Below are 72,089 nucleotides of genomic sequence, written 5' to 3'. Positions count from 1 at the left end.
ACAAACAACTAATTTCAAAAATATACAAGCAACTCCTACAGCTCAATTCCAGAAAAATAAATGACCCAATCAAAAAATGGGCCAAAGAACTAAATAGACATTCCTCCAAAGAAGACATACAGATGGCTAACAAACACATGAAAAGATGCTCAACATTACTCATTATTAGAGAAATGCAAATAAAAACCACTATGAGGTACCATTTCACGCCAATCAGAATGGCTGCGATCCAAAAGTCTACAAGCAATAAATGCTGGAGAGAGTGTGGAGAAAAGGGAACCCTCTTACACTGTTGGTGGGAATGCAAACTAGTACAGCCACTATGGAGAACAGTGTGGAGATTCCTTAAAAAACTGGAAATAGAACTGCCTTATGATCTATCAATCCCACTTCTGGGAATACACACTGAGGAAACCAGAATTGAAAGAAACATGTGTACCCCAATGTTCATCGCAGCACTGTTTATAATAGCCATGACATGGAAGCAACCTAGATGTCCATCAGCAGACGAATGGATAAGAAAGCTGTGGTACATATACACAATGTAGTATTACTAAGCCATTAAAAAGAATACATTTGAATCAGTTCTAATGAGGTGGATGAAACTGGAGCCTATTACACAGAGTGAAGTAAGCCAGAAAGAAAAACACCAATACAGTATACTAATGCATATATATGGAATTTAGAAAGATGGTAACAATAACCCTGTATACGAGACAGCAAAAGAAACACTGATGTATAGAACAGTCTTTTGGACTCTGTGGGAGAGGGAGAGGGTGGGATGATTTGGGAGAATGGCATTGATATATGTATAATATCATATATGAAACGAGTTGCCAGTCCAGGTTCGATGCACAATATTGGATGCTTGGGGCTGGTGCCCTGGGATGACCCAGAGGGCTGGTATGGGGAGGGAAGAGGGAGGAGGGTTCAGGATGGGGAACACATGTATACCTGTGGCAGATTCATTTTGATATGTGGCAAAACCAATACGATATTTTAAAGTTAAATAAAATAAAATTAAAAAATAAAATTTGAAAAAAAATTTTTAAATAAAATTCCTAGGTCTGATTTTGTTCTTTACTAGTTTTGGACTTTCTTTAGATTCATACCTTAACCAGTTGGACTTTAGTTTTTCTGTCAAACGGGTGATAAAGTGGCTCCTTTACATTATCTTCAGCATTGACTATGCTGATATGTTTGAAAACTCCTCGGAAAAGGCAATATGTGATAAGAATGGAAAGTGGTAGCTCCTGTATATTTTCCTGCCACTTCCTATCCAGACTTTAAACTCCCTGGGAGCAGTGACAATATCCCAGCCTTCCTTGAATCCCGACAGCGCTCTGCACGGAATGAATTTCACTGCAAGTCCCACAGATCGACTGGTTCCCTAGAGAAGCTCGGTGCCTATGCTATAGCCTATGCTGGCCGCAGCGGACGTGTGGATGGTCTCTAGAAGGAAAAAGAGTTTTAGAAGTCCTTTTTTGAAATTTGATGAAACACTTTAAGAGCAATTCAAAATCAAATAGTGATCCCTACTTCTATTTATTAAGGAAGGTCGTAAGCTGGAAAGAAAAGAAAATCAGATGAAACATGGTTTAAACCAGGAGTTCTCAAAGTCTGCTCCTACCACCCCTACCACCTGAGAACTTCCTGGGAGTACAAATCCTCAAGCCCCTTTCCAGACTTATAGATCAGAAGCTCCAGGGTTAAGGCCCAGAAATCTGTGTTTTAACAAGATCCTGATGCATGCTAAAGTTTCAGAATCACTGGTTTCAATAATATAAATAATTATGATATGATGCACAAAAATACTGAAATAATTCATTGCAAGCTGCTGAACATGGTCAAAAATTTTAGACTCCTTTGGATTATTCCACTCCCGTGGCTTTAGTTTGCTGAATTTTGCTCTTAATCTCACCATCTCAAGGTTGCAATATGGCTGCTGTAGCCCCATTCATCATATCCTCACTCACTTCAGGAAGGAAGGAGATAAAAGTGGAAGGGACAAGGTCACTTGCAAAGATTGCTTTAATAGGAAATGCTTTCCTAGAAAGTTTCCAGTTGAGTTATTCTTACATCTCCTTGAACAGAACTGGCTACCCTTAACTGCTTTCCCAACTTTATTTTGGAAGCAAGTGAAAGAAAAAGGAGCTGAGAATTGGTATTTAGATAGCTATCCAACACTGTCCTCATAAAAATGGAGGATTGTTACACAGATCCAATAATTTAGAAAAAAATTTCTGGAAATGAGAAAACACATGGAAAATTTAAAATGAAAATGTCTTTAAACACTGTATTTGGAAGGTTGCCACGTGGAAGGAAACCTCAAATGTTATGTGAAACTCCACAATGCAGAAACAATAGGTGCACGTTAGACAGCACAGCTGCAGGCCCAACGAGAAAGAATTTTCTAATGATTAGAACTATTCAAAAGGAAATCGGAGGCTTTTAGAGCAGTGAGCACACTTTACCCTATAACCATTTCTCAAAAACGCAATGCATCCTGCAATGGGTCTCTTCCAAGTCTAAGACTGTATATTCTAATTGACTAAAGTTAGAGTACATTCTGGGCAATAATAATGACCAGCACTTGAGGCACATTCACCCTCAAATTAAGTGCTTTGTATGCGTTACCTCATTACCTCCCACAAGGACCCTCTGAGATAAGTATAACCATTACTCCCATTTAAAGAAACTGAGACAAAAGAGGAGAAGGCGATGGCACCCCACTCCAGTCCTCTTGCCTGGAAAATCCCATGGATGGAGGAGCCTGGTGGGCTGCAGTCCATGGGATCGTGAAGAGTCAGACACGACTAAGCAACTTGACTTTCACTTTTCACTTGCATGCATTGGAGAAGGAAATGGCAACCCACTCCAGTGTTCTTGCCTGGAGAATCCCAGGGACGTGGGAGCCTGGTGGTCTGCCGTCTCTGGGGTTGCACAGAGTAGGACATGACTGAAGCGACTTAGCAGCAGCAGCAGAGACAAAAGAACTCAGATATGTTGCTCAAGGTCATGGACTTGAGGTGTGAGCCCAGGTACTATGACTTCAGAAATCATCCTCTTTATTCTTGCTACCATCTCCTGAACTTAAAGCAATTCCACCCTTTGAAAACTTAAGAAGTAAAATGCAGTTCCTCACTTCGCTGTAAGCACAGTTCTATCCCTTTCAGGGACTCAGTAATGAAGCCAAGTCTTTGAATTCTCTTTTCTGGTAAGCCAACATCCCATGGCTTCCTGTTCACAGCTCCCACTGAGATCATTTCTCTTCTAGAACCTAGTTCAAACAATTAGAGAATCTGTCCTGGGGGGTTAATTTGACTCTTCTTGGATATTTTTCTTTTAGATAACTGTCCCAAGAGAGTGGTTGTCCCTAAACATTTCTATGTACTTACTTTGGAGTAAAAATCCTGTCTGCTGAGAATATTTGCAGAAAAGAATGCATCTTTATTTCCGACTCCTGGACTAATCTGAGAATAGTTTTGGCAACTTGTCTATTTCTACTCCCAGTTTTCAAAACTCATAATGGCCGACATAAGGTAGATATTGACCGAATGTTTGTTGAATGAAGGAACACATTCACAGGTCTTAATCACCACTGCTCTTTGAAACAACATGCCAATCTCACATAGAAACTTTCTGATCATTTTTCAAGGCTATTCACTAGTCTAAAAATAAGGCCAGGTCATCCTGCACACACGCATGGTAAAAACACAGCAAAACTATTTGCATTCACACACGAAGGCTAACTGCATAAACAACAAATATGAAAATATGTCTACACCAAGAGTTACAATATTAGGATCACAAAAAGCAAAGCAGATAATGTGAGATTGCGTTCCTGAAACTGACTCCAATCTGAAAGCTGGATCTGATTCTGGAACCACATCCACAAAGGTTCAAGGAACTCCATGTTCAGAAACTAGGAGTGAGCGTAGTTGTACTAACTGCTAAATAGAGGGTAAAGGTGAAAATTAAGACAATGAAGAGCAGAACTCCTAAGCTTAATGGAAGAGATGGGCAAGAATTGAAACCTGGCAGTCCCAGGATGTAAGAGGTCGACTAGATGGCTCACACGGGAGCCATGGCAACAGTACCCCAATCATGCAATCTCTTGAACCCAGTAGTATTTTGTGCTAATGAGGTCACTCTGCTTTTTTTAACCATTATTTTAAGTATAATTAATTTACAATGTTGTGCTAGTTTCAGGTGTACGGAAGGAGTTCAGGTGTGTGTGTGTGTAGATACAGATACATATTTTTTCAGATTCTTTTCCATTATAGGTTATTACAAATAATTGAATATAGTTCCCTGGGCTACAGAATACATCCCTGTTGTTTGTCTGTTCTATGTGAGTGCTCAGTCACTTCAGTCCAGTCTGCTCTCTGTGACCCCATGGACTGTAATCCCCCAGGTTCCCCAGTCCATGAAATTCTCCAGGCAAGAATACTGGAGCAGGTTGCCATTTCCTTCTCCAGGGGACCTTCCCGACTCAGGGACTGAACCTGTGTCTCTTACATCTCCCGCACTGGTGGGAGGCAGGTTCTTTACCACTTGCACCACCTGGGGTGCCAAACCCACGTATGTTTTTGTTGTTCAATTGTAAGTCGTGTCCGACTCTTTTGTGACCCCATGGACTGTAGCCCGCCAGGCTCCTCTGTCCAGGGGATTTCCCAGGCAAGAACACTGGAGTGGGTTGCCATTTCCTTCTCCTCTGTTTTATATAGTAATGTGTATATGTTAATCTCAGATTCCAAACGTATCCCCCATTGCTTTGACAACCATGTTTGTTTTCCATGCCTGAAAGTCTGTTTCTGTTTTGTAAGTAAGTTCGTTTGTGTCACTGTTTTAGATCCCACATGTAGCCATGTCATATGATATTTGTCTTTCTGTGTCTGACTTTCTTCACTCAGTATGATCATCTCTAGGTTCATCGTGTGGCTGCAGATGGCACTGTCTCATTCTTTTTACCGCTGAGTTGTATTCCATTGCATATATACAACGCATAGTCTTCATTTATCTGTCAGTGGACATTTAGGTTGCTTCTACATGTTGGCTATTGTGAACAGTGCTACAGTGAACACTGCATTACCTGTTTATTTTCAAATTGTGGTTTTGTCCAGATATGTGTCCAGGAATGGGATCATGTGCTAACTCTACTTTTCGATTTTTAGTGCTAGTCACTCAGTCGTGTCCAGCTCTTTGTGACCCCATGGGCTCTAGCCCGCCAGGCTCCTCTGTCCAGGGGATTTCCCAGGCAAGAACACTGGAGTGGGTTGCCATTTCCTTCTCCTCTGTTTTATACAGTAATGTGTATATGTTAATCTCAGATTCCAAACGTATCCCCCATCCCTTGGATAACCATGTTTGTTTTCCATGCCTGAAAGTCTGTTTCTGTTTTGTAAGTAAGTTTACTTGTGTCACTTTTTTAGATTCCACATGTAGCCATGTCATATGATATTTATCTTTCTGTGTCTGACTTTCTTCACTCAGTATGATCATCTCTAGGTTCATCGTGTGGCTGCAGATGGCACTGTCTCATTCTTTTTACCGCTGAGTAGTATTCCATTGTATATATACAATGCATAGTCTTTATTTATCTGTCAGTGGACATTCAGGTTGCTTCTACGTGTTGGCTATTGTGAACAGTGCTACAGTGAACACTGCATTACCTGTTTATTTTCAAATTATGGTTTTGTCCAGATATGTGTCCAGGAATGGGATCATGTGGTAACCCTACTTTTCGATTTTTAGTGCTAGTCACTCAGTCGTGTCCAGCTCTTTGTGACCCCATGGGCTCTAGCCTGCCAGGCTCCTCTGTCCATGGGATTCTCCAGGAAACAATACTGGAGTGGGTTGCCATTCCCTGCTCCAGGGACTCTTCCCGACCCAGGGACTGAACCTGGATCTCCTGCATTGAAGCAGATTATTTACCATCTGAGTCACCAGGGAAGCTCTTTTAGTTTTTTAAAGACCTTCTATACTGCTCTCCAGGCTTCCCTTGTGGCTCAGGTGGTAAAAAATCTGCCTGCAATGCGGGAGACCTGGGTTAGGAAGATTCCCTGGAGGAGGGCATGGCAACACACTCCAGTATTCTTGCTTGGAGAATCCCATGAACAGAGGGGTCTGTCAGGCTACAGTCCATGGAGTCAAAAGAGATGGCCATAACTGATCACTAAACACGCACTACTGTTCTCCATAGGGACTTCACCGGTTTACATTCCCACTGAAAGTATAGGAGGGGTTCCCTTTTCCCCACATTCTCTCTAACATTTGTTATTTGTAGACCTTTTGGCGATGGCCATTCTGACTGGTGTGAAGTGCTATCTCACTGTGACTTTGACTTGCTTATCTCTAGTAATTAGTGATGTTGAGCATCTTTCCATGTGCCTGTTGGCCATCTGTATGTCTTTTGGAGAAACGTCCATTTAGTTCTTCTGCCCATTTTTTGATTGGATTGTTTGTTTTTTGATATTAAGCTCTATGAGTTATTTGTATCTTTTAGAAAATATTCTCTTATCTGTAGCATCATTTGATCATTTGGAAAATATTTTCTTCCAGTCCACAAGTTGTCTTTTCATTTTGTTTATGGTTTCCTTTGCAGGAGAACCCTCTTCTAACACTGATACTGCTGATCTCCCCATTAGAATCATATATTTCACTACTAAATTAAAATATTTTGAAAATAAATATGCTGAAAGAAGAAATAGTTTTGCAAGAGGAAACTTATCCTTTTGACTTCCAGCAACAATCATAGATGTCAAAATCATGTCCCTAAAACAGGTACAGTAAAAATTATGGATATTGTTATTTAGAAATGAACACCAATGTGAATGCATAAAAATACAGTTGGATCAGGCTGTCTTTTTTTTGCATCAGACAGAAACAAAATTAACTGGGTCTGTAGGTTATTTCTTCAAGATACCAATAAAATGCATTTAAAGAACAAATTTGCCAAATGATGATGTGGTTTAAAAGTCAATGCTTAAATGTCAACCAAACTAAAGTGCCCTAAACGTGTAAGCAGGGATCACGCCTTCTCTGTTTTCTGTTCCACAGCAGTAAGGTACATGGAGCACTTCAAGGACACGCAGAGTCCTAGAAACATTCAGGTTGACAGCTGAGAAATTATTTCGGCAGACCCATCATTTTGATGTACAGCAGTCAGAAATAAGGTGTTTCACATAAAATAAAAACTCCCTGCCATCAGTTATGCATAAAAGACAAGCTGAGCCCAAGGGTTTCAGGCTCAGAAACAACTGTTTACGGGTGGGGAGTGGGAAGGTCTTCAGGTGAGCGGCCTTCTCTACAGTGACTCTGTGGACCTCAGAGCTTTAAAGCTGGAAGGGAAGTTTTGAAGGTCCAGACTCTTTAGTCAGCAGTTAGGGAAACTGGGTATTCAAAGAAGCTGAGTGAATTATTTAAGATGGCCATCTAAAAAGAGATCCAGCTCAATCTTCCTATGTTCTTTCTTTCTATTAGGGAGATTTTTCTCCCCGGGGATCACACAGTGGGGGAGGAGGCAGGCAGGATGGGGTGAGTAAGCCCCTTCGGCCACCGTCTTTCTCAATCACACGTATCCCAGCGCTTTGCTACCACAAGGGAGCCTGAAAGGGTGACACGGGTAGCCCCTCTCCTCAAGAGGCTTGTGTTTCAGTGGGGAAGTTTGTGACTCAGAGGGGCGAAAGGTTGTTTGCTTATAGACTAGAGTGCTGCCCGCTGTGTGAGCGTGGACACTCTAAGACGCCGAGTCCCCTGTCGCTCCTGGTCTTCTCTGATGCCCCTTCCTTGTCACTCCTTTCTGACCCTTCTGTATTTGCATAACTCCCTTCGTTCTGATACACCGTAATCAATACAAAACAATAAGGGAAATTAGTTGAGAGCAAACATCTATGTTTCCACCATGCATCTTAAAAAACAAACAGTTCTGAAGTCCCTCCTAGGTTCCTTCCCGCGGGGTTTGGATACAGGTTTTTCTTCATAGTTACATGTACATATATACACATATACATATCTGTACACAGCATATCGTTAAGTTTTATGTATCTTGGACTTTGGCTGTGCTGTAAGTATACTTCTGTGATTACCATGTATATATATATTTTTAGTCTCTTTTTTTGGCCCCACCCCATAGCATGCAGTATCCAGTTCCCCAACCAGTGATCAAACCTAGGGGCCCCGCAGTGGAAGAACAGTCTTAACCACTGGGCTGCTAGGGAAGTCCCGATGAGGAGTATGTTTATTCAGCTTTATCTTTTGAAGAGTCCACCATGTTTGGAGGTAAATGCCAGATCCTTTCCCCTGTGGGATGTAATCACGTTATATGCATCTAAGAGCAGGCCTTTAAGTACCTTGGGATCAGTTGGTTCTTTACCTGCTTTTAATTGTACTGTTACAAATGATGGTCACTTGTACAGATCTGTTGTTTCACATACACAGGAAAATCTCTGGGGCATGTGCAAGATAATACCATGATCCTTTCCTAAGCTGTTTTATCCATGTACATGCTTAGAATTAGTAATTAGGAGTTTCCATTTCTCAGCAGCCTCCTTGCTCTTGGTGTCATCTGACTTTTAGAATTTGGTCAGTCTGAGGAGTGTGAATTGCATCGCAGCGTGCCTTTCGTTTGTATTTCCCTCGTTTACTGATACTGAGCACATTTTAATATGTTTATTAGCCATTTGGATTTTCTCTATTGTGAAATGCAAGTTTTTGCCAATTTTTTGTATCTAGTTGCTTTGCATTTTTAAAAACCTGATTTGTAGCAATTCTCAAAATTAATGACTCATTGGCTGTCATGTGCTGGAACTATGGTCTCCCAGATTAGAACTTGCATTTGCAGTCTTTTTACATTGTCCTGTGAGAAATGGAATGTTCAATTTTAATGCAATTATATTTATCACCTTTTCACTTAGAGTTAGTGACTTTTCTGTACTCCTAAAGACAGTAGGCCATCCATTCTTCCAGAGTCTAATTCAATTTTAATTCTTATGAAGTCCTGCCAAATGCAACAGCATTTCAGATGACCTCTGTGACTCCACTATTTTATCTCCTTAAATCTATATTCCAAACTGCAGGAACCACGCTGCGATCCTGTAGTGGAACCTTCCTAACTCGGAGATCCCCTCCCTGCCAGCACCAAAACCCTGCCCCACCCCTTGCCCTAATGACTCAAAAGCATCACTGGCAGCAGCTGTGATCCTTCCCTGACATTTCAGTTCAGTTCAGTCACTCAGTCGTGTCCAACTCTTTGAGATCCCAGGGACTGCAGCACGCCAGGCCTCCCTGTCCATCAGCAACTCCCAGAGTCCACCCAAACCCATGTCCATTGAGTCGGTGATGCCATCCAACCATCTTATCCTCTGCCGTCCCCTTCTCCTCATGCCTTCAATCTTTCCCAGCATCAGGGGCTTTTCCAATGAGTCAGTTCTTCACATCAGGTGGCTAGAGTATTGGAGTTTCAGCTTCAGCAACAGTCCTTTCACTGAATACTCAGGACTGATCTCCTTTAGGATGGGCTGGTTGGATCTCTTTTCCCTGACAGCTGAAACTCAAATGGGTCTAGATTCCACCAGGAATTCTGGGTCTTCTTGGGGCCCCCACCCTGGGGGACTAATGACTTTCTGCTGTAGTGAATATCGGGGCACAGCACTATCCCTTATTTGGCTTTCATCTCCTCCATTATCAGCGGAAATTACGTTCCTCCTGATGGAATGCTTAGTTTATTCTGTTTCCTTGGTTTAGACCTTAATTGACATTTTCCCCAGAATCCACATTCTAATCACACATTGCTCCTAAGCCTCAGCCCCATTTCCCAACCTAACTTTATCCCCTGCTTCTTCCTGAGCTTAAAGTGTATGCTATAGAAAAGCTACACTTCATTTGCTCCCTTCTTGTTTTAAAAATCATTCCATCCATCAACAGAACAGAGGATAAAAACACGTGGTACATATATACAACAGAGTATTAGTCAGCCATAAAGAGGGACAAAACTGTGCCATTTGCAGACATGTGGATAGACCTACAGAGCGACATACATTAGAGAAAGAAAAAAACACATATCATTTGTTGTTGTTGTTCAGCTGCTCAGTCATATCCTACTGTTTGCCACCCCTTGGACTGCAGCATGACAGGCCTCCCTGTCCCTCACTATCTCCCAAAGCTTGCCCAAGTTCATGTCCATGGAGTCAGTGATGCTACCCAATCATCTCATCCTCTGTCATCACTTGTCCTCGTGCCTTCAATCTTTCCCAGAATCAGAACCCTTTGCAGTGAGTCAGCTTTTTGCATAAGGTGGCCACAGTGTTGGAGCTTCAGCGGTAGCATCACTCCTTCCAATGGCTCTACAGGGTTGATTCCCTACAGGATGGACTGGTTGGAACTCTTTTCTGTCCAAAGGACTCTCAAGAGCCTTCTCCAACACCACAGTTCAAAGGCATCAATTCTCTGGCACTCAGCCTTCTTTATGGTCCAACTCTCACATCACATGTGATCACATGTGATCACAGTAATCACATGATTACTGGAAAAACCATAGCTTTGATTATACAAACCTTTGTTGGCAAGGTGATTTCTTTGCTTTCTAGTACACTGCCTAGATTTGTCATAGCTTTTCTTCCAAAAAGCAAGCGTGTTTTTAATTTCATGGCTGCAGTCACCATTTCCAGTGATTTTGGAGCCCAAGAAGAGAAAATCTGTCACTGATTCCACTTTTTCCCTATTTGCCAGCAAATGATGGCACCAGATGCCATGATCTTAGTTTTTTGAATGTTGAGCTTTAAGCCAGCTTTTTCACTCTCCTCTTTCACCTTCATCAAGAGACTCTTTAGTTCCTCTTCACTTTCTGCCATAAGGGTGGTGTCATATGCATATCTGAGGTTTTTGATATTTCTCCCAATAATCTTGATTCCACTTGTCCTTCATCCAGCTGGCATTTCCCATGATGTACTCTACATATAAGTTAAATAAACAGAGTGACAATATACAGCCTTGATGTACTCCTTTCCCCCTTTTGAACCAGTCCTTTGTTCCTTGTCTGGTTCTAACTGTTGCTTCTTGACCTGCATACAGATATCTTAGGAGACAGGTAAGGTGGTCTGCTATTCCCATCTCTTTTACAATTTCCCATTTATGGCAGAAAGTGAAAAAGTACTAAAGAGCCTCTTGATGAAAATGAAAGAGGAGAGTGAAAAAGCTGACTTCAAATTCATTTAAAACAACAAATTTCATGGCATCTTGTCCCATCACTTCATGGCAAATAGATGGGGAAACAATGTAAAAAATGACAGACTTTATTTTTGGGGCTCCAAAATCCCTGCAGATGGTGAGGGCAGCCATGAAATTAAAAGACGCTTGCTCCTTGCAAGAAAAGCTATGACCAACGTAGAAAGCATATTAAAAAGCAGAGACATAGCTTTGCTGACAAAAGTCCATGTAGTCACACCTATGGTTTTTCTAGTAGTCATGTTTGGATGCAAGATTTGGACCATGAAGAAAGCTGAGTGCTGAAGAATTGATGTTTTTGAACTGTGGTTTTGGAGAAGACTCTTGAGAGTCCCTTAGACTGCCAGGAGATCCAACTAGTCCATCCTAAAGCAGATCAGTCCTGAATATTCATTGGAGGAACTGATGCTGGAGCTGAAACTCCAAAACTTTGGCCATCTGCTGTGAAAAACTGACTCATTGGAAAAGACCCTGACACTAGGAGAGATTAAAGGCAGGAGGAGAAGGAGATGACAGAAGATGAGATGGTTGGATGGCATCAATGACTCGATGGACATGAGTTTGAGCAAACTCCAGGAGATAGTGATGGACAGGGAGGCCTGGTGTGATGCAGCCCATGGGGTCGAAAAGAGTTGGACACAACTGAGTGACTGAACTAAATTGATGAAAAACATCTACTTCTGCTTCATTGACTAACCTAAAGCCTCTAACTGTGTGAATCACAACAAACTGTGAAAATTTGTTCAGTTCAGTTCAGTTGCTCTGTCATGTCTGACTCTTTTCCACCCCATGGGCTGCATCACACCAGGCCTCCCTGTCCATCACCAACTCCAAGAGCTTGCTCAAACTCATCTCCATCGAGTCGATGATGCCATCCAACCATCTCATCCTCTGTTGTCCCCTTCTCCTCCTGCCTTCAATCTTTACCAGCTTCAGGGTCTTTTCCAATGAGTCAGCTCTTTGCATCAGGTGGCCAAAGTATTGGAGTTTTAGCATCAGTCCTTCCAGTGAATATTCAGGACTGATTTCCTTTAGGATTGACAGGTTGGATCTCCTTGCAGTCCAAGGGACTCTCAAGAGTCTTCTCCAGCACCACAGTTCAAAAGCATCAATTCTTCTGTGCTCAGCTTTCTTTATGGTCCAACTCTCACATCCATACATGATTACTGGAAAAATCACAACCTTGACTAAATGGGCCTTTGTTGGCAATGCAATGTCTCTGCTTTTTAATATGCTATCTAGGTTGGTCATAGCTTTTCTTCCAAGGAGCAAGCATCTTTTAATTTCCTGGCTGCAGTCACCATATGCAGTGATTTTGGAGCCCAAAATAATAAAGTCTTTCACTGTTTCCATTGTTTCCCTATCTATTTGACATGAAGTGAGGGGACAGGATGCCATGATCTTAGTTTTCTGAATGTTGAGCTTTAAGCCAACTTTCTCACTCTCCTCTTTCACTTTCATCAAAAGGCTCTTTAGTTCTTCAGTTTCTGCCATAAGGGTGGTATCATCTGCATATCTGAGGTTATTGATATTTCTCCTGGCAAACTTGATTCCAGCTTGTGCTTCATCCAGACTAGCATTTCACATGATGTACTCTGCATATAAGTTAAATAAGCAGGGTGACAATATATAGCCTTGATGTACTATTTTCCTGATTTTTAACCAGTATGTTGTTCCATGTCCAGTTCTAACTGTTGCTTCTTGATCTGCGTACAGATTTCTCAGGTGGTGGTTGGGTGGTCTGGTGTTCCCATCTCTTGAAGAATTTTCCACAGTTTGTTGTGATCCACACACTCAAAGGCTTTGGCATAGTCAATAAAGTAGAAATAGATATTTTTCTGGAAGTCTCTTGTTTTTTCACTGATCCAACGGATGTTGGCAATTTGATCTCTTGTTCCTCTGCCTTTTCTAAATCCAGCTTCAACATCTGGAAGTTCACAGTTCACGTACTGTTGAGGCCAGGCTTGGAGAATTTTGAGCATTCGTTTGCTAGTATGTGAGATGAGTGCAATTGTGCAGTAGTTTGAGCATTCTTTGGCTTTGCCTTTCTTTGGGATTGGAAGGAAAACTGACTTTTTCCAGTCCTGTGGCCACTGCTGAGTTTTCCCAAGTTGCTGGCATATTGAGTGCAGCACTTTCACAGCATCATCTTCCAGGATTTGAAATAGCTCAACTGGAATTCCATCACCTCCACTAGCTTTGTTTGCAGTGATGCTTCCTAAGGCCCACTTGACTTCACATTCCAGGATGTCTGGCTCTAGGTGAGTGAACACACCATTGTGATTATCTGGGTCATGAAGCTCTTTTTTGTACAGTTCTTCTGTGTATTCTTGCCACCTCTTCTTAATATCTTCTGCTTCTGTTAGGTCCATACCATTTCTGTCTTTTATTGTGCCCACCTTTGCATGAAATGTTCCCTTGGTATCTCTAATTTTCTTGAAGAGATCTCTAGTCTTTCCCATTCTATTGTTTTCCTCTATTTCTTTGCACTGATCACTGAGGAAGGCTTTCTTATCTCTCCTTGCTATTCTTTGGAACTCTGCATTCAAGTGGGTATATCTTTCCTTTTCTCCTCTGCCTTTCACTTCTCTTCTTTTCTCAGCTATTTGTAGGGCCTCCTCAGACAACCATTTTGCTTTTTTGTATTTCTTTTTCTTGGGGATGGTTTTGCTCCCTGTCTCCTTTACAATGTCATGAACCTCCGTCCATAGTTCTTCCATAGTCCATAGTTCTTCAGGCACTCTGTCTATCAGATCTGATTTCACTTCGGTGTATAATCATAAGAGATTTGATTTAGGTCATACCTGAATGGCCTAGTGGTTTTCCCTACTTTATTCAGTTTAAGTCTGAATTTTCCAATAAGGAGTAGCCCTTTACCTGAGCATTTTTCCTACTTCTGATAAAGTGAAATTAAAAGTGTGAGTCCCTCAGTTACCTCTGACTCTTTGCGACACCAATGGACTGTAGCCCAAATTCTCCAGGCAAGAATACTAGAGTGGGTTGCCATTCCCTTCTCCTGGGGATCTTCCTGACCCAGGCATCAAACCCGCATCTCTTTTATCTCCTGCATTGGCAAGCGGATTCAAGGAAATATACTCTAATAAAATATTACTCAAACACACACACAGACAACTCGGAAACTAAGGGAGAATTTTTTTCCTCTAAGTGTTGTCAGCAGGGAATGAGAAACTCAGCAGGAGCTCACATCCCTGGCATTGCTCAGGTACAAAGGGGAGAACCAAGCTGAGCTTTTCAAGAGAAGAAAGTGATGCGTCAGGCAGAGGTTGTGTAATGGAGGTCACCTGAAGAGCAAGGCAGTGCACGGGCCTCCCAGATGACCAGCCTCTAGACATTTCTCCCCAGACCAGTATGCCAGGGTGGGTGGTGCGCTCCAAGGTCCTCCTAGAACTGAGAGGGACTGATAACTAGAAATCCATATGCATGTCATTAGGGATGACCATTCCTATGGATCAAAAACCTCCACCCTTAAAATAGGTGGGAGGTAATTCCTAAAGAGTTGGAAGCAACGATTACAACAGAGACAGAGATTAAGTTTCCAAGGCAATAGAGGTGTTTCAGGCTTAAAAACATAGGGAAATAAATGATCCCAGATAGAGTTTACCTATCTAGGTGTTGCTAGTTCTAAAACACAGTCCTGTCATTGCTGAAGCTAAGAAGAACCTCAGGGTTTTAGTCTGTGGCGCATGGGACATCTTCCTTCCAACATTCCATGAGTCCCAAGACAAATCAAAAAGTCATCTTGCTACTAGCAAGAAAAAGCAGGGTGACTGTACTTCTATAAATCTTTGTGAAATTTGAGAGATTGTATACGAAAAATATCTGTATTCCTTCCCTTAAAGTTTTTCAGAGTGTATACTTAGTAGAATTGATTCTGATAAAATTCATAGCAATTAGAAGAAAATGCAGCAGCCCAGCCAGCATAGGGCTTATACCAGTATTACTGACCAGCAAGTTTTCCGGCGGCAGTAAAACTTCTACGGAAAATTAATTTCATGCTTGTCTGCTCTGTAAAACCCCTTACTGAGTTGTTATAAAAAGAGAAAATTGAGAGCAGCTGTGGGAATACCAAAAAGGGTTGATGCTGGCTAAAAAGAATTGTCATGTTTACATGTTTTATTGCCTTAGGGCCCATTTAGTAAGATTGCTTTTCTGCTATTGGAGCTCAAAACTTTCCCCTCAGGAACCCTCACAAAAAATCTGGAAAGATGCATGTACACCAAGAATAAGTAAAATAATAATGATGTTGATGATAATAATAATAATGAAATTATCAACCCATTTAAAGAACAGATGGGCAGACTTTCTATGTGAGAAACTGGCCAATCATTGGCAGATCTGTGTAGTATTTACTGTACAGAGTGCAAACCACTAGCCTCTAATATTTGTGGTTTATTATAATTTGTTTCACAAGACAAAGTCTAGGGCACGTTCATCTATGTCAGGGAGCTACGCAACTTTTCAAATTCTGTAGAAAAAATTCTTAGCAGAAAATAAGCATATTATTTTTATTTTAGGAAGTAATTTGTTTCAAGGTGAAATTTCAAAAGATTCACCTTCCAAGTGATTTCACATTTTTTGTTATTATGCATTTGAAAACAGCTTGGGCATGACACACCACACCTTCTGCTCATCTAAATAAGACTGAGGAACAGATGGCTACTGACCTTTATCTCCAATCACGTTCTGCCTGCCTGCATATCTTCTCATTTGTAAAAATTAATCATCTTACCTTCCACTATGTTTCAGATTTGAACAGTTGATTCAAGAACCTATCCATTAGCAAGGTAAGTATTAAAGCTCGACAGGTAAGTATTAAAAGCTCGACACACATGCATATAGTCCCAGGGATTCCTGTTTAGGAAATCAACTTTTTGGTATTTTTAATAATCAAAAACCCCAGTTGGAGATATAAAAACAATAAGCATATTTACAAAACCAGTGTGTTCACCCTAAAATGCTCTGGTACATTTATCAGACAAATAGGCAAATCATTCAAATATCAACATTAAAAAACTAACTTTCAATGGTCCAGGTCACCTAGAAAAATCCATTGGTCAGAAAAACAAAGTACTATCCTCATTTGAAAACATGTAATTTTTAACCAGACAAGGTGGGTACCACATACATGAAAGTCCTTTGTTTATTGCTTAATTTATTTAGCAATTAAAAATGCATTTTATGAAAATAAAATTGGTGTTCTTTACAGGAAACACTTTTTTTTAATTAATTAATTTATTTATTTTACTTTACAATATTGTATTGGTTTTGCCATACATTGACTTGTATCCGCCATGGGTGCACATGTGTTCCCCATCCTGAACCCCCTCCCACATCCCTCCCCATCCCATCCCTCTGGGTCATCCCAGTGCACCAGCCCCAAGCATCCTGTATCATGCATCGAACCTGGACTGGCGATTTGTTTCACATATGATAATTTACATGGTTCAATGCCATTCTGCCAAATCATCCCACCCTCTCCCTCTCCCACAGAGTCCAAAAGACTGTTCTATACATCAGTGTCTCTTTTGCTGTCTCGCATACAGGGTCATCATTACCTTCTTTATAAATTCCATATATATGCGTTAGTATACTGTATTGGTGTTTTTCATTCTGGCTTACTTCACTCTGTGTAATAGGCTCCAGTTTCATCCAACTCATTAGAACTGATTCAAATGTATTCTTTTTAATGGCTGAGTAATATTCCATTGTGTATATGTACCACAGCTTGCTTATCCATTCATCTGCTGATGGACATCTAGGTTGCTTCCATGTTCTGGCTATTATAAACAGTGCTGCGATGAACATTGGGGTACACGTGTCTCTTTCCCTTCTGGTTTCCTCAGTGTGTATGCCCAGCAGTGGGATTGCTGGATCATAAGGAAGTTCTATTTCCAGTTTTTAAAGGAATCTCCACACTGTTCTCCATAGTGGCTGTACTAGTTTGCATTCCCACCAACAGTGTAAGAGGGTTCCCTTTTCTCCACACCCTCTCCAGCATTTATTGCTTGTAGACTTTTGGATCACAGCCATTCTGACTGGTGTGAAATGGTACCTCATAGTGGTTTTGATTTGCATTTCTCTGATAATGAGTGATGTTGAGCATCTTTTCATGTGTTTGTTAGCCATCTGTATGTCTTCTTTGGAGAATTGTCTGTTTAGTGAGCTGCAGGAGTTGCTTGTACATTTTTGAGATTAATTCTTTGTCCATTGCTTCATTTGCTATAGGAGACACTTTTAAGAACTTAAAGTTTATGTCTGTATGCCCACACACAGAGAAATAGGGTTGAGTTAAGGCAAAGATAATTACATGCTTGCTCAGCAGGTTACAAATTCTTTCATTACAAATATATTTTCTCATTTTATCTTCACCTCTTAATTGGCAGATATTATATTCTGCTAGGTAGCAATTTATAAAACAAATTCATATTCAAAATTTGTAGCAATAACCTATATGCTTCAGAAGACATTTTCATAGAAATGAAATATCTAAAATTACCCAAAATTGTACTTTGCATTTGAAGACCCAAGCATCAGGTGGGGTCTTCAGAGAGAGTACAAAATTGTTCATTGTTCAGTTGCTCAGTTGTGTCCAACTCTTTGCAACCCCAGGGACTGCAGCATGCCAGGCTTCCCTGTCCTTCAGTATCGCCCAGAGCTTGCTCAAACTCTTATCCATCGAGTCGGTGATGCCATCCAACCATCTCATCCTCCGCCGCCCCTTTCTCCTCCTGCCTTCAATCTTTCCCAGTATCGGAGTCTTTTCCAATGAGTCAGCTTTTTGCATCAGATGGCAAAAGTACTTCAACCATAATATTTGAATAAAATGATGGTTTCAGAATTTTGTGATTGCTTACTCGACAAAATTTGTTAAACAATCACAAAATTCTGAAACAGTACACACGTTGGTAAGAGATTAAACTTCCACAGCAGTGTTCATGCTGTAAACTTGCTTTCCTTTCAAGTGGAAAATTGATGGATAATGATGCTAGCATCATTAAAATATAATAAACAATTATGCAAGAAGTCGTGTAGATGACACTGATTCTGTTTTCAAAGAGATTAGTCTTCCAGCCTGACTTAATTGTTTTACAAAATATATACCAGATTATAAAGAAAAAATTTTAAGTCTTTTTCCAGTGGCCATTTATATTAACTGTCACTGTCAATTTGGGAAAGATTATTTTCTGATGCAAAACTTAATGTCATCATTATCCTGATATTTTCTATTTGAAAAGAAAGCAAATTCAGAGGGTGAGCACTGCTGTGGAAGTTTACTCTCTTCCCAATGTGCCTACAGATTCAATTCAGTATGAAATTATAAATAACATGAAAATGTTTCTCACTGTATGGGAATCCACTGGAAATTTTCTTTTGATCCCAGAAGTAATTAAAATACTGAAGATGATAAGGTCAGAGTCCAAAATTCAACCTGCATGAGTTTTCCTGAGAATTGACTACAAACATACAAATACTCTGAAAAAGAAAATTATAATTGCTCACCTATCTTGGCTTATTAATAGCTTAAAGCAAAACTTGACAATTTAAGCTGCAATTATAAAAAATAATGACAGTAGCCTTTCCCTAAAGTATTAGTGAAAAATGAATACTAGCTCATCATTAAAAGTGTACAATGGTATTTTCGAGATTATTATTTTTATGAGTAAATAATATGTAATCACATTTTTAAAAATCTAAAAAAAGTGGATCTTAACAAATGAAGCGACACATCCATTTAATATCACGTGTTTAATGTCCTGAAATGCAAGTGCATATAATAAAATATCATAATGCTTATTTTATTTTTAAACTTTGAAATATAATTTACACTAAACCATTTTAAAGGGATATATTTTATAAATGGAGATAACAGGTAATATCATACTCAGTTGTTGATAATCAAGGATCATAAATGAAAGACATTATTGAGGATGTACAAAGACAGATAGTAATAAAAACAGGAGCTGTAAAATCAATGAATTTTAGCCCTAGAGGTTCGAGGCTTCTCAGATTTCCTCCATCAAAATATATCTAAAAGTTTAACATGTTCCCCAGCCTATCTGAGGAAGTAGTCCCAAGGAACTGAGGCATTAACTTCAATTCCTTTCAAGTTACGTATTTTGTTTTTAACCCTGCTAATATCATTATCCTACTATTATTATTCAGATAATGTGTATTTCACAAAATCTTAGAGTAAAAATGTGCTCCAGAAGGGGTGCCCATATTAGCACTGTGGGTTTGTTTAAACTCTGTAGTCATAGCACCCCAACATCCTTTCCTAGGGGGGTACATGAATAAAGACATAGACCTTATCCCATGCCCACCTGGACCCAGCCAGGTGCAGATGGACCTGACCAAGGTCAGCAGCTACACAGTGGTAGCTCTAAGACATGAACTCTGCTATATCTTTTTTACATCACACTCTGTCCCAGCAGATCAGTACCTGTGGCTACAATTCAGGAACTATGGGCTCTACTTCCAGTTTTACATGGAAAAGTGTTTATGGCAGAGCTTGCTATTAAATAAATCCAGATATTATGTAAGTTAAAATTTATCCTATCAATATCCTTCCCATAAAGAACAAAAAAATGCATAAACTGCTGAAACAGTTCTAAATTTAAAAAATAAACAAGAAAGAGAGAGAAGATGCTCTACAATAATTGGGAGGAAAGAAGAAGATCTTTAATAATGGAAATAAAAGCAATCATTTATTGGAACTTTACCCCATTCCAAGACACTCTGATCAATCCTTTATAAGGACAAATGTCCTCAGTTCTCACCAAAACTCTACGTTTTTGCTCAGTTGCTAAGTCATGTCTGACTCTTTGTGACCCCATGGACTGCAGCACACCAGGCTTCCCTGTCTTTCACTATCTCCTGGAGTTTGCTCAAACTCATGTCCATTAAGTGGGTGATGCTATCTAGCCAACTCTATGAACTCTATGAAGCCATTATTACTAACACCCTCATTTTTGCAAGTGGGGAAAATTGATATTATGAAGATTTAAATAAAAGTATGTACAAGCAAAGTAACTAGAAAATGGTAGGTACAGGACCTGAGTTCAGTTCTGCAGAGTACTCAGTCACCATGGTCGCTATTCCTTGTGTGTGTGTGCTGCGCTGTGCTGAGTCGCTTCTGTCTCGTCTGACTCTTTGTGACCCCCTGGACTGCAGCCCGCCAGGCTCCTCTGTCCATGGGATTCTCTGGGCAAGAACACTGGAGTGGGTGCCATTTCCTGCTCCAGGGCATCTTCCCGACCCAGCAATCAAAGCCGGGTCTCCTGCATCTCCTGCATTGGCCACCTGGGAAGCGCTGGTAGTTATTCTTACAAAACAAAAATGGATTGCTAAAACCATAAAGATGATCCCATGATACACATAAGTGATTCATTTACCAAGCAGAAATTATGAAGGTTCAGAACCACTGCCACCTCCCATCACAAGGTGGTCGGCATGCGAACTCGGATGCCTGGAGGATTGAGAAGAAGCAGGAATGAAAAAGAAACGCAGACACTGGATGGGAGAAGTGCGGGAGGAGACAGACTGAGGCAGGGGCAGGGCGAGAAGTAGCAGAGTTTGGCAGAAAAAAAATCAGAAGTCTCAGGGTGAGTGAACACAGAGAGGAGGTTAAGCACAACAAGGCCATGAGCAACAGACTCTGCAGCGGGAGAATGGGGAGTGAGCGCTCAGAAAAAGACAACTGTTTCTGCAGGGAAGTGATCCATGGCACGGAGGCAGGGAGCACATAGGTTTCCAGGGGGCAGGATGAGGGGAGGGAACACCGCACCTCACTCCCACAAAAGCAGTAAGGATGCTCAGAACCATGGGTCCGGTGCCTGCAGGGAGGCAGGCGTGTGCTGCATCCTCCCAGAAAACGTTGGGAAAAGCACTGACCCCCCAAAAATGCACGTTTCTGATTTTAATTTGAATTATCTTGCAATTTTATAGTTAGGAATCTCCCATTAAAAAATCTAGACTTATTTATTTATTTTTTAATCATAATTTTGGGCAACCTCGGGCCTGTTTAGTCTCCTGGAATACACACCAATGCCAAGTCAACAGCGATGCCAAGGAGAGCTTCTAAAACACATATTCTTTGTCACCCTTATACCTGATATAATTCAAAACCCAAATTCTAGCAAAATGCTAGACTGGAAAAGGTCAATTTTCATTCCAATCCCAAAGAAAGGCAATGCCAAAGAATATTCAAACTACCGCACAATTGCACTCATCTCACATGCTAGCAAAGTAATGCTCAAAATCTCCAAGCCTGGCTTCAACAGGATGTGAGCTGTGAACTTCCAGATGTTCAAGCTGGTTTTAGAAAAGGCAGAGGAACCAGAGATCAAATTGCCAACATCTGCTGGATCATTGAAAAAGCAAGAGAATTCCAGAAAAACATCTGCTTTATTGACTACGTCAAAGCCTTTGACTGTATGGCTCACAACAAACTGTGGAAAATCCTTCAAGAGATGGGAATACCAGATCACCTTACCTGTCTCCTGAGAAATCTGTATGCAGGTCAAGATACAACAGTTAGAACTGGACATGGAACAACAGACTGGTTCCAAATTGGGGAAGAAGTATGTCAAGGCTGTATATAGTTACCCTGCTTATTTAACGTTTATGTACAGTACATCATGTGAAATGCCAGGCTGGATGAAGCACAAGCTGGAATCAAGATTGCCAGGAGGAATATCAATAACCTCAGATATGCATATAACACCATCCTTATGGCAGAAAGTGAACAGCCTCTTAATGAAAGCGAAAAAGGAGAGTGAAAAACCTGGCTTAAAAGTCAACATTCAGAAAACTAGTATCAAGGCATCCAGTCCCATCACTTCATGGCAAGTAAATGGGGAAAAAATGGAAACAGTGAGAGACTTTATCTTGGGGGGCTCCAAAATCACTGCAGATGGTGACTGCAGCCATGAAATTTTAACAGATGCTTGCTCCTTGGAAGAAAAGCAATGACCAACAGCATATTAAAAAGTGGAGACATTACTTTGCCAACAAAGGCCCATCTAGTCAAAGCTATGGTTTTTCCAGCAGTCATGTATGGATGTGAGAGTTGGACTGTAAAGAAAGCTGAGCCCCGAAGAATTGATGCTTTTGAACTATGGTGTTGGGGAAGAAACTCTTGAGAGTCCCTTGGACTGCAAGATCTAACCAGTCCATCCTAAAGGAAATCAGTCCCGAATATTCCTTGGAAGGACTGATGCTAAAACTCCAATACTTTGGCCACCTGATGCAAAGAGCTGACTCATTGGAAAAGACCCTGATGCTGGGAAAGATTGAAGGTAGGAGGAGAAGGGGACGACGAGGATGGGATGGTTGGATGGCATCACGGACTTGATGGACATGAGTCTGAGTAAGCTCTGGGAGTTGTTGATGGACAGGGAGGCCTGGCGTGCTGCAGTCCATGGGGTTGCGATGAGTTGGACATGACAACAACAGAACTGAACTGAACTGACCGCTCAGACACGTGATTTGCAACACTTTCACATCTGTCTTTTCCTTTTCTCAATGAGAACTTTTTAGGTACAAAGTTTTAAATTTGTATAAAGTCCAGTTTAACTGTCTTTCCTTTGCTTGTGCTTTTGTTGCTGTGTTAAGAAATTGGCTCTAATCCAAGGTCAAAAAGATTAAAGCTTATGTTTTCTTATAAGAATTTTTAGACTTTATTTTGAATCAATTTTGTATATGGTACCAGGAAGGCATCCAGCTTCATTTATTTGCATGTGAATATCAAGTAACATTGACACCATTCGTTGAAAAGACTATTTTTGTCCCAATGAATTGTCTTGGCATCCTTGTCAAAAATCAAGAGATCATAAAAGGGATGGTTTATTTCTGGGCTTTCATACTATTCTATTAATGTATATGTCCATTCTGATGCCAGTTCCACACCATCTTAATTATTATAATTTTGTATTAAGTTTTGAAATCAGAAAATATGAATCTTCCAAATTTGTTCTTTAAAAAAAGAAAGTTGCTCTGGCTATTCTGTGTTCCTTGAATTTCTATGCAAATTTTAGTATCAGCTTCAACTGATGCAAAGAAACTAGCTCAGATTTTAACAAGAACTAAACCTATAAATTAATTTGAGAGGTACTGCCATCTTAATTATACTGTCTCCCAATATGTAGTTATGTGATATCTTTCATTTATTTAGGCCTTTAAAAATTTTTTTAACAATATCTTATAGTTCTTAAGATAGTTTAAACTTTTTTAGTTAAATATACCCGTAAGTATCTTTTGATGCTGTTAATGGAGCTGTTTTCTTAATTTCAGTTTTTTAATTGTTCATTGCTAGTGGAAATACACTTAATTTTTGTATAATGATCTTCCATAACTTTGCTGTACTCATTAGTTCTAATAAATCGTAGTGGATTTGGCCTAGACTTGTTGCGATAGCCTTTAATCTTTTCTGTAGTCACACTTCTGTCCAATCCGTGGTTCAGTGTATACAGTGACCTTTTAACATATGTGTCTGAATGTACAGCGTCTCATTTAGAAGTGCTCGGCTGCCCTGCACTGCTCTCAGGAGTCACTAGTCCGCCAGCTTCTCAGGCTGCTGGCTTTCCCAGCAGCTGCATCTCTTGCCTCCACACCTGGTCTCTCAGTCTATGGGCTGCCAAGTGGTGAGCAGGGTGAGCTTGGAAGCATTAACTCCACTCCAAGGCCTTTGGTGCATTCTAAATTCACATGAATTGCTAAGAGGGTCATCATTTATTGAGCAGATACTTCGAACGTCTGCCCATCATTCTGTTATTCTTGTTCAGTCACCAAGTCTTCTCCGACTCTTTGCAACCCCATGGACTGCAGAATGCTGGGCTTCTCTGTTTTCCACTATCTCCCGCAGTTTGATCAAATTCATGTCCATTGAGTGGATGATGTTATCCAACCATCTCACCCTCTGTCACCCACTTCTCCTTTCCCCTTTAATCTTTCCCACCGTCAGAGTCTTTTCCAGTGAGTCAGCTCTTCGCATTAGGTGGCCAAAGTATCGGAGTCCTTCCAATGAATATTCAGGACTGATTTCCTTTAGGATGGACTAATTGGATCTCCTTGCAGTCCAAGGGACTCACAAGAGTCTTCTCCAACACCACAGTTCAAAAGCATCAATTCTTCATATCACCATCATATTTGCCATTTACTCTGCTCTTAGAAAGAAGGTATTTGATAGACTTGTGGGATTCTAGCTAATCTCTTCACTAACAGCATCTGCTCTCAGTAAGCTTTAAATGCCACAAGGAAAACCCATAACCTGCTATGAACATAAATGTTTATTAGCATGGAAGCAGGCAGCAAGAACTGGTATCAAGACCCACCACTGTAGCCTCCTGGGCTAATCGATCAAGCCTGAAGCCCTTAATGATTCAGGGGCCACTTAGAGAAAGGAGAGGTCAGATAATTCACAGACACGTGGTTCATTTCTCAGCCACACACAGTCTATCAGCACTGTGAACTCAAATGCAACCCCGGCACAAAGACGAATAAAAGAAGACATTAACGATATCAGCAGCTCCATTTTGCAAAGTAGTCTTCAGCTTCCTTCCAATTCCTTCCTTTTGACCTTATCACCACATACATAATAAAGAGGGAAGAAGCGATTTTTTTTTATATTTATCTTACTCAGGGGCTTTCTCCTGTCCTTTGGTTTCCATAATTTACACCACCAGAGAATCACAGCCAGCATCCTCATCACTTCAGGTGATAAATCCAAAGTCCTGACTTCCATGGATGGTATTACATGTACCCGCTGGGGAAGGCACACATCTTGTGCCTTCCCTAATCAATCCTCGTCCAGGGCACACCAAAGCTGGTCCTAGGTACCCTTTGGAGGGGAACTTTGTATAAGAAAAATAATCTTTATAATCACTAAGTTTAATTTCTCTTAATACCATAAATACAACTTTTTATTAAATCCCCAAAACTCAAATTACAAATGTTACCATTTACTCGTAAATCTAGTAATTTGAAAATTTAAATTAAAAAAGACTCATTTTTACTTTGTGTGCTTGTGTTCAGCCCCTCAGTCATGTCTGACACTTTGTGACCCCCATGGACTATAGACCGCCAGGCTCCTCTGTCCATCAGATTTCCCAGGCAAGAATACTGGAGTTGGTTGCCATTTCCTTCTTCAGGGGATCTTCCAAACTCAGGGATCAAATCCACATCTCCTGCATTTTTACTTTATCTCTGATTAATTTACAAAGTTGACAGTTTTGTGTTCCCTAAACATTTGTAAACAATATCATATTTACTTGATTGAATTTTTAAAAATAGAATAAATATTAATCATAATTTCCTAAGCAATTCAAACACCTAAGGACAACAAACACCTTATGAAGCAGAAAAAATCAACTTAGATTATAAAATGTTCACAAATATTATTAACATAATTGTAATTAAATCAAATTACACTGGGCTCATTTGTGCATCATATACCTACCTTCATACTTTTACTGGGATTGTTAAGTTATTTAATATCCATGGAGAGTAGAAACAACAATATCAATTTCAACCAACTCTAATTAGTAGGAATTTTAACACTAGGGTATAGTTAAAATTTTCAGCTATGAATCAGAGAGCTGTAAGTGGGACCCAGAACACTTTCCGGGATAATCTGAGTAGAACTGACAAATGATGGTTGCACACGTGTGCTCCATCAGTTGTGTCCAGCCCCACGGACTTAGCCCTCCAGGCTCCTCTGACCATGGGATTTTTCCAAGCAAGAATACTGGAGTGGATTGCCATTCCCTCCTCCAAGGGATCTTCCTGACCCAGGAATCAAACTTGCATCTTCTGCATTGGCCAGCAGATTTTTTACCACCAAGCCACCTGAGAAGCCTGCATGAGGGCTAGCACCCTTATAACTGGTTTTTCCAAGCCTATATGTTTTTTTCCCTCCAAATAATGCATCATATACCCCCTCAAGGCTATGGTTTTTCCAGTGGTCATGTATGGATGTGAGAGTTGGACTGTGAAGAAAGCTGAGCACCGAAGAATTGATGCTTTTGAACTGTGGTGTTGGAGAAGACTCCTGAGAGTCCCTTGGACTGCAAGGAGATCCAACCAGTCCTTTCTGAAGGAGATCAGCCCTGGGATTTCTTTGGAAGGAATGATGCTAAAGCTGAAACTCCAGTCCTTTGGCCACCTCATGCGAAGAGCTGACTCATTGGAAAAGACTCTGATGCTGGGAGGGATTGGGGGCAGGAGGAAAAGGGGACAACAGAGGATGAGATGGCTGGATGGCATCACCGACTCGATAGACGTGAGTTTGGGTGAACTCCGGGAGTTGGTGATGGACAGGGAGGCCTGGCCTGCTGTGATTCATGGGGTTGCAAACAGTCGGAAATGACTGAGCCACTGAACTGAACTGATATCCCCTGGAGGGCTTCCTAGGTGGCGCTAGTGGTAAAGAACCTGCTTGCCAATGCAGGAGACAAAAGAGATTCGGTTCAATCCCTGGATTGGGAAAATCCCCTGGAAGAGGGTATGGCAACCCACTCCAGTATTTCTTGCCTGGAGAATCCCCTGGACAGAGGAGCCTGGTGGGCTACAGTCCATGGGGTCGCAAAGAGTCAGACATGAATGAAAAGACTTAGTAGCTAGCAAAATCACACCCCCTGGATGTTCTTAGATTATTATCTTACATAATTATTACTGTGCCTGAAATGGCAACCCACTCCAGTATTCTTGCCTGGAAAATCCCATGGATGGAAGAACCTGGTAGGCTACAGTCCATGGGGTCACAAAGAGTCATACATGACTGAGCGACTTGACTTCAATGATAATATTTACAACTTTATCTTTCAACCTCTTTCCCCGCTTAATGTGACTTACTTTGACTTCCGGAGCCTTTTGAACCACCACCTTGTAGTTACAGCACTTTTCATGGGCATGGACCACAGCTGCCTACCAACCGTCCTTTACACCTGTCCTCACTTCTCACAGCCCCTGATTTCCTTCAGGAATTCATTCCACATAACTGGAGGGATTGGCCCCATCCTGAGACTCAAGGGGTTTCCTAGTGAAGTGAGCAGATACCCAGGGGCTCTTGGCTGCCCAAAGCAAGCATGGCACTAAGTGGTCCCAGGAAGACTGAAGAAGGACTCCCACTTTCTGCTGAAGCTGTCATATGACCACTTGGGATCGGGAGACCTCCAGCTTGCAGGGAGGCTAACTCTGCGTGTGACCTACTGGCATGGAAGGGACATGGGTGCTGGGTTTCCCTGCCTCTCCCCTGGACGATCTTTTATGGGAGGCAATATCGCTTTAATAATGGGGTGCAATGGGCAGCTGTGCGGTTTTGCAAAGAGGTTTAACTTCGAATGCTCAGCAAAACTTGAATGTAGAATCACAGAGTTCACATCACTTAACATAAACCTTTTCTTGATAAATTATTGGAAATTTATGGCCGCCCTCCCTTTAAAATGCTTTATATCATCTGCCCATTTTGAGTTATATTAAAGACTCAGAGCTTTGAGGAATTTTTTTTTTCTATCTGATGCTCAAAATGGAACATCCTCATCTGTAGGGTCCATTTTAACCAGATTTCTCTGTCATTTTAACAATATCCTCCCCATTTAAAAAAATAATATTTCTCTTTGGAAACAAGAAGGTCCTGGGTCATCCTGAATTCCTATCAAAGAAGCTCTGGTTCCTTTTTGTTAAATGACAGTATCAGAGACCAAGATCTGAATCCAGATAAATTGTTTGACATGATTTGGTAGTTTTTTTAAAAAAGGGACACCTCTTGTGATCCCAGTTAATAATACAACTAGAAAATATATTAAAGGTGAAAAATTCATATTGATGTTTCTGATATAATTCTTAAAATACTAAAATCCTTTTAAACCTTTATACCAAAATATAAACATTGACAACATGCTTCCTTAGATTTTCTTTAGCCCCTCACGCAAACTGTACAAAGTGCTTTTATCACTTAGAACCCTTATCTGTCCCACGAGCCATCAGTGTGCAGTCACTCTAATAACAGATAGTTCAAAGTGATTGTCTGCAGGAGAAAATAAGAATAGAAACTTTATTTTGTAAGAAAGAAACTTTTAGCTTTACAAAATATCAAAGAATGGGAGAGACTATAGTTTCAAGCTCTCTGGCTATGTGAGTTCATCCCAGTGTTCCAGTTGTGTTTGAATATGAAGATCTTGTGACTCATATTAGGGCTCTGTACCCACAATTCTCAACTTCCTGGCACTCAATCACACCATCTGTGCCGACCCTGAAATTGAGGGGATCCATGATGAACCGCAGGCTGGACTTGCATGTGGAATTGACAATGCAGCATTCTAGTGACGCACCTTTAAAAAAGGCACCGGGCAGTAAGGCTGTGTCTCTAAATGCCAGACAAATTTTAACAGTAGCTTATACCACACACAGGTAATAAACAAGCTTGCAAATAGAGCATCTAAAGTGTGCATTATACTTGAAGGAGGGAAAGTAAAGATCAGAATAGTATAAATATGTCCTCCATAGCATCTACCAGATATACCAGCCTCAGGCTTTCCTTACAGTCTAAAAGGAAAAATATAGACTCTTCCCAAGGAAAGAATAATTCAGATATTAGACATTTCAAACTTCATTTGAAATTCTTAAAAAGCAGCAGTTTCATGTCACAATATGTGATATGATTATTTGCATGGCAAACAGAAATTTTACAAATTCTGAAAATACAAGATTCTGGAATACATAAGACTGTGTGTGTAATATGGTTATTGGTCTATGCTGTGTTTAACACAACTTCTATATTTTCTCAAGAAAGGCCTTTACCAGTGATTGGACACATGATGTTTTATTGCACATGTCCACAGATGAGATGAGGCCACAGCTGTGTGTTTTCAGGAACCAGAACTTCTTCACAGGGAAGATCTCACTCATCACAGCAAGGGGGAGTGCAAAAGGAGGGAAAACATTGCCCATATCCAGGAAAAAAGTTCAGAACACCAAGCATTTTACCATTAAAGCAGCCTCACTGAAGGAAATCGCCAATAGATGTCTTAAATTACTCTCAGAAGAACTGAGGACTTTAGTTAGACAAAGAGTTAGCATGATTCCACCCGGATCCAGCCTTAATGCTTATTTGCTTGAACTCTAACAGTATATGTGATGCTTAAAGTATTAAAACTGAGAACTACTGTCAGCTTCTAATTGAAGAAGGGACCATTGAATCAGTTACACATGGAAATTCACTAGGCCGTGTCTCAAGAATTCTCTCCGTCTTATACTCCATTAAATACTCTGTCTTTGAATGTTTTAAGATAGGCTTTATGAAGCCACCAAATCACCATGTCCTTGGGCAACAAATAGTTTAATATGCTTGAGAACCAATCATCATATGGGTTAAGATCTTAACACGTAGCTGTGTGAGTTTAAGTCTTAAGTCTCTGGACCTCCTTTTTTATGTCAAAGCAAGTGGGATAACTTACTGAAGCTGAAACTCCAATACTTTGGCCACCTGATGCAAACAGCCGACTCATTGGAAAAGCCCCTGATGCTGTGAAACATTGAAGGCAGGAGGAGAAGGGGGTGACAGAGGATGAGATGGTTGGACGGCATCACCAACTCAATGGACACGAAGTTGGGCAGACTCCAAGAGCTGGTAGGGGACAAGAAAGCCTGGTGTGCTGCAGTCCTTGGGGTCGCAAAGAGTCAGACACGACTTGACAGCTGAACAACCAGTGGGAAAACAGTGCTTGGTTGGAGGAAATCAAAGATATAATATGCAGAAGCAAATGGCGAGGGCCTAAAGAATTGTGGTTGGTTATTTATAAAACAAATATACATTATCTGTCCAAAAGTGATAGAAAAATAATGAACGTTTTTCAAGGATGCATTTATCATACTGCCTTAGCCATCCTCTATGGAGCATACCCAGACATGGTCAAATAAAAACTATATTCTTCAAGTTATACCTGATTTGGGTCCTGAAAAGAGGGTCAAGGAATGTTAGCACAAATGTGTGTAATTGGGATAATTGATAAAAGTAATCTAAATAATAGTCAAGAATTCATTCTGAATCTTATCAGTATTAAAACCAAACAATGAGGTAGTCTGAGATGTCCCTTAATCCGTATATTAATTATCAATGCTGCATAACAAATTATCCGAACATTCACTCAGCTTCTAGAGGTCAGAAGTCCAGGTATGGTTACTTTAGAACTCCCAAACACCACTTGGAATACACAGTTAGAATACGGCAAAATTCCGTAAGTCTCATAAATGCCAATGCTGATGTCACTGTGCGTCCTATAAAGCGGATGAACATAAGAAGGGTGAGGCTTTGCTCTTGGCCTCAGCTGCCACTGGACACAGGACACTGATTGACCATCATGAGCCATGGGACCTGCCGCCTTGACTACTGTCCTAACACTCACTGCTCCATACTCTGGGCAGCAGACACCACCCAAGCCTAGGGGGACAGACGGACAGACCACCTGGCTGCCAGCGGTAGTTCCTAAGAAAGTGTGAGTTTCAGGCCAAAGCTACCTCTGCACTACACACACTTACACTCACACACACCTGCTGGTGCTGAGAGTAACTGGCTTTTAGGAAATAGCTTGAACCAGGGAGTGCTGTATTTTTCTTTCCCACTCCTTGCAATATGTACATTACCCTCAGGTTTCATTATGGAAGGATGTGGTGTAGCATAAAATTTACCCAATACACACCCTCTTTTAATGAAAGGAGGAGAAAAAGTAAAAATTTTCACCATGGAATCCACAGTTGATGTGGTCTGGACTTAGATATTTCAATAATTTTATATTTAGAAAATGGATAAATAGATGTAAAAAAAATAAAGTATAGAGAGTTTTCATTTGCAAGCAAACTTGCTTTGTGGAACTAGTTCAGATGAAAGACTACAATCTTTTTGAAAAACCACTCCTCAAAAGATTTTTTTAATTTAATTTTCATTTTATATTAGAATATAGTTGATTTACAATGTTGTGTTAGTTTCAGGTGTACAGCAAAGTGATTCAGATATAGATATATATATGTATGTGTGTATATATCCATTCTTTTTCAGATTCTTTTCCCAACAAATTAGTACAGAATATTGAGTACAGCTCCCTGTGCTATACAGTAGGTCCTGCTTGATTACCTATTTTATATATAGTAGTGTATATATGTTAATCTCAGCCTCCTAATTTATCCCTCCCTCCAACCTTTTCCCTTTGGTAATCATAAGTTTGTTCTCTATGTCTGTGAGTCTGTTTCTATTTTGTAAGTTCACTTGAATTATTTTTTTAGATTTCACTTATAAGTGATATATCTGAGCTTTGTCTTTCTCTGATTCACTTTGCTTAGTATGATAACCTCTGGGTCCGTCCATGTTGCTGCAAGTGATATTATTGTGTTCTTTTTATGGCTGAGGGAAGGGGGAGCCTGGTGGGCTGCCATCTATGGGGTCACACAGAGTCGGACACGACTGAAGTGACTTAGCAGCAGCAGTATTCTGTTATATACATGCACAGGATCTTCTTAACCTGTTCATCTGTCGATGGACATCTAGGTGGTTTCCAAGTCCAGGCTGTTCTCAATAATGCTGCTGTGATTACTGGATGTATGTATTTTTTTGAATTATGGTTTTCTCTGGATATATGTGCAGGAGTGGGATTGCTGGGTCATATGGTAGTTTTATTCCTAGTTGTTTAGGGAACCTCCATACTGTTCTCCACAGTAGCTGTATCAATGTACATTCCCACCGATAGTGCAGGAGGGTTCCCTTTTTTCACCTCCTCTCCAGCGTTTATTGTTTGTAGCCATTTTGAAGATGGCCATTCCGACCAGTGTGTGGTAATACTCACTGTAATTTTGACTTACATATCTCAAAAGTTTTTTTTTTTTTTTAACAAGCCTCAGCTTGCTTTGATTTTTGCTCTATATCCCTATATCTTCAACAATGACTTAGTTGCCTTTTCCTCCTCTTTCTTTTTAAATGATTAAGACTTTTCCTGAAAGAATGTCTTTTTCCCTAGATATAAACACTATTCTTTCATGCCTGGTTACTACCTAATACAGTCCTCAGCACCTCAAGAGCCCCGCACTCATTTTGCTGACTAATTGACTCTAAGAGTTTGAATTATTGCACCAGATTTTCTCATCCATAAATTATTACTCTGTCCGAAGCTGACCAATTCAAAAGCTGCATCCAGTTGAGGAGGACACCAGAATCTCATCTGGAAAATTACTGTTCAAATTTATGTAGCTTCCAAAACGCCCAATTAATTCTCAAGATCTAATTTACTCCCTGGAAGAATCTATCATATTAAATTTACGTTCCTTCAAATTAAAAGATGATTTTAAAATAAGGGCTTTTGCACACTCAATATCTCTTTGTTCTCCGGATGAGACACACCAAATATGACTGTAATTAGCTTAATATTTTTCTACAGTGTTTTATAGTCTTTAAAGGACTTCTGCTTTTAAAGGATTTCCACATACAAGTCCTGGGAGCCCTTCAGATGCAGCGTATTTTCCTTTATCTGACAGTGTAAAACATGGGGACTTGGAGGGATTTTTCTAGGGTCCCATCACCAGTCAGAGGTGAAGCTGGCCTTTGTTCCGAGGCTCTTTGTAAGTTCCCGGCAGGCCCTTCTCCCATCCGTATTTTCTGTGATTTTGATACACACCACAGGAGCCCAGGCACCCACATGGACTTTGTCATAAACTGATGGAATGTCGTTCCTTCACTGCTCTCTTTCTTTAGCAAGGAAGACTACCTGTGTCTGCTACATGCATTACTTCTGGTGCAACGTTCCAAGACTCAGTATGCCTTTAAGGGGACCCGGCTGAGCGGGGAGGAGCTGGTGGGAGGACGAAGAGGAGCCCTTCCGCCTGTTTTAGGGACACTGTCCACTCCCCCTCTTCTCCACCCCACGGCACATGCCTCAGGCCCAGAAGACAAGTCACACAGCTGGCCAGCAACCGGCATGTCTGCAGAAGAGCAGGAGAAAGGCAGCCCCGCGCTCCCAGCCGCCTGGTGGGAAAGCTAGACGGTGGGAAAGCTGGACGGGACGGGCCAGAGCGCCGCCCCGTCACAGGCTCCTCCTCCTCTGTGTTCACAAGGACCCTCCAGAGACAAAGGCGGTTCAAAGGAACCTAGCATGAACCTGCCTCGTGCAGTCACTGTCAGACCAATGTTTCCCCCCAAATTAAAAACGAGTGGCAGAACAAATGCGGCAATTACATTCTGAAATCTCAGGGCGGGGGACTGTCAGGGAGCTGTTTTTCAAGTAACAATTTGAGTTGTGACGTCACAGAATCAGGGTCTCTTTTTTTGTTGTTATTGCCTTTATTTTTTTTTAATTTATATTTTTTAAAAGTATATTTTTTTATATAAATTTGACTGAAATGTAACTGATTGACAACGTTGTGTTAATTTCTGGTGGACAGCAAAGTGACTCCATTATACATCCGCTTTCACATTCGTTTCCGTTACGATGTATCGCAGGATGCTGAGTATAGTCCCCTGTGCTGTACGCAGGACCTGACGTTTCCTGCTGCTGCTGCTGCTGCTCAGTCGCTTCAGTCGCGTCCGACTCTGTGCGACCCCATAGACGGCAGCCCACCAGGCTCCCCCGTCCCTGGGATTCTCCAGGCAAGAACTGTTACTTTACTTTAAATTCCCAAGAAAAATGAAGAAAAAAATACTTTGTTGTTAAAACAAAACAGACTTCCAAGCTAATTATCAGAACTTTTCTGAAGGGAGTTTTATAAGCAAAGAAAGGAACTCATTAAGCACCAATATGACAAAGAAAACCCAATTAGGAGTTTTATGTTCAGGATAAAAAGTTAATGAGTCCCAAAAGACAAAGTTGCCTTCTTTCTCTGGATAGATTTTTGTACCTTTTCTGTGAGGAAAATTTATTTTTAACATAATTTAACCAAGCAAGTCACTTGACCTCTCTGGGTCCCGGTCTCCTGATCCCTGAGTATCTCAATGAGCTTCTGTAAGAATAAAGTCAAGGTGGGTAAGAGCATCGTTCAGATGTACCTGCTCTCACGCGACTGCTTTTCACAAGAAGAGGGCACGTACACTGCATGTGCAGCCACAGGGTCCACGTCCAGGCTTCTCTTTCTTAATAAAATATTTATGTTTTGACAGTGACACATGTGGCTTTTCTGGTTGGCTTTAAAGTTTTGGGTATACCTTGCAATCTAGTGTAAAATTTTATAGGGTGGACTATCTCGGCTCATGGCAAATAGATGGGGAAAAATGGAAACAATGGCAGATTTTATTTTCTTGGGCTCCAAATCACTGCAGATTGTGACTGCAGCCACAAAATTAAAAGATGCTCCTTAGAAGAAAAGTTATGACCAACCTAGACAGCATATTATAAAGCAGAGACATTACTTTGCTGACTAAGTTCTGTCTAGTCAAAGCTATGGTTTTTCCAGTAGTCATGCACAGATGTGAGAGTTGGACCATAAAGAAGGCTGAGCACTGAAGAACGGATGCTTTTGAATTGTAGTGTTGGAGAAGACTCTTGAGAGTCCTGTGAACTGTAAGGAGATCCAACCAGTCCATCCTAAAGGAAATCAGTCCTGAATATTCATTGGAAGGACTGATGCTGAAGCTTCAGTACTTTGGCACCTGATGCAGTCTGTCATCCTGTTGTGTAGAGTTAAATCCAACTGTGGTCAGAGGTCTATGGAAACATTAAACTGTCAGATCTCTGTAAGCAATTCAGGAATATTTAAGCCCCTTCAAGATGCAGTGATTTATATGGGGCTCACAAGTCCTGTGGTAAAGCTCTTGAACTTTGTCCACACTTAAGATTCAGACTATCCAAACAGATTGATTGCAGCTCTGGGAGGCTTAGTTTCCAAAGGCAGCCAGAGAGGACCAAAGCCACCCTGAAGGGAAAATCTGACAGCGTAGACTAGAGGCAACTGGGTTTCTAAGGCAAGTGATCCCAAGTATAACGTGAGGGTGTGTGCAACCAGGCTTCCCACTAGCTTTTCCTACCAAAATCCTGTGCAGCCTTGGGAAGTGGGGACTGTGCTGGAAAGGAAGGACTGTCCTCTCAGGCACCCAGCCAGCAGGGAACTCGACACAGAGTAGGAAAGATGTTTTATCACCATCTGGTTGTTGTTGATTTTCTCTTGTTGCCTAGCAAAAGAGGTCAGCACTTAGACATCAACGACAGAGTTTCTCCTGAAAAGCTGTGACGTGACAGCTCAAGTTCATCTAGACAGTCACTTCAGGCTCACCAGCATCGCCACTTGTGTGCTCCGTCGTGTCCGTCTCTGCGACTTTGTGGACTGTGGCCCGCCAGGCTCCTCTGTCCGTGGGACTCTCCAGGCAAGAATACTGGAGTGGGTTGCCATTTCTTTCTCCAAATTAGGGCTCACAAGACCATAGAATCTAGCGATTTCCTCCTCACTAAACCACATGTTCTGTCCTATTTCTACAAACAGCCATTACTCTACTAGCAAAAGACAGGAAAAGGGGAAGTGAAGAAAGAGTTTTTAAATCTGGTGTCAAGACAGGCTTCCCACCCAGACCCAACTCCAGCTTGGATGACGACAGCTACATCCTCGTGTGACAAGTAGGTGTAAGTGAAAGAGTAAGGTCCAGTGTTCAGGAGCCAGAGTGGAGGGCAGTTGACTCCAGACAGCACCCTATGGCTCTTTTCAACAATTTTGTAATATATAGATATATATTTTGGGCTTCCCAAGTGGCTCAGCGGTAAAGAATCCACCTGCCAATGCAGGAGATGCGGGTTTGATCCCTGGGTTGGGAAGATCCCCTGGAGGAAAAAATGGCAACCCACTCCAGTATTCCTGCCTGGAGAATTCCATGGTCAGAGGAGCCTGGTGGGCTAGAGCCCATGGGGTCACAAAGAGTCGGACACAAATGAAGCAATTTAGCATGCAGACCCGCAGCACATAACTCATCTAACTGGTTTTCCACTTGTTTTTAGAGACATGGTGGGTGAAATGGCAGAAATTTATAAACATTTAAAGAGCTCTCCAAGTGGGCCAGAGAAAACCCACAGCTTTAGGAAGACAAGAGGTGGCAATAAATACGAAACAATGGCAGCTGGTGTTCAGAGACCAAGTTCTCCAAGGTCACCCCAAGGGTCAAAAAGCCATCGGCAACAGTGGTAGTGAGCAACCTGGAGACTCAGATGCCCACTAACAAAGTGGCAAGTGATGGTCCAGAGTTAGCGTAAGGATGAGTGGTACAGAGGAGTGTAAAAGGAGACAGACATGGCCCAAACCCCCCAGAGCTCAAGAGTTGGAAGAGAGGGGCTTCCCTGGTGGTCTATTGGTTAAGACTGCACACTGCCAATGCAGGGAGTATGGGTTCGATCCCTGCTTGGAGAACTAAGATCTCACATGCTGTACAGCATGGCCAAAGATTAAAAAAAAAGAGAGAGAGAGAGCTGAAGGGGAGAAAACACAGCCATTCTTATCCAAATACCGTGTGGGTTCTGTTAACCCTGTAGAAACACTGAGGACTGAGAAGTCCAGTATGGGAGCCACGAGGTGTGCCTCATGGTGACTGACAGGTAAATTTACTCTGTTTACATTTAAATAAAATGAAAAGTTCAGTTCCTCAGTCCCAGTAGCACTCAATATCCACAGGGGTCTAGAGGCTGCTGTAGGCGACAAAGCAGACACAGAACCATCCTATCACCACACAAAATTTCTATTGACCAGCTCTGATCTAGAAGTGAGCTGACTTAGGCCCAGCAAACTACTTCCTGGAGGACCACAGGTAAGAGTTTTAGGTGGCACCTAAATGGAGTGTAGGCTAAATAACTGCTGAATAAAGGAAACAGCAGCAAGCGTCGGAAGTAACAGAACTCCTGAAACAGAGCAGGAATCCATGGTTCTCGACCCTGATGTCTTCAGCTTGCCTTTCTTCTGCAGAAAAACTTTAGCCAAAGAGTAAATTGAATCAGAGAAGGGAGAAAATGCAAAAACATAGGAACACCATCAGAGGGGACTGTTTTTCAGTCATTAAGTAAACTCAAGGACATTTAATTTATTCTCAAGGGCTACAGTAATATTCTGAGCCATATCCTGGGAGCTGTCTTGTAGATGCCGAAACCCCCAGCAGGCGGAAGAAGTAAGCATGATGAGCAGACTGCACCCGTGATATAAGCTGCCACAATTCCAAGAGCTGGCCTCAAAGAAATGGGAGCAAGCCAACCCTGGAACTAAAGACCAACGATGCAATCTGCTGGCAACACAGGAGACCCAAGTTCGATCCCTGGGTCAGGAAGATCCCCTGGAGAAGAGGATGGCCACCCACTCCAGGCTTCTTACCTGAGAAATCCCATGGACAGAGGAGCCTAGTGGGCTACAGTCCATAGAGCCACAGAGCTGGACATGACTGAGCGACTAAGCACAGACAGTATCAAGATCAGACCAGCACACAACTCATTTCAAGCTGACTGGCAGGCCTGACTGCTGTTTCCACGTGGAGCCCCTTCCCTCTGTCTGTAAAAGCTCTTCCCCAGTGGTTCTCAGTTGGGGGTGGGGTGGGGGACTTTGGCCTTTGGCCTTTGGACAGGAGGCTGCCCTGTCCTCTGGTGGCCAGTCTCTGAAATAAAGCAAACTTTCCTTTCCACCAACCTTAGCTCTATTGGCTTTTGAGTGGTGAGCTGCCAGAGCCCCACGGTCAGTTACATCCCTACTATTCAAACAAATAAGAAAAGGCCTGCGAGGCACTAAATGTTACTGATAAGGTGACCCTTTAAGTTCGAGCCTGGAGGGTTCCAACCAGGTCTGTGATGATATCCGGAAGCCTTCAGAACGAGAATGATGACCATAGAGTAAAATCACATTTGCTCACACAGTTGCATTTGCACAATTATCAGATGCCACTATACCTGTGTGTTTTTAACGGGGAGGGAGGAGGGAGGGGGTTCGGGATGGAGAACACGTGTATACTGTGGCGGACTCATGTTGATGTATGGCAAAACCAATACAATATTGTAAAGTTAAAAAATTAAATTAAAAAAAGAAAAAGAAATAAATTTATATTAAAAAAGACTATTTGTATATTTAACTTCCTTACTGTGTTTGACTGCACACTACAACCACCATTACAATTTGGAATGGAGACAAGAATAAAGCAACTCCAGCTTCAGGAGCATCTTGGCGATGGCTTTCAGGTCCTCCAGCCCTCCTTCCCAGAATCTGGGCAGTGAAAAATAAACGTGTATCGATAATCCTCAGAAGACAGACATTAAGAACTCACTCACCTTCAAAGTCAGTTGAACATCTTTAAAGCTGGAACACGTTTCTAACCTTCAAATGGGATAAGTAGGGTCAGTGTTCTAGGTTAGTAAACATAGTGTTTTGTTTTTAAAATTACTTTACACCAGGAAGTATGGTTAAACCTTCACATTATTTTATGAAAGTGGAATCATTGGTTTCACTACATGTCAAAGAACATTTTAGGAAAAATTCAGGCAACAAAAATCAGTTCAGATAAGTAACACTCAGACAAAGCTTTCGATGTATTCCTAATACTGATGTCTAGCTCAATTAAATCGGACATTTAGGCTAAAAGAAATGTGTGCATCTCACACAAAACCCGTTTTTATTTCCTGTGGACCAATTGTAGTCAACATTTCCACACAAAAGTAGTTATTGAAGCCTTATGATTTTAATAATTTTTCTGGCTCATCCAGAAAAACATCTCATTCAAGTGAGAAGAAATGGAATTCACACCTTGACCCAAGGACAGATAAAAAATTAAAACCAGATGCAAGGGGTGAGGTGTGGTAATATGCTTTTTACAGGTTACTCCTTACCTGCCCCAGTGAATGAAACAAATTTCCTTACACAATACAAATACAGTGTATGTGAGACCTAATGTGAGATGCCCAGCAAAGCATTCATTATTCGTAAATGTATTTGGTTAAAACGGTGCTAATGAAGCAAAATAGAGCAGTTTTTCTCTGTACGTAGAAATCAGACTTAGAGAAGGAAACATTTGTCCGATATAAAGCAAAACTTTTGTCCTGGCTTGCTATCTCCCAAATACAAAACACTGATTTCAGTATCATACTAATCAACGAATACACTTACTTCATTTCACAAATATGAATTAGGTACCTATTATTTGCTCTTGCAAACTTTTTTAAAAGGTGTCATGCAGAAGACAGAATCTGAAGGGCTGGGGGATAGGGTAGGTGATTTTAAATAGGGTGGCAAAGGAAAACCTCTTTAGGAGGGTGGACATTTGAGCAAACATTCAAGTATTAGAGGTGAGCACGGTACCAAGGACAATCTTTGGAGAGAGAGGCACCAGAGAAGGGAAGGCCGGGCAAAGGCCTCTGGACGGGCGCGTGTCTGGGGCATAAAGGAGCAAAGACAGCTCTGCCGCCGGCAGCAGCAAGCCCGGGAAGCAGACCTTGGAAGAGGCACACAGTAACGGGGGACAGCCCCAGCAGAGGTGCACGGAGCGTCGTAAGGGACTCTGCTTGTGTTTGGGGTAAATGAGGAGCGGCTGGAGCTTAAAGCAAAGAGGGACACTATATCCAAAATTTTACACAAAATTTCCAGCGAACTGGTCAAAATTTTAAACAGATCAAGAAAAGTCTTCAACGACCTCATGGCTACCGGGGGAGAAGGGAGAGACAGACTGGGAGATTCAGACTGGTGTGCACACACTGCTGTATTTAAAATAGACAGCTGAGACCCACTGTATAGCACAGGGAGCTCTACTCAATATTCTGTAATGACCTCCATGGGAAAACGATTTGAAAAAGAATAGACGTATGCTCATGTATAAACTTCGCTTTACTCTGAAACCAGTACAATATTGTCAATCAACTACACTCCAATAGAAAATAAAAACCATTTAGAGAGCAAACTCTTGAAAAGGATGAAGCTCTTTTGGGACCAAAGCTACTTTTAGAGATTCTGTGCGGTCATGAGGAAATGAACCTTTTAACTTTAGGTGCTCCTGCAGTCGGCCCTTCAGTATTACAATAGTAAATGAAAATGTATCACAGCGTTGGTTGTCTTCATTTAATAATGTTATTAGCCCTGGTCTCAATGTTGTGATATAACTGCTTCTGCTCTGAAGGACACAATAGATTTCTAATTGATCCATTTTTCAGGTTACATACTTGTGCTTGCTCTGATATTATCTTTTAATAGCTTAAACTGTTTTACATCTCCCTCTTGAGACTATCTGAATCTTGCTTCTCATTAAAATGTCTTTGGTAGTCTTCCTGGGATCTTGTGGAAGAAAATAAAAACCTCTAACGGAAACACAATTTGAGGAAAGAAAGATGTTTTTAGAATCTACCACTGATATATACCTGGAGAAGGAAACTGCAACCCACTCCAGTATCCTTGCCTGGAGAATTCCATGGACAGAGGAGCCTGGCGGGCTGCAGTCCATGGGGTTGCAGGGAGTCAGACATGTCTTAGCAACCAAAAACACACACACCACTGATACAAGATTTGTATATAAACATTTTTGAAGATAAATCTATTTTTAAATTTAATAATATTTATAGAAAAATAGTGCCCATACAGTTCTGTTAATCACAAATCTTTCAGAATAAAATTGATAGGCAAATAGGACCCCCATTGAAAAACAATGAAAATATGGAATATATTTTAAGAGTACAGCTAACATAGGATATCTTGAGGGTAGCATAAACTTTTTGGGTTTGTTGTGGTAAAAAAAAAAAAGAACATAGAAGAGAAAATATCATTTAAACCTGTATAAACAACAGCTTTCTTTGCACAGATAATAAATTCACATAGCTTAAACCCCAAGGAATAAAATCTTCTGCAGCCTGAATTATTATATATATATATATATATATATGTATATAAAAGTTTGGACATTTAGAATAGGACCAACTCAGGTATCTGAAAGGAATAGATGAACAATCTGTCAATATTACTGGTTTCCCCAGAGGTCACGGACTTACAGATAAAGCAGAGCTACGACTTCCCTGGCAGTCCACTGGCTAAGGATTCCCCTACCGGTGCAAAGGACATAGGTTCGATCCCTGGTCCGGGATGATCCCACAGGCCTCAGAGCAGCTACTGAGCCTCAGTGTAGAGCCTGCACTCCACAAGGGGAGCCAGTGCAGTGAGAAGCCCGTGAACGTGGAAAGCAGCCCCCGCCACGGCAACTAGAGAAAGCCCACCCACAGCTACGAAGACTCAATGCAGCCATAAATTAATAAATTTAAAAAAGAAAGAAAGAAAAGGAAAAAGCAAAGCTAATGAACGTGGGCAAACCCCGGGAGATGGTAAGGGACAGGGAGCCTGGTGTGCCCCAGTCCATGGGGTAGCAAAGATTTGAACACGATTTGGCAACTGAACAACCACCACCAAAATAAAACACACACGACTCAGAAGAATCCAGCCAGCCTGGTGTGTATCGGATCTGTACAAGACTCTTCACCATGTATTCTAAAGAAGAATCCAGCCAGCCTGGTGTGTATCAGATCTGTACAAGACTCTTCACCATGTACTCTAAAGGAGAATCCAGCCAGCCTGGTGTGTATCGGATCTGTACAAGACTCTTCACCATGTACTCTAAAGGACTGTGAAAAGACTGATGATTTGTTCCAGGAGGAACAAACAGGGCCAAACTACCTTCCCAACGCCACAGACTGAGAAAGAAAATTCCTTCCCATTCTAATCTCCGTGATATCAGTAAACCACACTGTAGGCAATCTCAGTGGATTTGGGCACAATGCAGTCTCATAGTGATTTCAGAGGGAGAGCACAGATTTTCAGTAAACCAACCCATTACACTGTTAGCTCAGATGATGTCAGAAGCCCTCATGTTACTTGACCAATCCAGTAAGGTCTATCTTGTAGACAATCTCCACCTCTATAAAAGATCTAAAATATAAAATCCTATGTGAGCTTTTGTTTGCACCAAAGATGGGTGAACAATAACACTATTTACGCTCTCATCTAAAACAGTTCAGTTCAGTAGCTCAGTCCTGTCCAACTCTGTGCAACCCCACGGACTGCAGCACGCCCGGCCTCCCTGTTCATCACCAACTCCCGGAGATTACTCAGACTCATGTCCATTGAATCAGTGATGCTATCCAACCATCTCATCCTCTGTCATCCCCTTCTCCTGCCCTCAATCTTTCCCAGCATCAGGGTCTTTTCAAATGAATTAGCTCTTCATATCAGGTGGCCAAAGTATTGGAGTTTCAGCTTCAACATCAGTCCTTCCAATGAACACCCAGGACTGATCTTCTTTAGGATGAGCTCGTTGGATCTCCTTGCAGCCCAAGGACTCACAAGAGTCTTCTCCAAACCCACAGTTCAAAATCATCAGTTCTTCGGCACTCAGTTTTATTTATAGTCCAACTCTCACATCCATACATGACAACTGGAAAAACCATGCCTTGACTAGACGGACCTTTGTTGGCAAAGCAACCCCATTCCAAAAGATAAAATATTTGGAAATAGGGTCTTCAAAGCAGATCTCAGATAATGAAGTGGTCCCTGTGAAGTGAGAAATAAAGACGAGTTCCATAAAGGCCCGGCTTGAGGGCGATCCCAGGCTGTGGCCCAGAGAGGCGGCCCCAGGCAGAACCTGGTGAGCTCAGTGGGTTCCAGAGCAGGAAGTCGTGGCTGGGGAAACCAAGGCCGCCAGAGTGTCAGAGAGGATCTTTGCACAGAAAGGGAACTGCAGGGAGACTTGACGACTTAGCAAAGTACTAATCAGCACAGGCTTGTGAAGAAATCACCGGAGGCCTGGAAAAGAATTATCTGGAAGGATTGAGTGGAGCAGTACCTGGCACTCACACAGGCTAGGAATCGTGCCTGCTCCTGCTCCCACCAGCCAGATCGGAAAAAATCACCGCTCAGGAAAGTCTTGCCTCAGCAATGGAAATAACGAGCTCTGGACAGAGCATGAATTCAGATATACCTAACAAATCATAAAGCAAGACCTGAAAGGCTAAGATGATTCCAAGCAACTTAACTCACTTCAGAAAAGAAGTACAAAAGCATTTATTGGAAATCAAAAACACTCAGTACTCAACAAAGTAAAACTCACAACATCTGCCATCTAATCGAAGAGGACAAGACATGCAAAGACACTGGAAATCATGTCCATTATAAGGAAAATATTCAAATGAAAATGACCCAGTATTGTCACAGAAGTTAATTGTGACAGACAAGGAAATTTAAACATGACCATCATACCTCATATGTTCAAAGCATTAAGTAGAGAAATGGAAGATATTTGAAATAACAAATTGAACATCTAGAAATGCAAACTGCAATATTTGAGATAAAATATACACAGAGTAGGATAAACAGATTAAACATTTCTGAAGAAAATAACAGTTAACTTGGAAATATAGCAATAAAACTATTTAAATGGGGACAGGGAGAAAAAGGAAAATTGTATATCTTCAAGCAGGTTGATTTATATGTAGTTGGGCATACTCAGAGGAGAAAAGGAAAGACAGAAAGAAATATTTGAGGAAGTAAAGGCAGAAAAATATCCAAAATTGATGAAAATTATAGATGTGAAGTATTTGTGGTACTGGAGAAGACTCTTGAGAGTCCCTTGGACTGCAAGGAGATCAAACCAGTCCATCTTAAGGGAAATCAACCCTGAATATGCATCAGAAGGACTGATACTGAAGCTGAAGCTCCAATACTTTGGCCATCTGATGCGAAGAGCCGACTCCTTGGAAAAGACCCTGATGCCGGGAAAGGTTGAACGCAGAAGAAGGGGGCAACAGAGGAGAATGAAATGGTTAGATAGCATCGCCCACTCAGTGGACGTGAATTGGAGCAAACTACAGGATATAATGAAGGACAAGGAGCCGGGTGTGCTGCAGTCCATGGGGTCACAAAGATTCGGACCCTACTTAGTGACAGAACAACAACAAAAATGTGAAGATTTAAGGAAAGCACCATACCCAAGCAAGAGAAACACATCATAATTGAATTGGGCTTCCCTGCTGTCTCAGCTGGTAAAGAATCTGCCTGCAATGCAGGAGACCTGGGTTTGGTCCCTGGGTTGGGAAGATCCCCTGGAGAAGGGAAAGGCTGCCCACTCCAGTATTCTGGCCTGGAGAATTCCATGGACTATATAGTCCATGGGATTGCAAAGAGTTGGACACCACTGAGCAACTTTCACTTTCTTTCATAATTTAATTATTCAAAACCAGTGAGAAAGAGAAAACCCTACAAACAACCAGAGTAAAACAACGCTGTCTACAGAGAAAGAGACGAGGATAATAGCAGATTAGTCACCAGAACAATGCCAGCAGGATGACAGTGTCAAAACAATTTTAAAGTATTGAAGGAAAAAGAAAAAACCTATAACACCATGCTAACACAAGTCGAAAAAAGCTGGAGTGGCTACGTATGAAGACACAAAGTTTTTCAGCAAAGGGTGTTAGTAGACCTATTAGAATATCCGTTCATCAAAAGGTCATCGCATTCTGAATATTTATGTACTTACAGCAGAGCATCAAAACATTTGAAGGAAAACAGATTGAAATGCAAGAAGAAATAGATAAATCCACACTTATAATCTGATATTTCCACCCTTGCACTCACTCCATAATTGATAGAACAAGCAGGAAAAAGCTCAGCACAGGTATTCTAGACCTGAGTGTGATCAACCAACTTGACCTTAAATAAACTTTCTATCCAACACCATAATACACATTCTTTTTAAGTATACATGGACCATTTACCAACATATCCTGAATCTTGAAGCATATCTCAATAAATTTCGAAGGATTCAAGTTACAAAATTCAAGTTCTTTGACCAAAAGGGACAAGTGAGAGGTAAATAACAGAAGGCTGTTAGGAAACACACAAATATTTGGAAACTAAATAACATACTTCAAACGGGTTAAAAAAGGTAGCCAAGAGGCAAATTATAAAATATTTTGTACTGAATAAAAATTAAACACAACATGTTACGGTCTGTGAAATGCCACTAAAGCTGATCATTGAGGAGACATCATAGCAAACTCCCCAACGTCACAAACTTGATACCTTAAGATAATAAGGTATTATTATCTACAAAAATAAGAGTAAATGAGGCCCCGAGTTAGTGGAAGAAAGAAAATAATAAATATTGAAGTGGAAATCAATGAAATAAAAAACAGAAAAATAGTAGGGAAAAATCAATAAAATTAAAAGCTAAGTCTTTAAGAACAGCAGGAACATTGATAAACTTCTAGACAGACTGATCAGAAAAAAAAAAAGGTATAACACAAATTATGAATATCTGGAATGAGAAAGGAAACATCTCTCAGATTCTAAAGACATTAAAAGGATCATAAGTGTTAGTAACAATTCCATGCTCATAAATTTGACAACTTAGATGAAATGGACACTTAAAAAAAAAAGATGCAAGTCATAATGCTCTCACAAGGATAAAGTAATCACTTGAAGAGCCCTATAGCCACTAAAGAAATTCAATTTGCAGTTTAAAAACCTTCCCTAAGAGAATGCCAGGTTAATATGTCTTTGCTTGTTTATTCAAGAAGAAAATATTACTAACCCATACAAATTCTTCCAGAAAACTGAAGAGAAGAGGATAATTCTTAATGCATTCTATAAAACCGCTTTGCCCTGATAACAAAACCAAAGACATTACAAATAAAACTATAGATCAATATACCCACTGAACACAGTCATAAGAATCCTAACCCTAACCCAAATTTTAGCAATTTGAGTGCAGTAATAATGTATATAAAAAGTATAATGCATCATAACCAAGTGATATGTACTCTAAGAATGGACATTAATATTTGGAAATCAATAAATGTAACTTACCGTGTTGTTGTTCAGTTGCCCAGCCGTGTCTGACTCTTTGCGACCCCATGGCCTGCAGCACTCTGGGCCTCCCTGTCCCTCATTATCTCCCAAAGTTTGCCCAAGATCATGTCCATTGCATCGGTGATGACATCCAGGTGTCTCATCCTCTGACACCCTCTTCTCCTGCCCTCAATCTCTCTCAGCATCAGGGACTTTTCTGATGAGTCAGCTGTTTGCATCAGATGATCAAAATACTGGAGTTTCAGCTTCAACATCAGTCCTTCCAACGAGTATTCAGGGTTGATTTCCCTTAAGACAGACTGGTTTGATCTCCTTGCTCTCCAAGGAACTCTCAGGAGTCTCCTCCAGCACCACAGTTCAAAAGCATCAATTCTTTGGCACTCTGCCTTCTGTACCATCCAGCTCTCACAACTGCACATGACCACTGGGAAGACCGAAGACTAGACTACACGGACCTTTGTCGGCAGAGTGGTGTCTCTGCTTTTCAACACCCTGTCTAGGTTTGTCATCGCTATCCTGCCAAGAGGCAATCATCTTCTGATTTCATGGCTGCCGTCACTGTCTTCCGTGATTCTGAGCCCAAGAAGAAGAGCTCTATCATTGCTTCTATTTGCCATGAGTAAGGGGGCTGATGCCATGATCTTAGATTTTTTACTTAGTTTTAAGCCAGCCCTTTCACTCTCCTCCTTCACCCTCATCAGGAGGCTCTTTAGTTCCTCTTCACTTTCTGTCATTAGAGTGGTATCATCCGCACATCTGAGGTTGTTGATGTTTCTCCCGCCTATCTTGATTCCAGCTTGTAACTCATCCAGCCCAGCATTTCTCATGATGTGCTCAGCGTATAGATTAAACAGACAGGGTGACAGCAGACAGCCCTGTCATACTCCTTTCTCAATCTTCAACCAATCAATTGTTCTCTGCAGGGTTCTAACTGTTGCTTTTTGACCCACATACAGGTTTTCTGGAGACAGTTAAGATGGTCTGGTATCCCCATCTCTTTAAAAGCTTTCCACAGTTTATTATGATCCACACAGTCAAAGGCTTTGGCATAGTCGATGAAACAGAGATAGATGTTTTTCTGAAATTCCCTAGCTTTCTCTATGATCTAGTGAATGGTGGCAATTTGATCTCTAGTTCCTCGTCCTTTTCTAAACCCAGCTTGGACATCTGGAAGCTCTTGGTTCACATAATGCTGAAGCTTAGCATGCAAGATTTTAAGCATGACCTTACTAGCATGGGAGATGAGTGCAATTGTCCGATGGTTAGCACGTTCTTTAGTACTACCCTTCTTGGGAACTGGGATGAGGATTGACCATTTCTAGTCTCGTGGCCACTGCTGGGTCTTCCAGATTTGCTGACATATCAGACACAACACCTTGATGGCATCCTTTAGAGATCTGAATAGTTGTACTGGAATTCCGTCACATCCACTAGCTTATTAACAGCAGTGCTTCCTAAGGCCCACTGGACTTCGCTCCCCAGAATGGCTGGCTCTGGGTGGCTGACCACACCATTGCAGTCACCCAGTTCATTTGGATCTTTCTTGTTCAGTTCCTCTGTGTATTCTTTCCATCTCTTCTTGATCTCTTCAGTGTCTACTAGATCTCTACCATTTATGTCCATTACTGTGCCCATCTTTGGGCTAAATTTCCTTTGATATATGCAGTTTTCCTGAAGAGACCTCTAGTCTTCCCCCTTTGGTCTCTGTCTTCTAGTTTTATGTACTGTTCACTGAAGAAGCCCTTGTCTCTCCATGCTCTTCTTTGGAAATCTGTGTTTAGTTGGATATACCTTTCCCTTTATCCCTTGCTATTCACTTCTCTTATTTCTTTAGCGATTTGTAAGGCCTCCTCAGATAACCACTTTGCCTTCTTGTTTTTCTTTTTTTGTTTATCATATAACAAACTAAATACAAAAAAGTTACAGAAATCGAAACAAAATGTGTTGTCTCTACAGGCATAGGAAAAGCATTTGAGAAAATATAAAAAAATCCATTTCTAATTTAAAAAAACTCAGCAAACTAGTAATAGAAAGAAACTGTATCCATCTGAAAAAGGAGACTACAAATTACATGATTTCCCCCCAAAGTTCAGGCCCAACAGAATTTTTGCTCTCACTATTTCTATTCAGGTTCCAGCTAGTGTATTGATATAAAAATAAAATACTATAAAGTAAAAAGAGCGAGAGAGAGAATCATCACCCGGACTGAAAAAGGAAAACATAAGAGACCTTCTTTGCAGGTATGATCATCGACATAGAAAATCTGATGGAATTAAACAATTCCATCATCTGAAATTGTATTCCAGATGTATCTGGAATTCCATCTGTATTTGGAATTACTGGATACAAAATGTCAACTATTTTTGCATACTGCCATAAACAATAAAAACCCAATTAAAAAGGTAAATCTGATAAAACATATGAATGATCTATGTTCTAAAACTATAAATCATTACTAAGAGAAGACCTAATATTGTTAAGGTATCGGGTATCCTTGGTTGATTTATAGATTCAATGTAGTACCAATCAAAATACCAGCAGATCTTTTAAATATAAGACCCAAAAGTGTATGTGTGCAGTCAGGAATCTTTAAAGTGTAAAACCTGGTTCCATGTAATACGTATTTTTCAGATTCTGAGTTGGGAGGGAGGGATATGTTTCTGACTTCTGGTTCCTTTTGCCCACCCAAAGGAATAAATTTGAAAGACTTAAAGGGTGGGGTTCTCTTTTTTCTTTTCAAAGAGTGTAGACTGTCTTAGTCAATCTGAGCTACCAGGGAAATCCTAAATCTACTATTGGTTTAAAATAGATAACCAACAAGGACCTACTGTATAACACAGGAAACTCTGCTCAATATTCTGAAATAATCTAAGTGAGAAATGAGTTTGAAGCAATATATATACATATATATAACATATATATTTACTATACATACTATAGTTGACTTATAATATTGTGTCAGTTTCTTATGTATAGAAAAGTGAAGTTATATATAGAGAATATATGAAATGAGCTTATATATATAATATATATAAAGTGAAGCTACATAATACACATATTTTTTCTGTACATAGGAAACTAACACAACACTGTAAATCAATCATAGTCCAATACGAAACAAAAATTTTTAAAAAGAGTAAGAGAATCAAGACATATTACATATCTGTGTTTTATAGAAATTTATGTGTACACACACATACACATATACACAATTAGCAAGCATAGGCAAAAATAGAATATGACCTCCTCCTGAAATAGATTTTCTGGTAGAAAAAGACTTCCCAAGAACAAGACACCTCCAAGATAAGTTGTGTGGACAATAATCCTGTTGTTGAGTGAGAGGGTCTGTGCATATGACCCATACACCCAGCAATCTCCACTGGGATGCTTTTGACATTTATCCCCAGCCTTGAAGCACTTCTTCACAAGTCCTCCACGTAATCCATTCACAAAATCATGACTGAGTACTGAAAAAATTATCGGAGACTTCATAGGGAGACACAGGAGACAGTTTACCTGAACAGAGCGAATCCCATACCGAATCCACCTCTGTAGTCGTCATCAGATAAGGCAGGTATCCAAAGTCTTTTCCTCACTTGCTCTGACACCAACAGTGTGTCAGACAAGACACTCCTTCTCCAGGGCACTGTGTCTCAACTTGCTCCCATCCTTCTGTCCCACATTCATCCCACCGACCGTGAAACCAAGGCTCTCTGCTTCGCGGACTAGCTCCGCCTCCTTAAAGAGCGAGTGCGCTCTCTGGCAGTTTCACCTCCTGCCCCAATGACTCCTAACTCGAAGCAAGTCTCTCCTAGAGAGACTCCTCCACGCCATCATATGCAGGGTCAACAAATAAATAACCCCGTGTGGGATTTGTGTTAGTGTCCGTTGACGCTGCCATGCAGGTGGCACTGTCCATGGATATCCACAGTTAAGTAGCCGCCCTGCCACATTTGGTGGTGGGGGTGGGAGGGTAAAGTCCAACATCAAGGTGCACCTGCGGACGATTTCAGTTAACTCTGTAAATGTGGGATCTTGGCCATCTTGTTCATAGAATATCTTTTATTCCTGTTTCATCAACTCCCAGACATGATGAGATTACTCATTTGTTTCTCCATACTACACAGACTCCCCATGGGAGAGCGAGGCTCCAGAGTTATGTACTTTTGGACTTGATTAGAGTACTTGAGATTATATGGATGAAACCCCTGATTCCCAGTTCAAATTACAGAAGAAGAGAGAAAAGTTTGGAGGTATCTCATTTAAACAATGCCATACATTTCCATCTTTAAAATACGTCTTCAATTTCAGTATACTTTTCTCAAAATGAACCTAAATTAAGGACTTAGGACCTTTATTTAAATATTGACTAAGTGACAAATATGACTGATTGTCTAATAACCTTCTCCCAAATACAGCAAGGAGACAATGCTCCCCAAAAGAACAAGTTCACGCTCAAATCTGGAGCGCAGTTGGTGTACATAAGAACACTGGACTGGAAAACCATACTTCCATAAATCTGAAGGAAATCGTTCCTTTATGTAGTCTAAACACATGCCGTCTAAACTAGCTTTCCTTTTTCTTTGTAGTGAAATAAAAACGGGAGAGACGAGGTAGAAAATGGAAGTCATATCTAAATTTATCTCGAATGACAACTAAGTGCCTGAAGGACACGTTAGTCTCATTATATTTATATCATGTTTCTAGGCTTCGAAAGATGACAACATATGCTTAACCACATGACTGCAAGTTTCAGAAGGGATTCATTAAACTGAATTGTAGCAGGTTAAGATATAATACCAGGAGTTTCTTCAAGTGAAAACTTTGTAACAACTGTTATAGAAAGGTGATCACTGCCTTCTGAAAGAATCACTTGGAAATATGATTTTTTACTGTATGATTTTATGTTTTATTCTGATAATTTGATCTCTTATAATGTTTTTTTCAACATGCAATAAAATACATTTATTTAATGAAACAGTAAATAAATGGTATTCCACACACATCTATTTGGAAATGTAGCTTCTTTGGCCAAAGTGCCTAAACTCAACAGTTCAGTTGAGTTGAGCCCTGATACCAGAACTGTTTTTTATTTATCTAAGTTGGTCACTCAATTATATATTGACAATATCCACACAAGCGTTAACTTAGCAAATTGGTATTGTTAATCTCAGTCACTAGGAGGAAAACAATATCATTATTGTCAAATTGCTGACAGCATGGTGTCTGGTCAGATTAAGTAAGGTTGATGTTTCATAATAAATCAAGTTAATGGTTTGCTTTGCAAATCAAAGTGTTAAAATTAATCTTTCAATGGTACAAAACCACTACTTGAAATGACATAGTTTAATGACCAAAAAAGGATTCATTGGTTCTACCTAAAACCTTGGTCTGGGCAAGTCAAAACAATGGTGAATTGTGTCACTTACATTTTTTAAAATACATATTTTTTCACTAAAAAAATGTTTGAGTTATATCAGTTGTGTGTGTGTGATTACAAAGACAAGCAAAAAGAACTTAGAACCGTATCTACATTTTGATATGTATCCATTTGTTTATAGCGAGTCTACCTTACATTAGGCACTGTGAAAGACACTGAGAATTTAGAAAGAAATGAGTGTAACAAATCCTGCTTCTGCAAGTGCAAAACTAACAGTCTTAGAGGGTGCTGTGATGGGAGAATGGCTGGAAAGAGGAGGTTTCTAACACAGTTTTATACATGTGGGGAGGAGAACAGGAACACAGAAGAAGGTGATGTGGAAACTCTCCTGCAGAAAACGGTGAAGCTGGGCTCTTGGGAGAACAGGTATTGGGCAGGACTAGAGTGAGTGTCTGAATAGGGGTGGAAAAGAGATGGCACTTGAGTGAGCTCCTCCTGGGCAGAGGAGAGTTAGTGTTAAAGGCTCTGTGGTAAGTAAGACCATGAAAACAGATTCCAAGAATTTCAGTAGGAAAAGAGCCTTGAGTCTGGTGAGGAAGTGACAGGAAGCAGAGCTAAAACTGGAACAAGATTTACAGTACTCGTGATTCTCTCTGCCTATCATAATTCCCACATCGTTATTTAATCTTTGACCTGTAGTTAAATGGATTCATTCGCCACTGTAAGTCCTGTAGCCACAGTTTCTTCATCCAACCTTGGGTGGGTGAAGCTTGTCAATCTGCTTCCCTTGAGAAAGCACTGCCTGATCAAAACTGCTTGTTGCCTTCACACTTGAATGTCCTTTTGGTTAACGACAAACTCTAGAGCGTGTGCTGTTCTAGTTCCCTAAAGATTTGGAAGGCCGCTCAGCACTGTCTTCTTGCTTGAAGAAGCTGAAGGGCAGGCAGATCTGTGTTATCTCCTGTGCTGGTCCTATGAAGTTTTGTACCAAACATCAGGGGAATCTCTTGTCATGCTCTCAGACTCCAGATTTATAAATAGTATAGGCCAACTGATGTGAAGAGCTGACTCACTGGAAAAGACCTGATGCTGGTAAAGATTGAGGGCGGGAGGAGAAGGGGATGACAGATGACGAGATGGTTGGACAGCGTCACCAACGCAATGGACACAAGTTTGGGCAAACTCCAGGAGACGGTGAAGGACAGGGAAGCCTGGTGAGCTGCAGTCCATGGGGTCGCAAAGAGTGACTGAACTGACTGACTGAACTTTAGTGGTTAAGTCATTTTGCAACCCCATGGACTGTAGTCTGCCAGGCTCCTCCGTCAACGGTTTTTCAGGCAATGATACTGGAGTGGGTTGCCTTTTCCTTCTCCAGGGAAAACTTCCTGACCCAGGGATGAAACCCGGGTCTCCTGCATGGCAGGCAGATTCTTTACCGACTGAGCTACCAGTTCAGTTCAGTTCAGTCACTCAGTCGTGTCAGACTCTTTGCGACCCCATGAATCGCAGCACACCAGGCCTCCCCGTCCATCACCAACCCGGAGTTCACCTAAACTCATGTCCATAGAGTCGGTGATGCCATCCAGCTATCTCATCCTCTGTCATCCCCTTCTCCTCCTGCCCCCAATCCCTCCCAGCATCAGAGTCTTTTCCAATGAGTCAACTCTTCGCATGAGGTGGCCAAAGTACTGGAGTTTCAGCTTTAGCATCAGTCCTTCCAATGAACACCCAGGACTGATCTCCTTAAGGATGGACTGGTTGGATCTCCTTGCAGTCCAAGGGACTCTCAAGAGTCTTCTCCAACACCACAGTTCAAAAGCATCAATTCTTCGGCTCTCAGCCTTCTTCACAGTCCAACTCTCACATCCATACATGACCACAGGAAAAACCATAGCCTTGACTAGACAGACCTTTGTTGGCAAAGCAATGTCTCTGCTTTTGAATATGCTATCTAGGTTGGTCATAACTTTGCTTCCAAGGAGTAAGCGTCTTTTAATTTCGTGGCTGCAATCACCATCTACAGTGATTTCGCAGCCCCAAAAAATAAAGTCTAATAAGGACCTATTATATCACCGACTCAATGGATATGGGTTTGAGGAAGCTCTGGGAGATGGTGAAAGATAGGGAAGCCTGGTGTGCTGCAGGCCACAGGGCGTGGACTGAAAAGAGTAGGACAGGACACAACTGAGCAGCTGAACAGCAGTGACTTATACAGCAGGGAACTCTCTCATGCTCTGTAATGACCTACATGGAAAAAGAACCTGAAAAAGAGTGGGCGTATGGATGTGTGTAACTGAATCACTTTGCTGTTACCTGAAACTAACACAGCATCGTAAATCACCTACTGCAAGTTGCCTCAGTCGTGTCTGACTCTTGTGACCCCATGGACTGTAGCCCACCAGGCTTTTCTGTCCATGGGATTCTCTAGGCAAGAATACTGGAGTGGGTTGCCAGGCCCTCCTTCAAGGGTCTTCCTGACCCAGAGATCAAACCCACACCTCTTACATCTGCATTGATAGGTGGGTTCTTTACCACTAGCACCATCTGGGAATCCCAAATCACATATACCCCCCCCCCAAAAAAAGAAGATTCCTTTCAGGAAAACGCTACCAGTTTTCAAAAGTCCCTTCTCTCTGACTCTCTTTCCTTAATGACACGTGTAAGTACAGGGTGGGTGGGATCCGAGGGCTTACTGCACACTTCTGGAGCTGAAGCAGCATCCTAGATCTGCAGATTCTCCATGCGGGTTCTGTGCGGCATCGCCTGCCTTCCTCCACAGGTGAACTCCGCCTTCTCTCTCGGCCTCTGCTTCCCTAACCCCAGTCTAACCCCCTCAGAGTGTGGAGACTGTACATTGCCAGGCAGAGAAGGTAGTACATAGGTGGGAAAAACAGGCAAAAGGCAAAGAAACTAATCGAAAGTCTATTATAAGAATCTGGGAAAGGACTCTGGGGGAGAAGGCGAGGGTGGGGTGATTTGAGAGAACAGCACTGAAACATGTATATCACCATATGTGAAACATGCATATCACCACGTGTGAAACACATATATCATCACGTATAAAACACATGACCAGTGCAGGTTCAGTGCGTGAGACAGGGCGCTCGGGGCCAGTGCACTGGGATGGGCCTGAGGGATGGGATGGGGAGGGAGGGGAGAGGGGGGTCCAGGATGGGGGACACATGTACACCCGTGGTGGATTCATGTCACTGTATGGCAAAAGCCACCACAATATTGTAAAGTAATTAGCCTCAAATTACAATAAATAAATTAATTTAATAAAAAGAATCTGGGAAAGAAATGACGATAATCTTTACTAAGGAAGTAGAAGTAGGAACCTGGATACAAAAATGACAAGTATTGTTTTATTCAATTCACTCTGTGACTCTGAGCGGCGGGTGCTGTTATACCTCCAGCATGGATAAGAAATAGATTGTGCAAGACCTTGTAGTGATACGCTGATCTGCTTGACCCCTAATTGGATATGTTCATGAATTTCTCAGTGAACCAATCAACAGACTGATGAATGAATGAAAGCCATGTGTGTCTGGGATTCAGTAGAGAGGACCTTTAGCATATAAGTGGTGCCTGATTCTTGAAGCCCTAGAGGGCAACACAGCCCAGCAAACATATGCAGGAAAAGTTATGAAGAGAACTTGCATAAAGGTGTATGTAAAGAGATGTGGAAAATGCTACCAGGATGGTCAAATTCAAGGTACATATACTATAATTTCCAGACTTTTACCCTAAAGAAATTCTGCAGCTGGAGTTTAACTTTAGCTTTTTTTTTCTAACCACATCACTCATCAATGATTCATAGGTCAATAGGACAATGGGAGCCTGGATTCCTGGTCCTACCGGAGAGAACCCGGTGGTGTCTCACCAACATTTTGAACCACAGTAAGTTGTTTTGTTTTGGTTTCCAGGCCCATGCAGGGCTTCATTGAAGGCAGAATCTTCCTGTAGCTCAGTGCTCTGTTATTCTATTTGTTGGATATTAAAATTCTAACAGTCTCATTGGAGGCTCTGGCTTGTTGCTTTCTCAGTTTAATGATTTGCCTATTGCCTTCTACTTGTCTGTTCAAAAGTCTATTCTGAATTCCACTGACACTCTCTGATAAAAGGATAATGGCATTCGGACCATAAGAAATTTAAAAGGAATCAGCTATTATTAACATCACAGAAGCTATTTCAACTTTGGTACTAAATGTGAACGACTCTCAAAGAAAACAATAACTTTAAAAAACCCTCCTTCTCTCGGACGACATCTCTCTGAAGTCAGAATATCTCCTCTCCCAGCTTTTAATACCTACTGAATGAAGATTTAGGGAAATGATTCTTTTTGTGACTTACTCCATTAGCACTGCCCTGCAAAGTAATGTTTATAGGTGTGGCTGCTTCATCATTATACATGGCTTTTAGGTAACGCCCCCTCACTGACATCTGAGTTAAACTGCTGCCTTTCATAAAAACAAATTTGTAAAAAAATACAAAAATACAAAGGAGAATTAACACAACAATGAGATACCCCTACTTACCTATTTGAGTGGCCAAAATCCAGAACCCTGATAACACCAAATACTGGTGAGGATGTAAAGCAGCAAAACTCTCATCCGTTGCTCATGGAAATGCCCAATGGTACAGTCACTTTGGAAGACAGCTTGTCAGTCCCTTAGAAAGCTGAACATACTCTTACCATATAATCCAGCAGTCACACTCCTTGTTATCAACCCAGGGGAGATGAAAACTTATGTCCATACAAAAACCGGTCCATGAGCATTTACAGAGGCTTTACCAATACTTTCTAATACTTGGAAATCAACCAAGATGTGTTTCAACAAGTGAATCAATAAACAACTTGTGGTTTATCCATATATTGGGATATTAATCGGCACTAACAGGAAGTGTGGCGTCGACCCACGAGAAGACGTGGCGGAAACTTCTACGCTGCTAAGAGAAAGACGCCCATCTGAAAAGGCTGTGTCCATTGTGATTCCAACCGTGTGACACTCTGGAAAATGCAAAACTATAGGCAGTGCAACTGTGGTTGCTGGGGGTTCATGGATGGAGGGAGGGATGAACAGGGAGAATACAGGGAATTTCCATGCAAATATCCTGTATTATACTATAATGGTGGATACATGCCATTATATAATATTTGTTAAAACCCACAGAACGTACAGCGCAAAGTGTGAACCCAAGTGTAAACCATGAGCTTTAGTTAATGACAGTGCTGTCTGTGTGCACTGCACACGTGCTCAGCCGTGGCCGACTCCTTGTGACCGCCTGGGCTGTAGCCCGCCAGGCTCCTCGTCCATGGCATTCTCCAGGCCAGAACACTGGAGTGGGTGCCACTTCCTCCTCCAGGGGATCTTCCTGGCCCAGGGATGGAACCTATATCTCCTGCATTGGTAGGTGGATTCTTTCCACTGTACCACCTGGGAAGGGCAACAGAGCATCAGTATTGGCTCATTAATTGTAACAAAGGCACCACAGTAATGCAAAACATTAACACAAAATCACGGGGCAGGGGTGGTGACAGGTCTATGGAAATTCTATATACATTCCACGTATTATTCTGAAAACTTGAAACGTCTTTAAAAAATAAAGCTTATTAATTTCAAAAACACAGAGAGATGACCCTACACTAAGTATATTGTATTATTTTCTTTCAATAAAGTGAGTTTAAGACAATCATTTCAGTTTTGTTCATTCCTTGATTCTAGGTAGTCTACGTTTGATTAAGATATTATTTAAATGATCCCTTGCTAGAGAAATGTGTACCTTCTGGCAGTTTCAGGTACTAGGATAGACCCTTTCTATAGGAAATAGCACGAAGACTCTCCATAAGTTTCATGGATATCTGCTGACATTTATTCACAGGTGCTAAGAAAGCAAGATGGCAAAACACAGGAGAGTTAATAACAGGAGAAAATAATCTGTCCGACGTCATAAAAGCATTCCTGATCCAAATTCTCATCTCAGGGGACTAACCCTCTTCTCAAACAATCAACTACAGCACTATAATGGATTTTCTCAGGTACAAAAACTTGCTTCCTGAATATAAAATGAGTTGCAGACACTTCTGTTTAAGCCAAGAATAAGGGGGGGCATGGGGAAGCTGTTTCCTTTGTTTTGCATGAAGCATGTATACAACACTGATGATAAACACTAATCCCATCAGAGTTTTCCCTTCTCTTTTGACTTCAATCTCACTAATTCTTTTTAAAATATTTATTTTATTTATTTATTTTTCTGGGCTGGGTCTTAGTTGTGGCATGTGGGATACAATTCTCTGACCACAGATGGAATCCGGGCCCCTACATTGAGGGCATGGAGTCCTAACCACTGGACCACCAGAGAAATCCCAAATCCCACTGATTTTTATTATATTTCACTATAACGTATCTGTCACACTGGGTGTTTATCCAGCACTTGCTGATATTTACAAATATTTTCCATGAGGCTTTCATTGATTCATCAAATATCATACATGTTGAATTATAGCATAGGGAAATATCTTACAGTTGGAATAATTAAAAGTAGTTGAGTCAAAGACATCACACAAGTTTATCTTAGGTACTGATTACCCAAAGACATCTAGGCAATCCCAGAATAGGTTAAATTTTTATCCAAAAATATATGATAGAAATTTACATTTCTTTCTTATTCATAATATTCCTGTATCCATACAGGATAAAGAGAGAAAAAGTTTCCAATTTTATTTCTATGGGTATATATAAAGTGTTTATTACAAACAACTAGTATTATAAATACATACAAATGACATTTCTATGGGCATAAAATTTGATTTCTCTGTCTAGCAAAAATTCCCTAATAAGTTAATACTAATAGTAACTATCAGCAATGAGTATTTCCTATATTCTAAAGGCTCTGTATTGGAGAAGGCAATGGCAACCCACTCCAGTACTCTTGCCTGGAAAATCCCATGGATGGAGGAGCCTGGTAGGCTGCAGTCCATGGGGTCACGAAGAGTTGGATGTGACTGAGTGACTTCACTTTCACTTTTCACTTTCATGCATTGGAGAAGGAAATGGAAACCCACGCCAGCGTTCTTGCTTGAAGAATCCCAGGGATGGAGGAGCCTGGTAGGCTGCCGTCTATGGGGTCACAAAGAGTCGGACACAACTGAAGTGACTTAGCAGCAGCAGCAGCAGCAGCAGCAAAGGCTCTGTATACATTAACCTTCACAAAAATTACTTTGTTTTATAGATGAGGAAACTAAATAACTGGAGGCCAAATGAAGTGCTCAAGGTTATGTCAAGCACCTGAAGAGCCCAGATTCAAACCAGGCAGTCGGAATCCAATATTGGTACTCATAATCCAAGCATTATAATACCCAGAACAGTTTACAAGTGTTCAGAGAACTCACCACTAAGCAAAAACCCTAAAGTGATTCAATGAAACTTCACATAATAGAAGAAATACTATATCCCTAACAAGGGCAACATGACTTTGTATTTACTCAACTTTAATTTCAGGAGTTTCTAGAAACACTGATTCAAAAAAATTTTTGCTTAGTATGAAGATATGATTTTAACCAGGTGCTTGCATCTCTGTTTATGGTGTACAGCTGCGAATGTAACAGAAAAGTGCCCACAGCTTTCAAAAATATGAAGAATACCTTTAAGGCTTTTTGAAATAAAATACAGATTTTCCCTTTTTTAGGAGCCAATTCAATGAACTTTTCTGAAAAGGAGAGCTTGAGAAAAAGAGTACTGCTTATATAATTATATCAAATGCTGGTTATCTAGTATTACTATTAGTATTATTATAAAACTGTTAATTGACCATCTATCACATCAAGAGATATAGAAATAAGACTGTGTCCAACGGTAAAGACAGATACGTAGGTACAAGCACATGCATAGACATGTATGACTTGATAGATACCTGATTGGTAGAGAAGAGACAAGACAGACAGTAGGATGCTCACAGCAACCCTGGGGGGCAGAGTTTATTCTCTCTCCTTGACAGATGAGGAAGCACAGAATAGTGAGGCAACTCGCTGCTACAGGACTTGTGTAAGCAGACAGGAGAGAAAGCAGGGGCTTTGAGGTTCCAGAGTCTGCGGCCACAGTATAGGCGCATATGAGTGAAGCCTGGAAAGCTTTCGCATTACCCAAGACATCAAAAAAAAAAAAAAAAAAAAGGAAGACATTTATAAGGTGGGACGTTCCTATGCAGGATTTCTTTCCTCCAGACATCAAAACAGATTCAAGACCTATCCATTCACCTTCACATGATCCTCCTCGGTCTCATTCAGTTCAGTTCAGTCGCTCAGTCATGTCCGACTCTTTGCAACCCCGTGAATCGCAGCACGCCAGGCCTCCCTGTCCATCACCAACTCCCGGAGTTCACTGAGACTCACGTCCATCGAATCAGTGATGCCATCCAGCCATCTCATCCTCTGTCGTCCCCTTCTCCTCCTGCCCCCAATCCCTCCCAGCATCAAAGTCTTTTCCAATACTGGAGTTTCAGCTTCATCATCATTCCCTCCAAAGAAATCCCAGGGCTGATCTCCTTCAGAATGAACTGGTTGGATCTCCTTGCAGTCCAAGGGACTCTCAAGAGTCTTCTCCAACATCACAGTTCAAAAGCATCAATTCTTTGGTGCTCAGCCTTCTTCACAGTCCAACTCTCACATCCATACATGACCACAGGAAAAACCATAGCCTTGACTAGATGGACCTTTGTTGGCAAAGTAATGTCTCTGCTTTTGAATATGCTGTCTAGGTTGGTCATAACTTTCCTTCCAAGGAGTAAGCGTCTTTTAATTTCATGGCTGCAGTCACCATCTGCAGTGATTTTGGAGCCCCAAAAAATAAAGTCTGACACTGTTTCCACTGTTTCCCCATCTATTTCCCATGAAGTGATGGGACCGGATGCCATGATCTTTGTTTTCTGAATGTTGAGCTTTAAGCTAACTTTTTCACTCTCCACTTTCACTTTCATCAAGAGGCTCTTTAGTTCCTCTTCACTTTCTGCCATAAGAGTGGTGTCATCTGCATATCTGAGATTACTGATATTTCTCCTGGCAATCTTGATACCAGCTTGTGCTTCTTCCAGCCCAGCATTTCTCATGATGTGCTCTGCATATAAGTTAAATAAGCAGGGTGACAATATACAGCCTTGACATACTCCTTTTCCTATTTGGAACCAGTCTGTTGTTCCATGTCCAGTTCTAACTGTTGCTTCCTGACCTGCATACAGATTCCTCAAGAGGCAGGTTAGGTGGTCTGGTATTCCCATCTCTTTCAGAATTTTCCACAGTTTATTGTGATCCACACAGTAAAAGGCTTTGGCATAGTCCATAAAGCAGAAATAGATATTTTTCTGGAACTCTCTTGCTTTTTTGATGATCCAGCAGATGTTGGCAATTTGATCTCTGGTTCCTCTGCCTTTTCTAAAACCAGCTTGAACATCAGGAAGTTCACGGTTCACATATTGCTGAAGCCTGGCTTGGAGAATTTTTAGCATGACTTTACAGCATGTGAGATGAGTGCAATTGTGCAGTAGTTTGAGCATTCTTTGGCATTGCCTTTCCTTGGGATTGGAATGAAAACTGACCTTTTCCAGTTCTGTGGCCACTGCTGAGTTTTCCAAATTTGCTGGCATATTGAGTGCAGCACTTTCACAGCATCATCTTTCAGGATTTGAAATAGCTCAACTGGAATTCCATCACTTCCACTAGCTTTGTTCGTAGTGATGCTTTCTAAGGCCCATTTGACTTCACATTCCAGGATGTCTGGCTCTAGATGAGTGATCACACCATCGTGATTATCTGGGTCATGAAGATCTTTTTTGTACAGTTCTTCTGTGTATTCTTGCCACCTCTTCTTAATATCTTCTGCTTCTGTTAGGTGCATACTATTTCTGTCCTTTATCGAGCCCATCTTGGCATAAAATGTTCCCTTGGTATCTCTAATTTTCTTGAAGAGATCTCTAGTCTTTCCCATTCTGTTGTTTTCCTCTATTTCTTTGCATTGGTCACTGAGGAAGTCTTTCTTATCTCTTCTTGCTATTCTTTGGAACTCTGCATTCAGATGCTTGTATCTTTCCTTTTCTCCTTTGCTTTTCGCTTCTCTTCTTTTCACAGCTATTTGTAAGGCCTCCCCAGACAGCCATTTTGCTTTTTTGCATTTCTTTTCCATGGGGATGGTCTTGATCCCTGTCTCCTGTACAATGTCACGAACCTCATTCCATAGTTCATCAGGCACTCTGTTTATCAGATCTAGGCCCTTAAATCTATTTCTCACTTCCACTGTATAATCATAAGGGATTTGATTTAGGTCATACCTGAATGGTCTAGTGGTTTATTATCTGGACATTATGAACAGGCCACACACACCTTCAAGATCTGGTTTGATCCTTTTCAAGAGAACTTTAAAGCGTATATTAGATCTAGAGGCCAAATCCTGCGTTGTTATACCATCCTCTGCTAAAGGGAGCCAGAGGGGAGTTGCTGGTTCCAAGGATAAAGCAGGAAAACCTTTAGATGGACCTTAAGCATATGATTAGCCAGAGAGGAAGACAGGGTTTGGAGAATAACAGGGTATGTCAGAAAGAACCAAGAGGTTGAGGAGCTCCCATGAGCCAAATATGGAGAATTTCGAGAACCAAAAGGAACGATGAGAGTGAGTATAATCTAGTGAATAAAATAAGAAATTCAGGAGTCCCCGCTGGTACACAAATTGTCCCCATATTTGGAATGTCAACTAATAAGTACAGAAGGAAGTATGGAGTTAGAAAGTCAAAAGAATGGGCTTCCCTAGTGGTGCAGGGCATGAGAATCTTCCTGCCAGTGCAGGTGACACAGGCTCCATCCCTGAGCCGAGAAGATCCCACAGGCCGCGGGGCAGCCAAGCTCCTGAGCGCCAGAGCCCTGGGGGCCACCCGCGGCAGAAGGAGCTGCTGCGATGAGAAGCCCGCGCACCACAGCTAGAGAAAGCCCACCCAGCAACAAAGACCCAGCACAGCCAAAAATAAGATAAATAGTAAAATATTATAAAAACAACATAGCACAAATGTTTCCCTGTCTCTGGAGACAGCTCTAGACATGAAGTCTGTTTTGTGTAAGAGCCGCTCCTGCCTTCTTTCCGTTACCATTTGCATGACCCATCTTCTCCAATCCTTTACTTTCAGCCCACGTGTATCATTAAATAAAGTGAGTCTCTAGGGACTTCCTTGGTGGCCCAGTGGTTAAGACTTCGCCTTCCAATGCAAAGGTTGCAGGTTTGATCCCAGATTGGGGAGCTAAGATCACACATGCCTTGGGGTGGAAAAAACCAAAACATAAAACAGAAACAATATTGTAACAAATTCAACAAAGACTTTAAAAATGGTCCACGTCAAAAAAAAAAAAAATCTTACAAAAATAGTAAAGTGAGCCTTTCATCAGAGAAGGCAATGGCACCCCACTCCAGTACTCTTGCCTGGAAAACCCCATGGATGGAGGAGCCTGGAAGGCTGCAGTCCATGAGGTCACTGAGGGTCAGACACGACTGAGCGACTTCACTTCCACTTTTCACTTTCCTGCATTGGAGAAGGAAATGGCAACCTACTCCAGTGCTCTTGCCTGGAGAATCCCAGGGTCAGAGGAGCCTAGTAGGCTGCCGTCTATGGGGTCGCACAGAGTCGGACACGACTGAAGTGACTTAGCAGGGTAGTATATTGTTGGATCTTGTTTTTTATTTTTTTCCCTCTTTGTCCACTCTATCCCTTTCGATTGGTGAGTTTAATCCATGTTTTAAAGCAATTATTGATAAATGAGGACTTACTATTGCCATTCTGTTACTTGTTTTCTGTCTGTTTTGCAGTTCTTTCGTCCCTCTTTTCCTCTTTTATCTTCTTTTATTACGATTTTTATAGTGATCTGCTTTGAATATTCTTTTTTGTCTATGTTTTTACTTTATGATTAAAGACTTGCACAAAATATCTTGCAGTTATAGACTTCTATTTTATGTTGATAAAAAACTTAGCTTCAATCACTTTAAAAAAAAGCACCACACGTTTATACTGCCATCCAGGCTTTGCTTCTTTTGTTATTGTGTTCACACAATACTTTTTATAGTGTGTGTTCACAGATTCCTTCTTCTGCTCAAGTGTTGTTGAAGCTCTTTATTACAATTTTCATGTCATTCATTGTATTCTTCAGCTCCAGCATTTCTCTTTTTGAGTTCTTTTTTTTATGATTTTTATTTCTTTCTAAAACTTCTCATCTTGTGCATATGTTGTTTTCCTGATTTTGTTGAGCTGTCTCTCTGTTGTCTTGTAGCTTACTGAGTTTATAAAAACAATTGTTCTGATTCTTTGGAGTTGAGAAAGTATCTTCTTCCTTTAGTGTGTGCTATTTCCTTAATTTTTGCGTTTCTGTTAGCCTTACGTTGTTGTCTGTGCATCTGAGGGAGCGGGAACCTTTCTAGACTTTCCAGTCTGGCTTCAGTGTGGAAAGACCTTTGCCTGTGCTTTGGTCCGAGGGTCCTGGCTGGCTGAGGCGCAGTGGCTCTGACTCTGGGGGACACTGCATCGTCTTCAGCTCCAAGCAGCGCAGGCAGCCTTTCGCAGCTCTGCCAGCTCCGCTCAGCGTTGACGAGAGTCCTCTGCCTCTAGGACCCTTGGTGTTTAGGACACCAGGGAGCTCAGCTGGGATCCTCGGAGGTGAACCCTTCCAGGGTCTCCCTGCTCCCTCTTTCCCTCACGGGTGGAAGTCGTAGGCGAGAGGACCTTTCTCGGCCCGGGGTCTGGTGCCCGGGTGCAGACAGTGGCACTGGGGTCCGGAACACGAGCACAAGTAGGGACTTACCGCGGGGTGACGGAGGTGGGGCTCCGGCACAGCCCGTTGTGTCAGGGCGGAGGGGACCGTGGGTCTCGTCTTGGGGGTGTGGTTCCGGCTCCCGCTCCAGCAAAGGGCAGCGGTGTGGCCTCTGAGCAGCTGCCAACTCGGGTCATCCTCAGGGAAGAAAGAGGGCCACCTCAGTGGCAGACGCTATGGGTGTAGGTGGTGGGGGGTTTCTGGGGTCCTCCTGACCTCCTTTTCCCCCACAAGGGGAAGGAACGCTAGGAGGCTCTCTCTCTCTCTCTTTTTTTTCGGTAGAGGAAGCATTTTATTGCTGCTCCAAGTTTAAGAATTTTCACTTTTAGAAATCAACATTTTTGGAAAATCTCCCGAACTGCGCTGCTCAGCTTCTGAATCTTGGTGTTCGCAGACATCTCAACATATTTCTCTCCAATAGGAACAGTCATTCCACCCATGACGGATGGATCCATCTTAACTTCCAGTTTCAAAGCTGGGCCTTTACTTAGGAAGCTCTTGAGGACGGCTTTAACTTCTAGGAGTGGCTTCATCTAAAGGAGTCGCGGTGGTAACTGCGCGTGGGGTCCTCTTGACCCCAGGTTGTGCTGGATTGGGGGCTGGGGACACGAAGAGGCTTCCTTGCCCTTCTGTGCAGCCGTTCTCTCTGTTTTTGCGCCTCCGGGTTCTGTAGATTAGGCCAGAGCCCTCCCACAGCTCTTTTCACTGTAATGCAATTGTTTATTCATTCTTTTAGTTGTTTTTTCTTCTCGGAGGGTTGGGGGGGGCAAGAATTGGGAACTTTTAGTTCGATATCTTGCGGAAATCTCTGAATTATTCTTGAAGCTGATCTTTAACATTGGAATTATTGCAAAAACAAAAGTTACCAAAATAAATAAACAAGGAAACCTTAATTATGTATAGCATGGGGAACTCTACTCAATACTCCATAAGTGCGGTCCCCAGCCTTTTTGGCACAGCGACCAGTTTCAGAGAAGACAGTTTTTCCAGGGGCAGGCGGGATTGTTTGGGGATGATTCAAATGCATCACATTTATTGTGCACTTTATTTCTAACCTAATGCGCTGATCCAATGGGAGTTATTGGTCCATGGCCTGGAGGTTGGGACCCTGTAATGTGTAATGACTTACATGGGAAAAGACTCTAAACAGAGTGGGTACATGCGTATGTGTGACTGATGACTTTGCTGTACACCTGAAACCAACAGGACATTGTAAATCAACTATACGCCAATGAAAAATTTTTTTAATTTTTAGTTAGAAGGCTTTTCATAACCGGCTGTCAAGGGCACAGAATACTTACCAATGATTGAAGGCTCCATGTTTGTAGAAAAAACATTATGCTTGTCACCTCCTGACAGAGTCTAGAAATACCTATTTGCAAGGATGTTCTAGAATGGTAATATGCAAAAATGATTTAAGGACAAGACACATGAGCTTCACCGTTGGCAAAAAAGACTCATTAGAAAGTTGCTTTTCTCTGGGCCTTCGTCTTTACAGTGGGGGTAAACGACAGCACCAACCTCTCACCATTACTAAAAGGGTGAAATTAGGCACAGGAAGTACAGTGCCTGCTATGTGAATATTGGATCTTATTCTGCCGTCCTAAATAGCTCCTCATGTGTGCCTTAGTTTGCTGAAAGCATGAGCATCTTAGACAAGAAAAACAAATGTGCCCTAAAGGAAAGTGAAAGGATAAAATATTTTTCTTAAGGAGAAAAAAAATATAAAATGACTTTAGAGAAACACATTTATTGGTTGCACTTTGGCACACAGCTTGCATGCCTTTGTACACAACCCCAGGATGAGACACACAAGTGTCTACGATTCAGTCATTTACACACCTCTGTGATCCCATCTCAGCTTGGCATGCTGACATTATTATTTCTGAAAGGCCACACACAGATATCTACAGAACTGATCTACTAATAGTGGGAACAACAACATTATTTCCCGTTTATTAGGCATGTTACCCTGGGCCAGGTGCTTTGCATATCTCCTTGCATCGATTAGCTTCTTATAGCCTCATAAAACGTCCTTGAGTTGGACATTAGGATCCCATTAAGCAGGGGATTGGCATGGTTGGATTCTGAATTTTGAAAATAAGATTTTGTAGTCATTGTTCTTTACCACTATATTATATCCCACTTTTCCAGTCTTCCCAGTGACTAGCCAGAGCAGAGTCAGGGGAATTCCAGGGGAGAAGGGAGTCACACTTGGATATCTAACCTGGAAGCCTTACCAAAGTAGGCCAGGAGGCAGCAGGGCTCTTGTGGTTGGGTTAAGGCCACAAAAACCCACCTCTTGAACAAGATGTGTGTGGAGATGAACTTAGTGGTGATGAGGGATTTAGAAGGCAGACCCAGAGACTCTGCGAGCAGGTTACCAAGGCAGGACTCCAATGATAAAGCGGAACCTCAGTCTGAAGAAGGATACACCATTTATACACTTGAGTTTAGTTGTAAGTTCTAGGCCACAAGCTTTGAAGTAAAACCGTCTTTTAAAAATTTTTTAATTTATGTTGTGTTTGTTTCAGGTGTACAGCAAACTTATCAGTTATATAGATATATATATGCTATGTATGGTTATTCTTTTGCAGATTCTTTTCCCATATAGGTTATTACAGAACATTTGGTAGAGTTCCCTGTGCTCTACAGTGAGTCCTTATTAGTCACTTATGTGCTGCTGCTGCTGCTGCTAAGTTGCTTCAGTCACGTCTGACTCTGTTCGACCCCATAGATGGCCATCTACCAGGCTCCCCCGTCCCTGGGATTCTCCAGGCAAGAACACTGGAGTGGGGTGCCATTTCCTTCTCCAATGCACGAAAGTGAAAAGTGAAAGTGAAGTCACTCAGTCGTGTCCGACCCTCAGCGACCCCATGGACTGCAGCCCACCAGACTCCTCGGTCCATGGGATTTTCCAGGCAAGAGTACTGGAGTGGGGTGCCATTGCCTTGAGACCATCTTAATTGGAATTTCAGCATGACCGCTCAAAGCTGTGAAATTTTATACAAGTTACACAAGGTTCTCAGTCCTAGTTTCCTCACCTAAAAATAGTATGTAAAAACACCTATTGTACACTATTATTGTAACACTGTCATATTTACTATGGAAGAATATCTGAGTGTAAGTGAACCCATGTGTGCAGTTCAAAACTGTTACTCTAGGGTCAGCCGTGTTCAAAACTAGCCTGCCAAAAGAGCCCGTTATTCTCAGAATAACCGATGGAGAAACAAATGCGCCATGAATTCTAAAGCAAACATAGGATATTAGACACTTTGTTGGATGAAAAAAGGTTTTCCTTTACCTACACATGAAGATGGAAGTTCTAGATTTTAGTCAAGATGAAATTCATTGATCAAATTTATTAATCACAAGCTACCTACTTCATTATCTTTTTATAATAATTATCTCATTTTTCATCCCCAAGAATTGTCCAGAGAAACATTTCACATGCATTTTTATGATAGCCTATATGTTAAACTAGTTTCAGAGTCTCTATTTTTGAATTGGTTCACATTGTATTTGCCATTTTGTGTGAACTACTTTGTATTTCAAACGATTTCTTCTCTGACATGGCAGGCTTTGGTTGTTTAATCCTGTTTATACACTTCACTGTTAGTTCTGTAGTTAGAAGCTATCTTCAGTCACAATTGAAAAAGTGCCTGCAATTTAATAGCATTTTAGGCCTGGAGATGCCACAAATAGAGTTGTTATTATTCTGAGCATTAGGCAAATGGGGGAGAAACGTGTCTGCGGAGCCACAGGATCGAATGGCTCTCCTTCAAGTGTGAGGAGGTCAGCCTCAAGAAGAATGCAAACTAGTAGGAAGCTTATTATGAGCGCTGCAAGTCCAGAGCTACAGAAGTAATGGACTTCAGAACTGACTCCTTTGAGCAGCAGCTTCAGCAGCTGGCAACAGTGTACGAAAGAGTGGAAGAAAAAAAAAAAAAAAGGAATGTCTTTGGAAGAAAATGCTATGGCCTCACACTAGGTTGTAAACAGCTGGTCCAGCTCATCCCATTTCATGACAGATGCAAAATAAGGCAGAAAATTACATGTTGAGTGGCATATTCTTTTGGTATTTGTACATGTATTAAATAGTAAATAAAATGCCATTTTCAGTTTCAGAAACATAATTAGATAAAATATATTTAATCCCATATTAGAAATGATAGTAAACTGTGATAGAGTGATGGTAAAATGTTGGCATGGGTCATTGCTCTTCAATGAGGGTGATGAGTTCTCCACTTTATTTATCCAATTGTTCCGCTTTAAATCATGGAAAGGGATGAGGGATCAAGATTTTCTTTCAGGTAAATTAAATCTCCTGAGGCGTTTGGTCAATGTCTGAGTCTTGGTAAAGAGTCAGTTTCCATCAGAACTTTGCTGTAATCACCATTGAGCAAGTGAGGACCCAATGCATGTCCCTTAGACCACTCTGGAGGGCCCTCCCCAGAAGTGGCATGGGAATCGAATTCAACTGGAACTGAATTCCCAAGCCCTGAATTCCATTCAAAACGTTTACCTGTGAAACCCACCTGCCAAAATCCTAGGAGTCCACAGAAGTTCATATTCATAAGGTAAAATCCACAGCAGACCATAATTCCGGAATTAAGAGAACAGTGAGAAGGCCGCTGGCGATCACAAGCCTGCTCTCTTTGTGAATCTGTTTCTGTTTCACAGACAAGCTCATCTGACATATTTTAGATCCCACGTATTAGTGATACAGGGTATTTATCATTCTCTTTCTGACCTGCTTCACTTAGTGTGACAATCTCTAGGTGCATCCACGTTACTGGGAATGCATTATTTCATTCTTTTTTATGGCTGGGTAGTACTCCATTGTATATATGCTCCCCATCTTCATCATTCACCTGCTGATGGACATTTAAGTCGTTCCCATGTCTGCTGCTAAGCTGCTAAGTCACTTCAGTCGTGTCCCGCTCTGTGCGACCCCATAGATGGCAGCCCACCAGGCTCTGCCATCCCTGGGATTCTCCAGGCAAGAACACTGGAGTGGGTTGTCATTTCCTTCTCCAGTGCATGAAAGTCAAAAGTGAAAGTGAAGTCACTCAATCGTGTCCGACTTTTAGCGACCCCACGGAGTGCAGCCCACCAGGCTCCTCCCATGTCTTGGCTATTATAAATAGTGCTGCTCTGAAAACAGGGGGGCATGTATCTTTTTGAATTATAGTTTTGTCCTGGTATTTGCCTAGGACTGAGATTGCTGGATCATATGACAACTTTATTTTTAGTTTTTTGAGGACTCTCCATACTGTCTAACACAGTGGCTATACCATTTTATACAAGGGATATTTTTTTTCTGAAAAGCCACAGAGAATAGAAAGCAATTTCTGGAAAAGTTACTAAGTAGAAAAAGGGTGATATTTTTCATCCAGTGAAATTCATAAACGCAAGTGATCTTTAATTTGGAATGTTGATGTGTGTGGCAGGAGTCGTATGATGGAGCTGGGTCACTCCTCCCTTTAAGTTGGGTTCTGGAAGTTTGAGTCAACCACATTCTACAGAGTAAGTGGCCATAACATTCTTGCATTTGTTATTTTCTAGCTCTTAATTTCTAAAAAATACAGCTTAAAAGAACATGTTAAGGGTCAAGAGAGTTGTTTGATTTTTCTACAACATGGAAATGAAACAATTTCCCCCACAGAATTACATGTTTCTGCTGGAAATCAGAATACTACCTCAGTGCCAGCCTTACCTCAGGTGTCACGGAAGCAATTGTCCTTCTAGACAAGGTTCTCAGCATCCCAGCCTAAAATCAGATACAATTTCTCATTACTCAGGCGCTCTTGATGAATCCAGTGTTATAAATGCTTCCTCCCTAAGATGAATTAGGAGAAGTTACTGTGCGAACTGCCTCTAGCAAGAAAATAGAGTTTCCAGCTGGTGCATGGACCATGCTCGTTACAAAAGAAAAAAAAAATTCAATTTCATGAGCATTCTTTCAGTGAAGGGGGAAAAAAAATCTAAGTAGAATTCTAAAATATTCATAAGTATTAAAATCTCTTCTGTTAAAATGAGAAAGAATTATAGCCCAGACAGATCTAGTGAGAAATTCCTTCTAAAGGTCAATTCTCTCCTGTATGAGGAGCCTGGTGGGCTACAGTCCATGGGGTCACAGAGTTGGACATGACAGAGACTGAACGGTAGCTACCACACCAGACTAGTCATGTGACTTAATAAAAGTAGAGAGGCCATGTGACGGGACACATAATCTGTGCATTAAACATGCTTATTATTTTACAAAGCTTAACCCAGAAATCCTGAGCACAAATTACTCCAAGCAATTATGTTTTTAGTCTCAAAAAAAGTCTTACAAAGCAACCATAGAGAGCAGACTACCTCAAACTTCCTCACTCCCGAATTAAGAATTGCTTCCTGTTAGCCCCAGCCTTTGTTTGATTGATCTCCATCATATCAGAAAGGCTGTGGTAACAAATAGAGCTGAGAATTAACTTTCTAAAGGGAAAACAACACAAATTCTGCAACAGAAACTAAGGACTTTTAACGTGTTTTCTCTTTTTCTTGCTTATTTTTTCTTTGCCCTCGCTTTCAGTAGGCCTTGGGTTTGTTAGCCTGGCAAAAATGAACATGTCAGCTTTCATTGCAAATCACTGCCCAGCTCAAATGGGATTTTGAAAAGATGTGCCACCTGCTTCATTAATAATAACATCAAATTCTTTTTTCTTGGTTTGCTTTATAGACATATCCTTCTTGGTTCCACAAATCATTTCTTTATGTGACTGTGGATCTCAAAAGAAAGAAGACTGATTTTTTTTTCCTCTGTCACCATGAATTACATAAATAGAAGATAGAGCAAAGTCTTTCTGCCTTAAATACCAGAGAATCTCTACACACACACACACACAAAAGAGACAAAGAAAACATGGAAGAAAGAGGAAAGAACAAAGGGAAACAGGAAAGGCAGAAGAGAGGAAGGTGCCCTCGTAAATGAACCTAAAGCTGTAAAGGAAGACAGAATGAAATCTGTGAAAAGACTGACTCACTTCTCCAAAGAAGGAAGCTGGAAATTCAATCTGCTAGTTTATTTACCTCTAATGCATAGTTTAGAAGTCAGAATAATATTCAATAACAACTCAAAGCTTTGTGATTTTGCATAATCCCCTATGATGTAAAGTTAGCACACAGTGGTATTTACACACACAGATGGGATGAATTTTAGCATAACCCCAATAACAATTAGCTTCTGTTAGAATCTGTGTATCTATGGTTATTACCGATTACTGCTTTTTTTCCCCCCTTCATCAGCATTTGTCTGCTATTTGCAAAGCCCGATTAATTTACAGCATCTGTAATTTCACAGGGGCAGGATCAGACTGTCACTTTGGCCTCCAGGTAGACGCACACAGTCTGAGGCAATTGTTCTTTATAATTTCCATACCAGCCTCTGACTGATGGAATGCCAGCGCTATAAACTGTTGTCAGGAAAACAAAAACTTGGTCCAGGTGTTCTGTGATTTTTATGATCTTGGCTTTCAAGGGCAAAGCACCACCTCTGCAGTCAAGCTGAATCACAGCTCAAGGGAAAAGTGGTGAAGTTTTGAAGCAAAGAAGGTACCAGAATCTTTCTTCTTGACTCGCAAACCACAGAGCAGCAGCCTCACATCCCTGCAAGAGATGCAGACTCTCAGGCTGAGGCCCAGACCCGCCCCTTCAGTATCAGCATTTTAACAACTCCCAGGGGTTCAAGGCTCACTTTAAAGTCTGAATATCCTGCTAGAAAGATTGGCTTCAAGAGTGCAATATATTCCAGCAACTCACCTTCAGGGGTACCTC

General features: G+C 41.3%; 1 protein-coding gene across 3 annotated transcripts; it reads left to right on the top strand.

Moving 5' to 3' along the window:
• Positions 1–30,443: 30,443 nt before the first annotated feature.
• On the top strand, positions 30,444–71,662 carry LOC100300804 (uncharacterized). 3 transcript variants are annotated; one of them, XR_009493199.1, is made up of 4 exons: positions 30,444–30,737; positions 55,257–55,336; positions 57,320–57,476; positions 70,996–71,662. XR_009493199.1 is itself a non-coding variant. In XM_002698753.5 (2 exons), exons 1-2 carry the CDS (start codon positions 30,610–30,612, stop codon positions 33,264–33,266), a joined length of 414 nt encoding a protein of 137 aa, XP_002698799.1. In that variant the 5' UTR covers positions 30,473–30,609; the 3' UTR covers positions 33,267–33,632. The 3 variants fall into 3 exon arrangements, 1 of the variants encoding a protein (XP_002698799.1); XR_009493200.1 differs by lacking the exon at positions 55,257–55,336 and having other exon boundaries at positions 30,448–30,737; XM_002698753.5 differs by lacking the exons at positions 55,257–55,336; positions 57,320–57,476; positions 70,996–71,662 and adding an exon at positions 32,981–33,632 and having other exon boundaries at positions 30,473–30,737.
• Positions 71,663–72,089: the final 427 nt, after the last annotated feature.

Source organism: Bos taurus, chromosome 27 (genome assembly GCF_002263795.3).
Source record: "Bos taurus isolate L1 Dominette 01449 registration number 42190680 breed Hereford chromosome 27, ARS-UCD2.0, whole genome shotgun sequence".
In the NCBI taxonomy this organism is placed as follows: domain Eukaryota; kingdom Metazoa; phylum Chordata; class Mammalia; order Artiodactyla; family Bovidae; genus Bos; species Bos taurus.
The sequence above is the reverse complement of the archived record's forward strand: the minus strand, read 5'-3'. Positions and strand labels throughout refer to the sequence as shown.

Excerpts from the sequence above, each read along its gene's own strand:
- LOC100300804 (XM_002698753.5), top strand. The coding sequence starts at position 30,610 with ATGGGACCTGCCGCCTTGACTACTGTCCTAACACTCACTGCTCCATAC. Across the intron at positions 30,738-32,980 it reads GCGGTAGTTCCTAAGAAAGT|CAAGGAAGACTACCTGTGTC; the intron begins GTGAGTTTCAGG and ends CTCTTTCTTTAG.